The 72089-nt window shown below is 38.3% G+C and overlaps 2 protein-coding genes across 2 annotated transcripts; both read left to right on the top strand.

The window, feature by feature from the left end:
• The first annotated feature begins 23379 nt into the window (after positions 1-23379).
• LOC105437817 (golgin subfamily A member 6-like protein 7) lies at positions 23380-24156 on the top strand. Its single transcript, XM_030977006.1, has one exon. It carries the CDS (start codon positions 23380-23382, stop codon positions 24154-24156), a length of 777 nt encoding a protein of 258 aa, XP_030832866.1.
• A 7837-nt stretch (positions 24157-31993) lies between these two features.
• On the top strand, positions 31994-56674 carry LOC115920664. Its single transcript, XM_030977005.1, is given in 28 exon segments — positions 31994-32017; positions 32939-33063; positions 33492-33638; positions 34334-34483; positions 35216-35360; positions 35852-35947; positions 36809-36954; positions 37479-37542; positions 38326-38431; positions 39024-39151; positions 39644-39764; positions 40407-40648; positions 41150-41291; positions 43507-43630; positions 44051-44276; positions 44718-45293; positions 46143-46221; positions 46265-46506; positions 47008-47149; positions 49365-49488; positions 49909-50134; positions 50579-51154; positions 52005-52083; positions 52127-52368; positions 52870-53011; positions 55227-55350; positions 55771-55996; positions 56441-56674. Coding segments are annotated over 28 exon segments (4998 nt in total).
• The last annotated feature ends 15415 nt before the right edge of the window (positions 56675-72089 follow it).

Raw genomic sequence — 72089 nt, 5'->3', positions numbered from 1 at the left:
CCTTTATTCAGATCTTCATAATGATACAAAATGATAAATAGGAACACAATTGTTCTTATAGTATAAACATACATGTATATAGTACATTGTCTCATACATTATAAACACAGACATATTTAATAAAGTACACATTCAAGACAAGTGTACAGAATGTGCTCCAATTCCTTTAAAAAGGAAAAGGTGACGGTAATACTTGGATACAACATTATACAAAGGAACAATTCTTACAACGTAATAAGCAAATTGATTAGTCAATATAAATTAAGCAATCTGAACAAAGATTTTCTTATATAAACAAAAAGTATAAGGTGAAGGTGCTGCTTCATAATCTATGATAACAACATTTGTTATATTTACATATAATGATATGGTGCATTTTTCATTATAACTATATAAGGTTCTTGTATCAGTGGAGGTCTTTAAATATACCGTTATTTAAAAAAAATATATATATAAAATATAAAAAACAAGCAAACACGATAGCAGGTAAGTGTCCGGATCGATGAGAAAGTGAGGGAGTGAACAGGAAACAGGAATTACAATATATATACAATCAGTTCCCCTGCCTTAAGGGGTAAAATTTTTCCATTTTTGATAATGTATTGGCAGTTTGTCCTTTAATTTTGCTTTTTCATGTTCAACTTTTTTTGAGTTCTCTACAGCCTTACATATTTCTTTACTAGTTGGGAACTTTCCTTTTTTACGATTACTGTAAATCATATATTTGACCAAAATCAATACATGATTTAACAATATATTATCTTTCATATTTTTTTCTGAAACCAAGCAACACATCAATCCATTGCATATTAAGAAACTGAAACATCTTTAAACTGTTTCCCATATCATTCCATATTCTGGACCCTTCAGAACATTAAAAGAAGATATGACGATAGGTTTCTACTTCTTTTCTACAAAAGGAACATAAATTTGACTGTGTTAATCCAAAAAGATACAATTTATCATTACAAAAGATGATGTTATGTAAAAGGTTATACTGAAATTCCCTTAACTTCCCATCTAGAGTGGAAAATCTGGGGATTGAGAAACATGTTGTAGTTTCCGACTTATCTAGATTTAAAGCTATTACCTCTGGATGTTTAAAAGCAAATGCATCTTGCATTATAGCAATAAAAATGTTATAGAGCATTTTGGAAGAGACAGACTCAAAAGAATACACTGTTTTGTTAATGATAAAGTTAATGTTGGAAAGATCAACAGTGTCATTTAGAGTATCATCTCTCCCTCTGCAAATTCTCTTAATCTTCCAGGCAGCTGGCAATTTGGTGTATAGATCATTAAGAAAAAACAGATCGTCTACATTAAGACCTTTCCTTATGAAATAGTCCCCTGATCTCATATCACCTTCTGCGTCCGTCAAATGTTTAACTTGAAAAATGTTCACATTAAATAATTTTACATTAAAAGGAATTATCCTACCTTCAATAAATGTATTGTTAAAGATAATTTGATTTTCATTATGTGTTTCTTTTACAATATATTCCTTCTCTTTTAGATAATTCCAGATGTTCAAAAAATCCAAGTATATATTGGGTGCCTTAATATTGATTGTTTTGGGATTATAATTGCAAAGAAATATCACCTTTCCTCCTACCGTTCTGAATATATATTCGAAAAATTGTTTCATGTCATTATTGCCACCAAGCAGTTTCTTAATCCACACTACACGCTGTGCATAGATCATGTACTTAAAATTCAACATTTTCAAACCCCCTTTATCATAGTTCAAATATAAAATATTTCTTTTTATCTTATCCTGTCCATTCCATATAAAATTAAAACATATCTTTTCATCTTCCTTGAAAACACTTGGTGGTACCGAAATTATAGAAGACACATAAAGTAATTTAGAGATTGCAAAAACTTTAACTAATTGAATTTTCCCAAAAAGTGTTAAATCCCGTTGCTTCCACCACCCTAACAATCTTTTTATTTTGCTCAGTATTTCCTTATAATTCATTTCTTCTTTAACATTAATATCCAAAGAAAGGTATATTCCAAGAACTTTTACCAGAGAAACCATCTTACCTAATGTTATACCGGTCAAATTTTCATTACTGTGACCAGAAGAACCAAGCTTCATAATTTGTGTTTTGTCCCTATTCATTTTTAATCCAAGATTTTCATGTCTTCTGTGTCTTTCAAACAAATTGAACAGTCGTCCGCATACATTACTATCTTCGTCTGTATATTGCCTATCAAAATACCTTTTAATTTTTGTTCATTGCGAATAACCACTGCTAATGTTTCTATGATTAACAAGAACAAATCTGGACTTAAGGAATCTCCTTGTCTTACTCCCCTGCCTATTTCAAAATAGCCTGTGGAAAAGCCCCCATTCATGACACAGCTAACTACATTTTTGTACAATACATTCTATCCATCTACAAAAATATGGGCCGAAACCATATTTTTTCAGTAAGAAATTCATATATGAGTGTGAGACAGTGTCAAAAGCTTTCTCGAAATCAACTGTTACTAGAAAACCCTGTACCTTGTATACCTGTGTGTAAAATATGATGTCGTCAATAATTCTCACCGCTTCTCCTATATTCCTACCAGGCAAAAATCCAACTAGATCTGTGTGGTGCGCCTAGCAGGATGACCCCCACAGTAGCTCTGTTAATTACTTGTGTTTTACGAGCTAAAGTTACATCTTCACTAATCTTTGCTACAATAGATGATTAGTAGATGTTTGAGGAACACGCTGGACAGTTTTCTGGACATTTTAGTGCTTAAAGTGATATGTTTGAAGAAGTTTGATTTATATCACTATCCAAGCACTTTCCCACATGTGCAAATCTGTGTAGGGCTGCAACATTAGCTTCACAGCTAGGACAACATATTAATGATCGCTCAACTATGTCAACAATAGACTGTCATCATCTTAACAGTGTTTCTTTGGCATGGACCTAGGCCACAATGGAGGCAGCCCTATTCATCAGCATTCTTACCATTGTGTTTGGTTTGACCGTGTGGAATGGACTTAACCTAGCATTGAAAATGACAGTCACTGCTCAAAATGGGGGTAGAATAGCTTATTGCAGAGATGATCTACTGAATTCGAATCCCCATGGAAGAGAAGTTGGTTTACTGTTGCAAGAACCTATCAGTCTCCAATTGAGTCACTCGCACATTATTCGACAAAGAAGACAGAGAATTCATCGTGGGAAACGTGGAGGTGTTCGGAAGCAGCGAAAAATTGAAGTTTGCTCCTCAGGCTCTACTGCGTTAGAAGGGAGCAGATCTACGATCTCCGAGGCTTCAATTGGCAGATGCAGAAATTATTCTAACCTGGTGAATGTACCTCTTAAGAATAACGATAAACTGAATGTTCATTTATGGAACTGCAACTCTGTGAGGAATAAAACAATCCTCTTGTGTGAACATATGACTGATAATAACGTCGATGTTATGTTTCTCACTGAAACATGGTTGCGGAGTGATGATCCTGTTATCATCAAGGAGTGCACACCGGCTGGATATTCTTTCCTGAATGTCGCAAGAGGCAGGGACGATGCTCATGGTAGGATTGCAGTCATCTACAAAACTGTATTGAAATTATCAGCTTTCAAAATCCCATCACCCTATTCCACGTTTGAAATAGCTGCCGTCACTGATCCATCGAAGTCAGTGTGTTATGCTGTTATCTACAGGCCACCACCATCCGCTAAGAATGGCTTCAAGACACAGGATTTTCTTCTTGAGTTTGAAGAACTTGTAGGCGAGCTCACTACACACACATGGAAGCTTCTGCTCCTTGGGGATTTCAACGTTCATGTGGACAGACCAGATAAACCGGATGTTGCAGCTTTTCTGCAAATAATTGAGGCTGCAGGACTTCAACAGCATGTTTCCGCCCCGACTCATAAGTATGGTCACACGTTAGATTTAGTCATTACGAGGTCTGATGACTCACTTTTGATGGACTGTCAAGCACATGACAAACTGTACTCCGATCACTTCGTCGTCAGCTGCACTGTTGATATAGCAAAACCTCAACAGGTTACCTCAACATCTTTATGCCGCAACTTTCGTGATTTGGACAAGGCTTCGTTCATTACTCGTCTTAAAGAAGCCCTTTCGGACTTTCCGTTTGATGGTGATGTTGATGATCAAGTCGAGTTTTACAACAAAGCTACTTTGGAAACTCTTGATCAACTGTGTCCTCCAACTAAGCGTGTCCACCGTTTCCGTAGTCATCCACCATGGTACACGAGTGAGATTCACCTAGCAAGACGTACACGGCGAACGTGTGAAAGGCGCTGGAGAAAGTCACCGACTGATGATAATCGCCGACAATACCTGCTCAGATTTATGTCGTCTCTAACCTAATCCGCAAAGAAAAATCATCGTACTATTCAGAAGAACTATCAGGTGCAGATGTGAAGAAGGTGCTCCACGTTTTAAATTCACTTCTCAACCGGTCACCTACGGTCCTACCATCTAGCTCAGCATTACCTGAAAGATTTGCAAACTTCTTCGAGGAGAAGGTAATAAAGATCAGATCGAGTCTTTCATCTGGGAACTCAGCAACTACGAACGAGTCGACAGAAGGGACTGTGGATACTTTGATGTCTTCATCCAGCCTATCTGTATTTGACACTGTTGATACTGAAAGGGTCAACAAGATAATTCGCTCTTCGCCAAACAAGTCCTGCTTGTTAGACCCTATACCGACCTGGCTCTTGAAAGAGAGCATCAACACGCTTCTCCCATTTATCACTTCAATAGTGCAAACGTCTCTGAGCAGTGGCGTCTTCCCTGCAGCGCTGAAGGAAGCAATTGTTACACCACTGATCAAGAAGTTGAATCTTGATCGTGATAGTCTGAAAAACTATAGACCTGTCTCAAATGTACCTTTTCTGTCTAAAGTCATCGAGAAGGCTGCATTGTCCCAAATTTCAGACTACCTTGATGAAAGTGATCTGTATGTGGAGAACCAGTCAGCATACCGACGTGGGCACAGTACTGAGACTGCTCTTTTAAAGGTACAAGATGACATTTTGAGAGCGATGGACAGCAAACTGGCGACGTTCATTGTTTTCTTGGACCTGTCTGCTGCATTCGACTCAGTTGACCATGAGATTCTCCTCCGGCGTCTTACCAACAAATTTGGATTTACTGGAAGCGTAATTTCATGGCTTGACTCCTACCTGTCAGATCGAAGCGTCAGGATGAAGATTGCCAACGACTTCTCACAACCTAGAAAACTAAAGTTCGGAGTTCCCCAAGGTTCCGTTGTTGGACCGCAACTTTTCAGTTTGTACACAAATCCTATTGCAGATATCATCGAACGACGTCCACGGATTCAACACCACAGCTATGCTGATGATGTTCAACTCTACATATCTGCTGACCCAAAGGACAGTGATGCTGTTAGATCTGCCCTTGTCTCACTCTCTTTGTGTGTCAACGACCTTCAGCAATGGATGCAGCGCAATATGCTTAAGTTGAACTGCGAAAAGACTGAATTTCTTGTTGCTGTGAGTCCTCACTTCAGTCATCTGGTGTCTGACATTACCCTCGCAATTGGTGATGCAGACATCGAGCCCTCAACAACTGTCAGGAGCCTTGGTGTGGTGTTAGATTCTTCACTGAGAATGAATCACCATGTGTCATCACTTTCTAGTACGCTCCACTTCCATCTATCTAATATTGCTCGGATCAGACCCTACCTAGACAAGTCCGCGTGTGAGCATGCTGTACGTGCTCTCGTCACATCTAGGACTGATTATTCCAATTCTCTTCTATGTAATATTTCTATGTCAAATATCAATCGCCTGCAACGAGCTCAGAACCGAGCAACAAAGTTGGTGTTCCGCGCTAAAAAGCATGACCATGCCTCCCCCTTCCTTCGTCAGCTCCATTGGCTTCCAATAGAAAAGCGAATCACATACAAAATTCTCACAATGACCTACAAGTGCATCCATAAAATGGCTCCCTCCTATCTCCAAAACCTTCTCTCATTACATCAACCAGGAAGGCATGGTCTGAGATCTGGCAACGACCCAACCTTGCTCTCGGTTCCCAGGAGTCGTACACGCTTTGGGGATCGATCTTTTTCTGTTTCCGCACCACGTCTCTGGAACAATCTCCTTCAGGCTGTACGATCTTCTCCTTCTCTCGCTATCTTTCAACGTTCCTTGAAAACCTTTCTCTTTAATAGTTGAATTTATATATTTTTGTGTACGTAATTTTATTGTTTGCTATCAATGTCAATTAAGTAATGTAATGTTTTAAAGCGCTGTGATACATATGTATGTCTGTAAGAGCGCTATATAAATGCCAATATTATTATTATTACATATATCACCTCTTCCAATACATTCTTTATTTTTTCCGCCAACACTTTAGACAAAAGTTTATAATCCACATTAAGGAGGGTAATTGGTCTGTAATTGCGAATATATATAAAGGGTTTTTATCTTCTTTTTTTAATACCGTTATTACACCCTGTTTCTGTGTGGTGGACAATTCACCCTTGTCAAAGGAGGCATTGAAGGAGTCCAAAACAAGGTTCCCTATATCAGGCCAAAAAATGCGATAAAATTCCACTGACAAACCATGATGACCATGATTAAAAGTGGTATAGCGCCCCCTTCAGGTATTCGATTGAGGATTGTTATATATGATAACTCACATGTCACCTATGATAGAATTGACTATGATAACGTCATGATAATGTTATATAGTCTACATAAATCTTGTGGAAACTTTTCTCAGAAACAACATACTCAAAAATCAACAAATCCAAGCAGAAATAACGGCGATATCGCTCACAAAAGACAGGATTGTAGAATCCAGATTTGAGAAAAAGTCATCTCTCATAGGGAATACACGCAAAAAGTAATGGATTAAAGGTAAAGACCAGCTAAGGAAAGGCCCCCCCCCTCAAAAAACGAAATGGAAGTTCTTATTACCAATCATGTGAAACAATATGTGTTGACTAATACGTGATCATACAAATTTTGCCGAGAAAACGCCCACTAATTGATATTTTTGGAAAATTATTATATCTATTTGGACCTGATAGATATAACGCACGTGTCGCGCACGTGTTGCGTAGTCCCATATACATATTTCTGTGTACAGTGCTTGTAAATTTACCAAGACTGGGTCAAATTTCTTATCATCTTGATGATTCCAGAACCTTGCAGTACACACCAATACTTATATGCTAGATGATCAACCTTTTCTGATCGATTCCACAACGTTTCTTTCACAATGCAATCGCATGACCAGAACTGGTCTTTATCTTTAAGTGTAAATAGGGTAATAATAAAGTAAATATTGTTGTTTATTACATTATTTGCGATTCTACGTGTTTTAACCCATAGCCTGCCATGAGGCTGCACGCACGCTACCTATTGAGTGCCATGTGCGTGCAAGGGCGCATTCATAGTAGCAGTTATAGTTCATGCTCATTGGGCTGTGCTGTGTGTTTTGCACTCGCCATTCATAGAACCATCGCGTTAATCAGATTATCTCCAAAACAACCTGGCACAGTGGGGATTAGCCCTGTGGCGCAATAAGAGTTAATAATCAAAGGAGATGGTAAGTGAAAGGTCAAAAAGAAAAAAAAGTGAAGAAAAAAATTGTTGGAGACGCCCGGACTCGAACCAGGGATCTCAAGGTCGGAAGTCAAGTGCGTTACCGATATACCAAAACATTTCCCATAGCGATAAAACGTAAACGGAAAATGGAATTCTCAAATCCCATTTTGCAAGTGAAATATGAGTATGATCCCGGCATCTGATCGAAAAATAGTTCAGACAGCTTATTGTCTGAGCTTCAACATACTCGAAACTCAACATAAACAAAGCTGAAACAACTGAGATATTGCTCGCGAAAGACGGGGATGTAGAATTCAGTTTTGACAAAAAGTCATGTCCAATAGGGAATACACGCAAAATGTGAAAAATTGACATGCCTCCTTTAATCGCAAAAATACGCCATGATGCCATGAAAAATCATGAACACTGCATTCATAGAGAATTGTCTCAGCTAGGACATATCAAAATTTGGAAGAAAAATATCAATATTTACAGAGATACAATAAATTTTCCAAAAATATGCTAACGTCATAATATGCAAATCGAAATTTTGAGTTCGGAGGCCATTATGATGACGTCATAAGTTAATTAGATTTTTCTGATAAATATCATCTTGCAAATGTGAGTTATTCGGTTTCCAGATGCCTTTGCTTCTTTGTGGGGCCTTAAACTTGATTTTTTAAATACACCGCATTATGGTCTGACATAAAGCGACCTAAAATGACTATATCTTTAGAAAAATCATTCAACCATTCGGATAACAGGACGAAGTCAATTCGAGACTGTACAAAGCATGGATTAGATTGTTCACGTGTAAATTCCCTTGCTCTATGGTTTCTAAATCTCCATATATCAATTAAGATTTTTTAAAGAGATTTGGTTACGCAAAAAGATCACCATTACCAATTTTGACTATTCCTCAATTTTTGTCCCTTTTACAATTCAGGACCGTGTTAAAATCACCGGCTAAGACAACCCCTTCTTTTGGAAGTACATGAAATAAATGAAAACATTCTTGGAAAAAAGCCCTTCTGTGGCTTAATACATTTGGGGCATATAAATTGATAAACCAGATAGTTTAACCTGCACAAGATACTTTTATTCCATTCAACCTGCCATTCTCAAATGGAGCAATTTATCCTGAACATCAATAGCCTTGTTGCGGAGTAAAATACTTGTTCCACAACTTTGCGAAGTGCCTACTGAATGAAAGGCACGACGTGACCAATCGTATTTATCATGTTTCCTCATAATGTCATCTGTGAAGTAGGTCTCCTGAAGAAATATGATATGCGCATCAATATACTTTGTCCATCTATATACACTGTTGGTCATAATGGTGGAATAATTATTTTTTACCCCCAATTTATGGAATTATTTTGACAACGATTTATTCCTAATAGATCTAGATAATAGTATACATTCTCAGATTTTATTGAATAATAATTTGTGAGTGTTTGTTTTGCGTGACTGCTAAAGCATGTGTGTGCTACTTTGCTAATCAACTAGTCATAACTGACAGTAATGAGGATTGGTGCCTCACAAAAGGGCACTAATATAGCTGATCGACACGATTTTGATCCTGGGGGCTCACAGTAACGAGGCCATTGCTTATCCAATGAATCATGAATGTACGCAGCGAGAGCTAGGGTACGTCGCCGCCCCCACAAATACAAAAACAAAAACAAAGAAAATGCAATACATTATAAAGAATTCATTGCATTTTCCCCCGGTCCCAACAGAAAAAGTTCCTCTGTAGGGCCATGCATTAAGGTTCAAGGCATGCCCACATGATTTATACTATTATCTAGATCTATTAGGAATACATAATTGTCACAATCATTCCATAAATTGGGGTAAACAAAAATTATTCCACCATATTATGACAAACAGTGTATTTTCAATCGTTATTTTGTTCTGTTTCTCAGCCCTTGCCAGTTTAGCGAGAGTATGCTGAAGGGGCACTTCGTACAAAAGAAAAAGGGGCACTTGTCAAAGCAAAAGGGGCACCTCTTAAGCAGGGCTCCAACTTTAATAGCCGAGTTGTATTAGCAAGTTATGGCGAATCATGGCGAGTTGTGGTAAGTTGCCTCAAAGAGGCACTCGAAATAACTCGCGAAAAGCTCTTCTTGTAACTCGCGACCGTATCGTTATTGCTCGACGTAACTCTCTACAACATTCCTCGACTCTCCTCGAAGTCGCGAGCAGTTCAACATTTGTTAACATGTTCAAAATTTTTACTGACTCGTTGTTACTAGAGATGAAATCGCTTTCACTCGCAATATACTCGCATTGCTCGTAACAAGCTCGCACTTAAACTTTATAAAAAGAGCCCCTTTTTACATAGTAAAAGGGGCAAGTGCCCCTATTAATTTGTAAATGTGCCCCTTCCTCTGTTCACCTCTTATAATTTCATTTCGGTTCAATTCAATTCAAGGTCTATTAAAAACATGAGCCGCAGCCCCATTGCTGAAATGGTCATGTGTCCAATTAAAAGACTTATTACATATTTCAAACATAAAATACAGTTACAATTAATTTGTCAATATTGAAATATGTATAATTAATATGGTAAGATTGCGTGGGCAGCACAAATTGGAACACGGAGAGGAGAAACATGAAGAATAGAAGTAAGATAGAAAGATGTAAAAGTACATGAACATTAATAATACGAATTACATACATGTACTTTTAAAGAGTCATTAAGACAATATACGAATATAATTTTTTTTTGTCATCACATTGTTGACGTTTGATATTGCAATTATTTATCCTTTTTGCTTAGAAAAATGATATAAAAAAACTACAATTATGGCATTCCTTTGACAAGTGCCCCTTTTCATTCACATATCTCAAGTTAGACCATGTTCTCAAATCCAATATCCTTTGCATATTGCCCCCTCCTTGGCATGGTCACCCCTTTTATTTGACAAGTGCCCCTTTTCCTTCGACAAGTTCCTATTTTCCTTCGCAATAAATGTCCATTTTCAATTATCATAATTGCCCCTTTTACCTCTGATAATTTGCCCTAATTTAGATTTTAGAGGTGCCTATTTTACTTTGACAAGTGCCCCTCTTCCTAATGATAAGTACCCCTATTAAAATAAAGCCCTTTCTCCTTCTCATAAACGCCCCTTTTCATCTCTGGTAAATTGACCCTGTTCAGGTACGAGAAGATACTCCTTTTCCCTTCAGATAAGTTTTTTTTTTTTTTTTTTCCTAAAAATCATCATAAAAACAATAATACAATATAACACAATCAAAGAATTATGTAACTATAATAGAATGATAAAACGGTTAGATAGTCCATTGACCTAATGGCTCTGTTCTTCCATGGAGCACTGATAAGTACCCCCTTCACTTCCGATAAATGCCCCTATTAAAATCTGGTCGGTACCCCTTTTCTTTCAACTAATGCAAATTTTCTTGTATTGTAAGTGCCCCTTTCCATTTCCATAAGAGCCCCTTTTGATATCTGGTCATTGTCCTTTTTCAGGTGCGATACATGCCTTTTTTCACGTCTGATAATTTCCCTTTTAACAATGATACATGCCCCTTTTCCTTTCTGATAAAGGCCTTATCCCTTTTCCTCTCTTCTAAATGCCCCTTCTCAATCAGATCGGAGACCCTTTTCGGTCGACAAATGCACATTTCCTATTTTCATGAGTGCCTATTCTTCATCCCTGGTTAGTGCCTCTTTTTAAAGGTCTAAAACGTGCCCAATTTTCACCTCTGATAATTACTCTTTGTACTTTGACACGAGTTACTTTTCTTTTCTGACATATGTCCCCTTTTCCTCTCATCATTAAACGCGCCCCTAATTTCAAGCTACTAACAGCACCTCCTCCTAAAGTTTGCTCGCTCCGCTCGCTTGCATTTATAGATGATATACTTATGTTACTTATCAAAGGTCTTTTCAGTCTTCCGTTATGAGAATTTGCATATAATCCCATCAGGATTGGGTTTTTTGCTCTTTATAAGATGTAATTTTTTCGTACTGCGACCTCACAAATCTTTAAAAAATGCCCTCACTTCATTCGCTCGGTCGCAAATAAATTTGAGGACCATCACACTTAACTGCAAAGTATGATGCTTAAACAATATCTTGTATTATGTACAAAGTGAAACAAATATTGAAATCATCCCTGATAATGCAATCACTAAAGGGTATATACCAATGTCTAAAACATATTTTCACTTTGAGATTTCCCTTTGAAGGTGCCCTTTTTTCTTGGTGCCCCCATCCCCTCTAACTTTGGGAGTCGCTTGGCAGCCCCTGGTCAAAATGATGCATTTCCCGCCCCTTGATCGCATATGACTCATAGAAAACTCTTATCGCTCGTTAGTAGTATAGATCGGTACAAGTCGTACGCAAGACATCGCATCTCATACCGAGCTCGCGTGACTCGTAATGCGCTCGGTTCACTCGTACATTCGTCGTAGGAAACTCGATAATGCGTCGTATGATAATTCATGCAAATACCATACAAATGAGTAAATTTCAAGCGAGTTCACGCGACTTTACGCGAGTTCAAGCTCGCGCCAGCTCGCCACAACTCGAGGCTCCAACTCGGCTAATTACTATGAACATGACTGACAAAGAAAGCGGACAAAATATACAGTTCGTCAGGTAGACAAAAGGAACATCCCTTCCCTGCTATTATGTAAAAATGTGTAGAACAGGTGTCACATGCATATTCACTTTTTACATAATAGCAGTGAAGGGATGTTCCATTGTCTACCTGAGGAACTGTATATTTTGTCCGCTTTCTTTGTCAGTCATGTTCAAAGTGTTATAAGTGTGAGCCCTGCTTAGATTTGAATAGGGCAATTACCAGAGCATATGGAAACGTTTGCCTGGATTTGTCTCATAAAAGAAGTTTACAACAAACTGGCTCCATCGGGCAGGTAGTTCATTATGTGAATGTATAAATTAACTATGACACATTGAGGGGAGTGGCACTTTACATGTTGTGCGGAAATAGTATTTCTTTGATTTACTTATTGAATGAAAATCTAAAAACTAAATGAAATTTGCGTTCTAACAATTGAAATACAAAGACTAATAGCAGGTGAATGAAATGCTTCAACACCGCAAACACCTGGGACGGAAGCATTCATAAATTTGAATACATTTAGTTGATAAACGACTCCGCATAATTATGGACGTTTAGTGGATAAGAAAGCAGTGGATTCTGTGAACACATCAAGAACTCATTTAGCAGAATGTCGGTTTGTTTGTTTGTTTATTTACTTCCAGATTAGCATAGCTGTTTTACAGCATGTCCGTACATGGTACATTAAAAACGGTACGTAAATGAAATTTGGCGCGGTTGGAAAATGCATCTTTCTACCCTGCGAATTTAATGGTACAATCCAGTACATCAAAACAGTAAAATGGCTCTTATTTGAAAATTACTCATTCAATAAATCCCAAAACTTCAGTGATATCAGAAAGAAAAAAAAACGATACAAGACGCCTATTTAACGATGATGACGTCATGAGAACCTGTTTATTTGCGCGTGCATCCGGGACTTCAGACGCTGAAGTATATTTGTCAAGCTTTGATGTCTCCTTTATTCTGACAAAAATATATAATCAATTAAAACAAGTTTGATACCAGAAGTAAGCTAATGATTAGTTTATTTATTAGCCGCTCACCCCTAAACCGCCTGACCACAGTGGTACGAGTGAGAGCTTGCGAGAGCGGCCGAAGTTGATTGAAAGTAGCTAGTTTGCTCTTCTCCAAGGCAAAACGAGACGACATTGTGCTAGATTTGTATGTTTTTTCCGACAAAAGTACAGAAAAATTACTTTTTTGGGGGGAGGGGGGGGGGGGGGAGGGGGGAGGGGGGAGGGGGTACATTTTGAAAGGTTAGCCAATTGCCTTCCGGGCACCCCAATGCTTGAAAGAAACACATTTTTAAAGAAAATTTCACCTTTTCATGCAAAAATGCATTTTTGTTCTATGCACGTAGGTCAGATTGAGCGGATGAAACAACGTTTCCATATGTGAAGGGGGCGCTTATCAAAAGTGAAAAGGGGCACTTCTCGTACCTGAAAAGGGGCACTTACTTGAGATTAAAAAGGGCGGCACATATGAGAATGGAAAAAGGACACTTATTGCAAAGGAAAAAAGGAACTTGTCGAAGATAAGAGGGTACGTATCAAAATAAAAGGGGCACTTATCAGAGGTTGAAAGGGGAAGGGGCACTTTACAAAATTAATAAGGGCACTTCCCTTTGTGAAAAGGAGCATTTGGGGGGTACCTATAAAAGTGGGGGAGCACTGTGCCCCTCTGCCCACCGGGAGCGCCGCCTCTGATTGAAGGTATCAAACCGAGTCCGCATCGACTCCAAACAGACCAGCTCTTGACCATTCAGGGTTATTTCATTTATTTGTTTGTTCGGTCTGTGGGGGACAACTTCTTAAACCGATGCATTTCATTGATATCTTTATTTCATGTTCGTACATTCATGTGCATCAATCGAATCTTCCTAATTTTACTTTTCTAAGAGAATCACACGTTGTTGATGCGGGTGAATCAAAATGAAGGTGAATTATAATGAAGGGGCCGCCCCAATTTTGGTAACTTTTGATCATTGATTGCTTTCCCTAGCTTTCCCTCTACCCCCTCCCATCCCCTCCCCCTCACCTCCCCTCGTTTATGTGTGCATTTATTTGTGCTTCCACTACTCAGATGGAAAACGAGGATTCACTGATATTGTCGAGTGGCAGGGCGCTAGTGATGGGAATGATAGCAATGATCTAGAGGATGAAGACCTGGATCTTAGCAAACCTGATCTCAACAAGGGCTATCCAATTGGCTGTGCTGTCTTTGTTTTTAGGTGAGCAAATGGCGTGTTTCCATTTACTGTACCACTTTTCTGACCCATCTGAACCGCTATGATCTGACCCACATTTTCCCTATTCATTTTCTACACAGAGGCATTTTCATGAGACAGTTATTCTGACCGGCTTTTTTGGCTAGTGAATATTCATGACATCATGCAAATTATTGTTCATCAACTATTATGAAATAATTATGATATTTTGAAATCCTACCCAAACTCATTGTTTTTCTCATTATTTTATACAGCTTAAATGACTGGCGTGGCAGTCTAAGGGCAAGCATTCCTCGGCGATTAGTCATAGCCGAGTTGATCGTATTTTTCGCGCGACGAAAAGATGACGGCGCTCGTGAATATACCAGTTCGTAGTTACAATCTGAGCATGCGTGGATTGATCTGCGCATGCGCAGATAAAGGTCGCTTGAACAAAATTGTAAAACCCACTGAGACTAATACTGGATACTTGCTCACGAAAGTTATGTAATCATTTTTCATGCATGCACCTGTGATGCATTCTGTTTCATTGAAACAGCAGTTTCTTTAATCATTTTTCTTGATCTGTTTTTTAAATGTTGTTTGAAACTTGAAGACACCGTAATATGAGTTTTTTGCAGACACATTACGTTCCAGAGAAAGTGAGAGTACGAGTATTCCGGTGGGACGGAAAGTCCCCAAATTTGTCCTTTTACGTAGAGTTTACCGCCGCCCATAGAGTAAGTTTAAATCATGAAATACTCAATACTTGTTTAATGAAGGATAAATATGTGTAGATTAATTTAATGTTGAGAAATAAACTGTGCAAGATTTTGTGTCAACGTGTCAGATTAATTTGGTATGTGCGTACAGTTTCAAATAGGGCATTGTGCGCACTGTTAAGACTTTACGTCTATCGGTCAAGTGAAAGTTGTTGTTTATTTCGAAAAGCCGTAAATTCAGTGGAAATTGTAATTTAACGCAGAGACACAAAGTATTGCACAGATATAGTTAGAAGTGAGTGTAAATGGAGTGAGATATTTGATTATAGCTTATTTACATAAAAATGATGAAAACCAAGATTGGTTTTAAGAGTAAGAGTTAATTTCACCATGCATGAAATCTGGCTTGCAAAAAGTAGGTCACTGCTATTAGGGTCATTCACAAAGTGAAGTGTCTAGGACCTGATATTTAGTTTGTAAAAATACTGCATGCATATTGAACTTTGGTTGCTCATATGAACAAAGAACTTGGTTTATTTGGAGAAAGTAAACATGTACGTATAACAGGCAATTTATGCAAGTGTATGAATTAAAAGGTTTAGTCTTGGCAAATTAAAGAATGCCATGCTATTTGTATAAATTCATAAAAGAAAACACTTAATGAGTGCGCATAAATTGTATGCAAATTTCTAAAGAATAATTTGGTAATTTGGTTGTATCAAAAGGAAAGGAGGTTTACAAGTTTGATAAATTCTCATTTTGGCTGATTTTGAAAATCAGCAACAGTTATTTAGCAAGGTGGATTGAATGCAAAGGAAGTCATGTTTGCTTCTGCGCATAATTATTTAGGTCAGTTGTGAAAGCCACTTTGACAGGTGTATGTGACAAGCTATTGGATTAAGGCGTTGCATGTATATGCACATGCTTGTGCTCTGAACATCATGGAGTTAATTTTTGGTTGAGATTTTTGGCAAGACATACAGTGAACCATTCAATGAAATATCTTGTGTGTTACTCTATGACTGAATATCTGAATGCTAACACCGGATTTTCTATCTGTATCTTCTTTTTGATTACAGATTGAATAAAACAGTTATGCAATTTACAAGCGGCGTCCGGTCTCATTTATCGAATGATCCACATTCTATTGAACACAGGTGCAAGTAATCTTTTGAAGAGGGCAAACAAAGAATCACCTCCATGACTGTAGCTGTGATTATTCCAAAAGGCCAAGTTGGATTTATCTATGTTAAAAAGATATGTGGATATTTGGGGTCATATGACCCATGTGCTAGCTACGAACTGGTCAATTGTGCGATGTTAATAATTTGCATAATGTCATGAATATTCACTAGCAAAAAAGCGAATCACAGAAACTGTCCCATTAAATTGCCTCTGTGTAGAAAATGAATAGGAAAAGAGTGGGTCAGATCAAAGTTTGTCTGGTAGGTCAGAAAGAAGTGGTACAGTAAATGGAAACACCCAAGCAAACACGTGACAAAGGGGCTAAATCTTACGTCTGTTGCGCATGATGCGTCATATTTAGAGTCATTACCTGCCAATCCTCTGAAGGGAATTAGCCTATATGTTTGTCATTCCAAAGCAATGTTTGCACTATTCATCCTGCATACAGTAAATAGCCGCATTTACGCTGCAATAAAATAAAATAAAAATCGTCGATTTTTTTCTCACATTCCGGTGTTTCGACGATAGGGACAATGCAGCTACTTAAGCTGTTATCTATTCATCTTATTGTACTGGTATGTAGCCACTCTCTACCAAACTTTCAACTGTCATGTATTACACATACATACATGTACAAGGATCTCCAGACTTTTTCAAACTATCCCACTTTATTGACGAAGTTTTCTGGACTCCCAATCCCATACTACGCTAACGCATCATCATCTTTTCATCTCCAGCTTATGAAATGTGGGGATGTGTGTCCAAATCCTGGCCCAAATGAACATGATGGATCTGTGGATAAGAACATATCTACTAACACACCTACCCGTTCAAACGTTATTCATCACTATGGCCCTGGGTACATGAAGTCTATTAACCAGACATCATGGATCATGACACATGCCACGCTTCCTACAAATGTCAGAAGCCTCATACAAGAACTTGGAATTTCGCAACACGATGAGGGAAGGTCATTGAAACGGAAGAGAACTCGTCGTAAAATACGGGGACTCGGGTAAGCCTCATCAGAACTTGAACTCATCCTTGATCATGCCTCAATCTGCTCATGTAGCAAGGCCCCATGAAATTAACATTCCTGTGGTCATCACGTCCAGGGCACCACGTGCATCTGCCCCCCTGAGCAAACACCCATCACAGCACCTCAGGAAAATCCCAGCAGCCACTAGTCTCCAGGGGAACAAGATTTCTCTAACAAGAGTGGGACTTTGGAACGCTCGATCCCTGATGAATAAAGAAACTGAAGTTTGTGACTTTATCATCTCGGAATGTCTTGACGTCCTAGCTGTCACAGAGTCTTGGCTCAGAGGCGATGGCAGGGACGGTCCTACAATTGCAGACATACAGAATACACTTCGGGACTTCAAACTCCTAAAACTACCCCGAAAAGGAAAGAGAGGTGGTGGTCTCTGTGTAATTTTGCGAAATTCCTTCTCTCCAAAAATGAAGCCACATGTGTTTGACACATTTGAATGCCTTGAGGTAACTCTACGCTCTGGCCAGTCCAATGATCAAAGAAGCCTTTCACTCTTTGTAATCTATAGACCTCCATCATGGTCGCGGGGCCAGTCATTTGGACGTTTCCTGGTGGAGTTCTCAGAACTACTAGAATCGGTCAACTTGCTCATAAATCAGGTGGTTATTTTAGGGGATTTCAACATTCACGTTGACAATAAAACAAATGCAGATGCAAATAACTTTAAAGATCTACTGGAGTCGGCTGGTTTGAGTCAACTCATATCCCAGCCTACTCATATTAAAGGACACACTCTTGACCTGGTCATCATGAGAGAAACTGATCAGTCAATCAGGGACATTGTGGTAACTCAGACTTTGCCATCTGATCACTCGGCGATCATCTTTTCACTCCCCTTCATGAGACCACCAATAACGACTAAAATCGTTCATGCTCGTAAGTTACGTGAACTCGATATTGATCAATTCAAGTTAGATATCACCCAGTCCTTTGAAGCAGTTACTAACCTGGAAGAAATGGACATTGACCAGAAGGTAGATGTTTTCAATAACTCTCTTGCGTCAAATCTTGATCGTCACGCACCAGTCAAGCAAAGGAAAGTGAAACTGCGTCCCTATGCTCCTTGGTACAACCATGAAATCCGGAAGGCTAAACAAGCTCTTCGTGCAAGGGAAAGGCGGTGGAAAAAGACCAGGTGCTCATCTACAACAGTAGTATCTGACGACCTGAAGAAAGCAACGAGAGAATATAACCAGCTAGTCAATAGGTTCAGGAGTCAGCATCTCCACGAACTCATATCCACTAGCAACAGCAAACAACTGTTCAATGTGATTGACAGGATGACAGCTGAAAAGCCTTCTAAATCACTGCCCTCATATCAGTCCGATCACTCAGAAGTTCTCAAAGTTTTTTGACAATAAAATTCATCTATTGAGATCTTCATTTTCTTCGTCTTCCAACATCGCTGAAGTGGAAGTCAGTGACCATCATCTTGATAAGTTTGCGCCAGTTTCCCAAGCAGATGTACTGAAGATCATCAAGTCACATAAAATGAAATCATGTGACTTAGATCCCCTACCAGCACCCATTCTTAGCCAATGTATAGAGCTTCTGGTTCCGGCCATCACGGACATAACCAACGACTCGCTGGAATGTGGAGTTTTCCCTTCAGCACTCAAGTCTGCTTTGATTCATCCCACCCTCAAACGACCATCTTTGGATGCAGAAAATTTGAGAAACTTTAGACCAATCTCAAATTTGCCATTTTTGGGCAAGGTAGTAGAACGAGTAGTCTCAAATCAATTTACTGAATACCTTACTGCAAATTCCCTTCTCGCATCTCGACAGTCTGCCTATCGTAAAAATCACAGCGTGGAAACTGCGTTACTTCGAGTCCAAGACGATATACTTCGTGCTTTGGATACTGGAGATGATGCGATTCTCATACTGTTAGACTTAACATCAGCTTTCGACACTGTCGATCACCGTGTTCTTATATCCAGGTTGGAAACACGTTTTGGCGTCTCTGGAACTGCTGCCAAGTGGTTTAAATCTTACATCACTGGACGATACCAACAAGTGATCATCGATGGCTCACGATCCGATCCTACTCTGCTTAGGTGTGGGGTGCCACAAGGCTCCGTCGTCGGCCCTGTACTTTTTACATGTTATTCGACACCCTTAGAGGACATCATTCATTCCCACGGTTTCTCCTCGATGATATATGCCGACGACACCCAACTATATATTACTGTTAAGTCTGGACAAATTCTTCAAATGTTGCAGAAACTGGAAGATTGTCTACATGCCATTCGCTCCTGGTTGACTGAAAACTTTCTTCTCTTGAACGACAACAAGATGGAAGTGCTCCACCTGTTTTCTCACCGAAGAAGAAATACAATAGAACTCCCTCCGATTCAAATAACAAATGGTTCTGTAAATTCCTCCAAAACAGTTGTTAACTTAGGTGTCACGTTTGATCAAAACCTTTCAATGCGCCCCCATGTAAATAGTATCTGTCGTAAAGCATCCTTCGCCCTGAGAAAAATTGGTAAAATTCGTAAATTCCTTTCCAAGTCATCCACTGAAATCCTCGTCCACGCATTTATCAGTTTACTCCTTGACAGTTGTAATAGCTTGCTCCATGGAATTCCGGAAAAAGATATGGCCAAGCTGCAAAGAATCCAGAACTCTGCAGCACGTCTAGTGTCTCTCACCAAAAAACATGACCATATTACACCAACCCTTAAACAATTGCATTGGCTCCCCATTCAATTTCGCGTCCAGTTCAAAGTTCTTCTTTTAACCTTCAAGTCTCTTCATGGTCATGCCCCAAATTATCTTTCTGAACTGATTCAATTATACACACCCAATAGGCCCCTTCGTTCTGCAAATCAAACTCTCTTGACCGTTAAAAAAGCAAAAACAAAATATTTTGGTGATAGGTCCTTTTCATGCTCTGCTCCACGTCTGTGGAATTCTCTCCCAGCCTCCACTCGTTTCATTTCTGATATTACTTTGTTTAGATCAAAATTAAAAACCTACCTAATGGAAAATGCATATTCTACCTAGCTCTTAAATTGTTACCTAGTTCTTAAATTGTTACCTAGTTCTTATATTGTTACCTTACCTTGTTATCTTATGTTTCATAATTTCACTTTCATTCATTTGTTTTCTTGTCATTACTCTGTTAAGTTTTAATTGTATCAATATTGTAAAGCGCTTTGATATAAATGTTTTATGAAAAGCGCTATATAAGTAAAAGTTATTATTATTATTATTGTTACTATAGTGTATTATTAATTAATTAATGTAGTAACATTTGTACCCATGTTAATTATTTTTCACCAAATATAATTTAAATAATATAAATAATAATCTTCTCAGTTATGATTTGTTCTCATTAAAAAGTTAAGGTGTCGTTATTGATTCAATATTTTTCTTCCAATTAAAGCTTTGTGCATGAAACTTGTACAACTTCAACTGGTACGTCACATTTTTAAGAAAATGGCTGCGCCCATGTCATGCTGAAAGGCATCACATCATGCCAGGAATATCTTCATTTATATATCTCTTGTACATTTTCGTAAGGAATATTGTACATCAAAGGGCAGGAATAAATCTCATTTTTCAGAATACCTACACTTACTCCTTTGATATGCAGGACAGCGACATCGACATTTTTTTTTTACAAGTTGCGCATGCGCACTTTTCACCCAAAAAGCGGAATGAGCAAACCCCTTTTAATATCCCCCTTCTCAAAAATCAGACGTCGTAATCTTTCTTTCTTGATACCTTCCACAGCGCCCGGCATGACATAGACACTAATACTACTGGACTAGCTGAGGTCATTGATTTCCTACATAGCCATCAGGGTAAGATTTTATCCTCCATATTTGTACTTATTCTTCATTCCAATATCCACTCATTTGCCCAAGTTTTGTTCAAGGCCATGTCCAAACTGACATTATGTGTGTATGTGTGTGTGCGTATGCGTGTGTGTGTGTGTGTGTGCGTGTGTTACGAACAACTAATTTTGACTCGTTTGTAAAAACCCAACGTGTAATGTGGGTGAAAAGACTATTGTACGGAGAAAAATCAATGAGCTGGAAGCTATACTTTGATTTCTGCTTCAAGATGGTAAGAGGTAGATTTATTTTCGTGTGTAACTATGATTCCAAGTTATTAAGTTCTAAAGTATCTAAGTTCTTTTTAGGAATGATAAAAGCATGGGAAGAGTTAGAAGGTTGCAGGAATTCTGAAGACAAGAATAATCCAATTATTTTAACAATTAACAATAAAACATTCTTATTATAAAAAAGAAAATGATTTTTGATGAGGATTTGTTTAAATGCAATATAATTTCAGTTCAAGATATTTTTGCTGAAATTGGCATGCGGTCAATATCTCATTTTCAACATTTGGGAATACAAGGAAACAATGGAATACTTGGAAAGCTATTTTGAGACGCGGAACAAAAGGATAACTGGAGTTTAGTGGTTGTAAAAGAGCATAATATTTTAATGCAGTTTAAAGAGATAGTTGACTTCTGATGCAGAGTTTTTGTGAGATAATGAACAATTTAGTGTCAAATTTGAAAGAACATACAGTTTAAATGACAAAATCATCTTTGTTTGATCAAAATTGGTTCAGAGACGGCTGAAATATCCGAATATAACGAATTATAATACTTGTGTACCACTACAAATATTAGATAATTTGAAAAAGCCGTTGAAAAAACGAAATAGCGCCTTTACGTCGTATTTCAGCCAATGCCGATGTTGGCTTTTTTTTGTTGGCATTTTTTTGTTGGTTATATTACGCACCAGCCTGCCCATGTATTGTTATTTTTAAATTGAATAATTGATTAACGGTCACTGTATTTGTGGTGTGAGTGTGTCGTACGTCGCATGGTGTGGGGGGGGGGGGGGGGGGCTAGTAGTGTGTTTGGTTGGATGGGGTTATTTGTTTAATTTTACCACTGATTTCATTTTTTTGGTTCATCAATCGTACAAACTATTGGAGATGTATTGAATCATGTCATGATGAAAAATAACTGTAATTCTAAGAAAGATTTGTATTGTTTTGGAATCAATACAAAAAAATAAATATATATTGACAAAAAGTGTGTGCGCGTATGCGGTGTATGTGTGAATATTACGAACTTACGAAGACAAAAATAACTACGTTGCCTCTGGAGCAGATAGATTACGACCGAGACGTTCTTTTAAAAATCAATCTTTATGAGGCAATTTCAATAGTCTTCTGTGCTACCTTTAGAAATGTGCAAAAAATGTCATCATCATGACATAATCCTTCTATGATCCATGGCTGTGATGCTAAAGGTTATTGAAATCGCCCTTGATTTGATTTCTTGAAAATCGTTATGATTGTGTAGACCATTGAAGAGAAGAATTCATATTAATAATTGGGTTAACACCTTACAAGCGTATTTCGTGAAGGCGAAGTATCAATTACATGCCCATGAGAAAATTGATTCAGCTTGCTTGACATGCACCTCCCTCTGCGCTCTTGGAAGAATCTGATTACGCCACTGGTTCCCCCTCCATCATCACCCAAAAGATAAGATGAAAAAGCCTTTCCTTGCTAAGCATTTCATTAAAAAAGAGAATATTGACTGAATTCTTCTTTAGCATACCGATTAAGTTTCGTTTCGTTTATCTTATTTTAACACGGTGGCATACTAAAGCGAAATATAGGCAGGGGATAATCGGATAAAAAAAAACTAATTCCGGATCGAAGCATCATTTTTCATGAGACAATATTCATTGATTTTAATCAATTTTGTTAAGTATGTGATATTATCTATAATGCTAACATTTTAACATCTGTTCTCTGGTAAATTCACTCCTGTCTCTTGGGAAAACTAGGACGCTACCCGGTGGCTATCATAACTCATGTTGATGTCGCAGAAAAGAACCACGTGGAGGATCTCAAGATTGTCCTGCGGGTCTCTGGAGTAAGCGACATTTTCGAAGTGGCAAACCTGACCACCGAGAAGAAATTACTAGAGGAGCCCTACCAGCACAGTCTGCTCTCTCTCCTAGATCGATGCATGACGGATGGAGATGAGACTTTCATCTTCAAGCATCACCAGCGCCAGGAACAACAGCGCAAGAAGGGGAACGAGGGAAAGCGGGTGGAGAAGAAACGTGAGCAAGAGGAGGAGAGACGTAAGCAAGAGGACGAGATACGTATGCAAGAGGACGAGATACGTACGCAAGAGGAGGAGAGACGTAAGCAAGAGGAGGAGAGACGTAAGCAAGAGGAGGAGAGACGTAAGCAAGAGGACGAGATACGTACGCAAGAGGACGAGATACGTACGCAAGAGGAGGAGAGACGTAAGCAAGAGGAGGAGAGACGTAAGCAAGAGGACGAGATACGTATGCAAGAGGACGAGATACGTACGCAAGAGGACGAGATACGTATGCAAGAGGACGAGATACGTACGCAAGAGGAGGAGAGACGTAAGCAAGAGGAGGAGAGACGTAAGCAAGAGGAGGAGAGACGTAAGCAAGAGGAGGAGAGACGTAAGCAAGAGGAGAACAAACGTAAGCAAGATGAGTGGCGGATAGCAGCAGAATGTCGACAAATGCTTGAGAGAGGGAGCACTGAGAGAGAGAATCAGATAAGAAGGGAATTGGAGGAGCAAAAACGTATGGTTAAGCGGGGATATGAACGGGCTGAGCAGCTGGAGAGAGACAGGCGGGAGCGAGAGAGGGATCAGCGCTATGATGAAGCCATTAAAAGGGCTGAGGTGGAAAAGCATGCGGAGATCCGCCGAATCATGGAAGCTAATAAGAACAACGAAAGTGGTTGTGAAATAATGTAATAAAAGCATATGAAGGGGTGACCAAAGTTCGCGGAGATTTTGACAATATTATAAAATTTGATATTCGATCTATGATTTCTCATATTCTACACAAATTTATTTATTTAAATTATTACCAAATGGACGGCAAAGTTTTGTTCACTACAAATTGGTTCAACTAAAAAATTTATCTTCAAAGGATCCCGGAGATATCGGGATCTTAAAATTCGATTTCGGTTCGGCGTGCGCGCTGCATAAAAAGTCGTAAAAACAACGAGACCTTATTTCGCGCACGGGGGTTTACAGCTGATTTATCAAAAAAATGCGATCCATCAAAAATAAGGTAATATCATAAATTGTAAGGCAAGATATCATACAACCAGTTGTTACCACTTTTTACTTACGATTTTGAGGGTATCTGCTATCAAAATGAAGATATCGAGACCCTTATCGGCAATTTTATAATTTTTCGGAACGGACGCAAATAACTGCAAATTTGCCGATCTTTTGTCAATATTTTCACAATTTCGCACCCAATTTCAAAGACAATTTCTTTTCTGGGTAATTTTATGATCCTCTTTCCATTGGTGATATCAGATTTTCGAAATCCTACCAGTTTTTTTTGGGGAAAGCGAACTTTGGTCAAGCGCGAACTTTGGTCACACCACCATACATGGAATATAATGCCAGTTTTGAGAGAGACGTTAAGGGCTTTTCGTTTGTGTAGACGAGCAAGCGCGTAGCCGGGATTTCATTTTAGGGGGTAGGGCGGTGTAGTGAGCACGCGAAGCGTGCAAATCACTTAAAGAGCGCGCGTATCGCGCACCCTAGGGTGTGGGTGCAGGGAGGGGGAGTTTCCCCCCTCCCCCGCGAAGCGCGGAAGCTTTGAAAGAAGACGATTCGTTGTACCTTTCTCGACTCATAATCCTTGTCTGAATTCAGTCCGCCCCTCCTGGGCATAGCGCGGAAGCTTTGACGTATTATTAGACAAAGAAGACGATTCGTTGTACCTTTCTCGACCCTTAATCCTTATCTGTATTCAGTCCCCCTCACACGCGAAGCGCGGAAGTTTTGACGTTTAATTAATTTATTAGAGAAAGAAGACGATTCGATGTGACGTTCTCGACTCCTTTCCCTTTTTTTTTCTACGTCCTCTTACTTTTTTCTTCTCTTTCTCTCTGTTTTTTTTTTTTTGGGGGGGGGGGGGGGCGACCACCCCTACCGCCCCCTGGCTACGCGCCTATAGACGGGGACAGCGTTCCCGTCCTCTAACGATGCGAATTGGCGTCAGACACCCGTCCTGTTGACTAGTTATAACCCTTTTCGTTTTCAGTCGACGCCCGTTCTCTACGCGATGACGGAATGGCCCCCGCGCGCGTTTATTCAATTTCTCTTTCTGTCTTTCCTTATGTTATTCTTTGTTTCTTCCTTCTATCACCTTCTCTATATGTCTTTCCTAATGTTAATCTTAGTTTCTTCCTTCTATCACCTTCTCTTATGTTATTGTTTTTTTTTTATCATGCTATTACTTTCTCACCTGTCTTTCTTTATGTTATTCTTTGTTTTTTCCTTCTATCACCTCTTCTTATGTAATTCTTTGTTTTTATCGTTCTATCATTTTTCCTACCATTCCTTATGTTATTCTTTGTTTCTCCATCTCTATCTGTCCATTATCTATTATTTGTCATTTTTTTTCTGTCTTTCCTTATGTTATTCTTTGTTCCTTCCCTCTGTCACCTTCTTTTTCTGTCTTTCCTTATGTTGTTGTTTGTTTTTTCCTTCTATCACTTTCTCTTTATGTCTTTCTTTTTGTTATTCTTTGTTTCTTTATTCTATCACCTTCTCTTATGTTGTTCTATGTTTTAATCATTCCATCACCTTCTCTTTCTGTAATTCTATCTCTTCTATCTTTCCATTATCTATTATTTGTCATTTTTTCTTTCTGTCTTTCCCTATGTTATTCTTTGTTCCTTCCCTCTATCACCTTCTTTTTCTGTCTTTCCTTATGTTGTTCTTTGTTTCTTCCTTCTATCACTTTCTCTTTATGTCTTTCCTTTTGTTATTCTTTGTTTCTTTATTCTGTCACCTTCTCTTATGCTATTCTTTGTTTGTATCGTTCTATCATTTTCTTCCTACCATTCCTTATGTTATTCTTTGTTTCTTCCTTCTATCACCTTCTCTTTCTGTCTTTCCTTATGTTGTTCTTTGTTTCTCCCTTCTATTACTTTCTCTTTATGTCTTTCCTCGTGTTAATATTTGTTTCTTCCTTCTATCACCTTCTCTTTCTGTCTTTCCATATGTTATTCTTTGTTTCTTCCTTCTATCGCCTTCTCTTATGTTATTCTTTGTTTTTATCGTTCTATCATTTTCTTCCTACCATTCCTTATTTTATTTTTTAATTTTTTTTAATAAGAATATCACTTTCTCTTTCTGTCTTCTCTTTTTGATTTATGCGGCGATATAGCAAGATGACGTCATTTTGACGACGGGGTTCGAGTTTTCTGACGAAACTCAAATCGTGGATGAACGCGTTCTCAAATTTGGCCTGACGACGTTACACGACCCGACGCATGCGCAAACCGCCGAAATGACGTCACATCTTTTACGTCGTCTATATGGACATGACAAACGAAAACTTGTAAGAACTCCCTTTCCACTCTGTTATATTTCGATAGCTAATTATAAATCATGCCTGGACAAATTAAGCTGACTCACGTTAATTGTCCATGTTTATGTTGCCGGAAAGAAGTGAAAGATTATCACAATGCATTATTATGTGTACATTGTAACACCCGGGCTCATCTGAGATGTTAACGTGTATCTACTAATACGTTTAACTCTAATGCCAATTGGATGTGTAATTTTTGTATTCTTAAAGAACCTCCTCGATACGTCGATGAACCTGATATTTGTTCTCAAAATTCGGATGCGTGTAACTATGAAAGTTTCGATAAATGTTTTGAAAAGCTGAATTCACTCTCTGGTATTAATATTTGCCATTTAAATGTTAGCTCTCTGATGAAGAATTTTGAAGAGATTCGTAATATTTTAACCACATCTAACATGCATATTTTTTTCTTTATATGAAACGCGATTAGATGGTTTTATTTCTAACCCTGAAATATCCATATCAGGTTATAAAATTGTGAGATTAGATAGAAATAAAAATGGTGGTGGAATTATAACTTTTATTAAAGACACCGTACCATTTAGTATACAAAATGAATTCTTTGTTGATGGTTTGGAACTAATGTGCTTGGAGATCTGCTTACCAAAGCAAAAACACTTCTCAATAGTTTATTGGTACAGACCACCAAATTCCCTAAATGCACACTTTGAGAAATTTGAAACTTTGTTACAACTCTTAGAGTCATCCTCTAAAGAATTTATTATCTTTGGGGATCTCAATTGTGATTTATTAAAAAGGCCTATGTCAAGTCAAACGAAAACTCTGAAGCGTTTAAGTGAAGAATATATTGCATCATGTTTGAATGATCATTTTGTAGATTTACCATCTAAACGGAAGGGAACCAAAATATTTGGTGGTAATATGGATCAGTATATTATGACTCAAGTAAACTCAAAATTTAAGTTTAAAGAGATAACAGATAATGAGGTTTTGAAATGTATTCATGATATTGTAAGGAATAAGGCCACTGGCCTCGATCAAATACCAGCCAGTTTCGTAAAAGATTATATAGAATACATTGTTAAACCGCTAACTCATATCATCAGTGCCTCATTAAGAAAGGGGAAATTTCCTGGTGCCTGGAAAAGGGCCCGGGTGACGCCTATTCACAAAGGTGGTGATAGAACTAATCCCTGCAACTATAGGCCAATATCGGTCTAACCTGTGTTATCTAAAGTGCTGGAAAAAACTTGTGTTTAATCAAGTGTATGATTACCTTTCAAAGAATTAACTATTATGGCATAACCAACACGGCTTCCGCCGGAAACATTCGACTTTGACTGCACTCTTATCTCTCACAGAAGATGTTTGTAAAAAATTAGACAATGGGTATGTAGTAGGTATTGCAACGCTGGACTTGGAAAAGGCGTTTGATTTTGTTTCGTTTAAGATTTTGCTTGAAGAGCTAAGATATTATGGTTTTGATCAAAATTCAATATGTTGGTTTCAGGATTATTTCCAGGATAGGGAACAATGCACTTTGGTAGATGGTAACATGTCACAGAGCAGAAAAGTAACAAGCCGAGTGCCCCAAGGAAGTATCCTTGGGCCATTGATGTTTATTATCACTCTGAATGATTTATATAAAACGATCAACAAATGTTCCCTTTCTCTGTATGCTGATGACAATTGCATGTATTTTGCATCAAAAGATCCAAAGATATTAGAGACAGTAATCAATGGTGACTTGAAATCAGCTACGACATGGTTTTCAAATAATGAATTGTTGCTTGACGTTGACAAATGTCAGGTCATGTTAACTGGTTCAAAGTCAAATTTTAGTCGTTTCTGTTATGTTGATATTCGTCTGAATAACACAAAATTACTTAGAATAATGGAATGCAAATATCTTGGGATTTTGCTTGATTGCAATTTCACATGGAACCCACAAATAGACCATGTAAAGAAAAAGGTTTTAAAGACGTATTTGCTCTAAAGCGAATGAGACAATTCACAAATGAAAAGAGAGCATTAATACTGTACAAAACCTTAATTCAGCCTCATTTCTCTTATTGCAGCACGATTTGGATGAACGGTAGAGAACTCGGTTAAAACAACTTCAAACTCTACAAAATAGGTGTTTGAGATCTGTACTTGGAGTGAATAGTAGATATCACACTGAAATTCTTTATAAAACCCTTGAAATTGACATGCTAAAAGAATACTGGGTCAAACAGGCTTTAGTTACTATATTTGAGTTGTTACATAATGTTGGTCCACCTGTTTTATCGTCATTGATCCAATTTAATACTAATATAGGCTATATGTTCCGTTATGCAAATTCACGAATCCCCCTTCCAAGACCTCACACAAATTTTCTTCAACATAGTCCATTATACCACGAATCAAAAGTTGTTAATACCCTACCCAACAATATCAGAATTACAAATGTTTTTAAATCTTAGAACATTGAGATTAGTAAAATTCAAGATATTTGCTCACTTCTTTCATCTCGTAGATAATTTTTTCCTTCTCACTTTGTCACTATTATTCTATTTTGTACCTAAATTTCTGTAAATATGTTCACTTATTATAACTTGCATATTTGTTTGTAAATTGTATTTTCATTGTTTTATATTCATTCAGCTTTTGCTGAATGCGGGCACATTATTGTATTTTGTTTTTAACCGTGGATAAATAAAGTATGCCATACCATACCATACCAATAGCATCGCGATGCGAATCACGAAGATTAGTGAAATTATTATTTCCACACACGCAATTTTTTTTTTTGGATCGTGATGCAAAAATCTACTTTTTAAATCTTACTTTTTTTCCGTAGGTGTAAACGCCCCTTTAGTCTCTAGGCACACACACTAAGTTCACACTTTATCCAAAATCCTAAACCTTCGGGCAGAGCATAGCTCCGTTAGTTTCTGGCTTAAAGGTATTACAAAGTTTTGGTATGGGGACATGAATTTGGTTCAAATTAACATATTGGAAGTATATGGGTTCTTACAATATTCATTGATCGTTGTCGCGGTTGAAATCGAGTCTAAAGTTTTTAAATTATAAATAATAAACTCTTTATGTTGTATAGCTCCTATATAGCTCTATCTATGAAACAATGTTTCTTAATTAAAATCGACCGATTAGCTATTCCCGTTTGGAAATTATAATTCACAACTACATATTCTGAGATTCTCATGGTCGTAGCTAGCATTGTACGGCCATAGGCATTATTCGAAATTTATCAAAATTTACCGGGAGCACCGGTAAATTGTTATATTCAATTTTTCTCGAAAACAGAAGTGTTTTAGGGGCTAATTTTGTTAGTGCTTATAATACATCCACAGGGGCATCCAAATATATACAAATTGTAAGGATTCATTATCCATCCATTTTTCAAAATGTCTCAAAACTTTGTATTACCTTTAAAGACAGGGCATATTGTAGTCTCATAATGCAAACAATTTTATGCAAAACGACTGACAAGAGTTTGTGCCAGCAAACTAGTCTTTGCAGGGAGGGGAAGGTCATTCCAAGGTAAGACCAGGTTGTCCCCAATATTATTGCAAGTCAAAATAAGCTGCGGATAAACACATTGTTTATGAAAAGCTTGTATATAATCATATCGGGATTATACTTCTTACACATGTATTTGATATCAATATTTAACAGGAAGATTATTCTCAATGGATTTCTCTGTTTTCACTGTTTATTATTTTTGTTTGTTCATATGTTGATTGTCTATTTGACTCGTAACTCATATTATATCTTATAGTGAATGTATCCTTACGTGTTTTCAAATGTATTTTGTAAATTTTGGGCAATCCAGCCATTGGTTGCCATTCACAAATTATCACAATTAACAAATTATTAAATAAATAAATAATGGAATAAGTATTATATTATATGTATGTAATATCAAAGTAACATATCGAGCTTCCTGGCGACCTTTTTTGTAACTTTTTTTTGTATATGTATTTCACATTACTCATTTGCTGTGATGAGAGCCATCAATTTTTTTTTGTACGCATGCATACATATTATCATAATGAAAAATTGATAAAATGTTGTATAAATGATAAAAGTAGAAGTTCACTCAGATCTATCAAGAACACTATCTGTTGTTTGTGTAATCAGTTGTAATACCCTGTCTGCATTATTTGGAAAAAAGGAATGGACAGTGTTAAGAATTAGGTGCTCAGAAGTTTCCATAAGGACCAGGATGATAATGATGATGATATTTATAATGATGATAATAGTGATGATGATGATTAGGATGATGATAAAGATGATAATGATTATGATGATGATGATGATGATGATGATGATGATTATAATGATGATAATAGTGGTGATAATTAGGATGATGATAAAGACGATAATGATTATGATGATGATGATGATTATAATGATGATAATAGTGACGATGATTAGGATGATGATAATGATGATAATGATGATGATGGTGGTGATGATGATGATAGTGATGATGATGATGATGATAAACATGACAATGATAATGATTATAATGTTAATGATTATGATGATAATGATGACGATGATGATGATAATGATGGTGGTGGTGATGAATATGATGATGATAACAATAAAAATGATGATGATAATGATAATGATGACGATGGTAATGATAATGATGATGATGGTGATGATAATAAGGATGATCATATTCATGATAACAATAATAACAATAATAATAATAATAATAATAATAATAATAATTATGATGATGATAATGACCTGCGTGTCGCATGTGACCTTGTATGACCCCTTATACCTGCAAATTATGACATGCCGTCCTTGTCCTCCTAAAATCAAGAATATTTGTATGCACTAGTCTTGTATAGTTACAGACCCCGGGTAGAATACTTTTCGCACATGCATGTAAAATGCCACTCTTGAGACCAACAAAAAAGAATGGACCTGTGAATACACTGCTGCACTAGTTTAAAGGCCGGCTGGGGGTAAGAGTATTTTTTTTGGTCCCGAAAATTTGAAAATTTGGTAGACCGATATTTCGTTCAGTTGGGGGGGGGGGGGGTAAGGTCACCCTTCTTCCAAAACACACACATAAAAAAATTGAGGGGGGGTTCGACCCCCAAACGCCCCTCCCCTCCCCCCTGCGTACGCGCCTGGGCACATGGCACCAAAACGACCCCTCTTCGAGGATAGCTCGACGTCGGCTTTCGAAAGTCAGTTAGCATGGAGCAAACTGCGGAAAACTTAGTGAGATGAAGAGATATACACTGTTGGTCATAATGGTGGAATAATTATTTATTTATTAGGACCATGCATTATAGTTCAAGGCATGGCCACGCAGAGGATTTGGGGTAATCGGGGCGAAATGCTACGAATTATTGATAATTTATTGCATTATCTTATTTTTTCGGTATTTGTGGGGGAGGCCCGGTATCCTGGCCCTGCTGCGTACAGTCACGATTACTGTCAGTTATGACTTAAGGACCGTAGTCCCCTAGTTGATTAGCATAGTAGCACTCACATGCTTAAGCAGTAACGCAAAGCAAACACTCACACATTATCATTCAAGAAAATCTGAGAATGTATACTATTATCTAGATCTATTAGAAATAAATCATTCCATAAATTGGGGTAAATTTCAACAACTTTGTGGATTAAAAAAAAAAAAAAAAAAAAAAAATCGCTAAATGTTTTTGTTTTGTTTTGTTGCGTAAACGGGTGGCTAAGTTTTACCGTGATCCGAGCATAGGGAACTTGGTGAACATCGCCCTCGTGCGTCTGATCCTATTAGAAGATCAACAGGTGAATCATGGCTGGAATTCATTCTTTTTAAGAGAGAGAGAGAGAGGGAAAATTTATTCACACCCATCTTCGTAATCTGTATCCTTATTCTATTTTCTTCCTCTTTTTTTATTTTTTGACATATTGAAAAATATTTTAAAAAATAAATGACGATCTAGAATCCTATTGTCAGTCGGTTTGATGAATTAATGTGATTACCATGACCTTTGCAAACTTTCTATCGTTTGCTGTATTATGTTTCATTTGTTTGTATTGCATGCATTATGTTTATCTTGTTTTATTGTAAATGTCTATTTCAACTTCAACTCAGCAGTCAGTTCTCAGTTTAGACATTTAATATCATATACATTACTTATTTCATTATAGGACGACCTGGAGATCTCTAACAACGCAGACGACACATTGAATAGCTTCTGCGCATGGCAAGACACATTGAACCCGGAAGGGGATGAGCAACAAAATCACCATGACAACGCAATACTTCTTACCAGGTGAGCTCAATCCCATTCAGGCTAATAAGTATGGATAAATCAAAAGCAAAAATTAGTAAATTACACATCCGACTATTTCTCTCAATTTCCAATCCTCTCTTCTTTTTGTTCTCTCTCTTTCTCTCTCCCTATATAATATATACATTTAGTGATTCTCTTTTAGTGATTCTGTTTATGTTTCTTACATTTTACTGTTTCCTGTCTCATTCTTTTTCCTTTTGTCTATTTACCCTCTTCTGATCGTGAATGAAACATAACAAAATTCAATTATCATCCGAATAGTTTCAAGTAGGCCCAACTAGAGACTACACACAACTTCAAATTCATATTCATTTTCGAATAGTGATTTTATTCGGTTTTATATGTAATTTAGAAATAAGGTTAAATGGTTGAATGTTACATTAATAATTATTGGATTTTCTTTGAAGGAAGGACCTGTGCCGTGGTTCTGATATCTGCTTCACGTTAGGGTTGGCCCACGTGTCTGGAATGTGTAATAGGTAGCGAAGCTGTAGCATCAACGAAGACAACGGCCTTGCTGTTGGGATCACAGTGGCGCACGAGATGGGACACAAGTAAGAATAAGTGTCAGTGTCATATCTAGCCGAATGACTGCCGGGGCAAACAATACATTTGGACCCCCTGCTCAAATTTATCAATTCAAAATATGAAACAGTCGGGAAGCAAAGCAATGTCATTTATTTGTTTTGAAATTTGAACCCGTTAAAACCCCAATTTATGGAGTACCAAATAACAAGATCAAGAAGAAACCCATGCGAGAGAGTAACGTGACCAAACTTCAGAAATTGTTGGCATATGAGACTTTAACAAAGTATTATAACGCGTTTCGGCACTGACTGGGGGTGCATATATTCTTTAAAGACCCTACATTTTAATGGTTTTCTTTCCCTTTCTCTGTCTCTCTTTATCTATTTTATGCGCCTTTCAAGTACCACCCTGGGCACTTCCCCCGCCTCTGCACTCCCTAAATACACCTCGGGTTAAAACCATCTTACACTGTACGAAATCGCAATATCATCAAATATTAAAAACGTAGGCATGTTAACTATTCCTAATTTCAACTTGATATTTTGCATAATTTCAGTCTGCAGGTAATTAGTTTTTGAGGGAGATGCCTCAATGATTAAGATCACGGTTCTAACAAAAGTATATGCTATCGACTGTGATGATTATGTAATCAGTATTTTGTCGTTACGGTAAAATAAAATAAAAACTTCCCAACAACGTGTTATGGTTTGCCCTCATATAGCTTTGGCATGCAGCACGACGGAATTGATAACCCATGCTCATTTGACGATGACCCGAGTGGCCCATATGTGATGTCTTCACGGGTTCCTAGTGGTCTTACACCCACAGCATGGTCCTCCTGCAGCAGAGAATACATCACTCGTTTCCTAGAGTAAGTACAAATATGGCGGCAGCGGTTGGATCATGGGGGCCATTTTGGCTTCGATATTTTGAATCACATCAAATCAATTATGGACAGCGGTCCATTATTGTGACGTCTTCCCGGGTTCCAAGTGGTCTTACGCCAATTACATGGTTTACTGTACCAGTGAGTAAATTTCAGCAAGAATAAAATTATAATGGTGGCAGCAGTGGGATTTGAGGCCATTCGGGCTTAACATTGCTCATATGATATGATATGATATGATATAATCATTCTTAATGTATTGGAGGTAATCTTACACCCACTTCATGGTTTACCGATACCAGAGAGTACAGCAGAGTATAATTATGGTTGGAGCGATGGAAATGTAAGGCCTGTTCAAATATGATGTCCTCATGAATTTCTAGTGGTCTCACATTCACCACATGATCTACCAGCAGCATAGAGAAGATCATTGCTATTTAGAGTATATTGGCGACAGCGGTGTGATGGAAGGAAAGTCGGACTCTGAACGGCTTGACAGAAGTACCCTTTTTCTTTAAAAGTATGAATATACGATTTAGAGATTGCTTTACCTAAAAATTCCCAATATTTAAAACAAAGCTATGGCATTTAGAATACCAAATTACTCACATTTCTTACAAAAAGATGATTTTGTTAATAAGTAATTGGAATTTGTTCTGAATCATGTCGTGAAAATTCAATATTATTTGCACGTACAATTGATTATGATTTCTGCAGTAGTGGACGGGGTAGCTGCCTGGAGGATATGCCATCATCAACACCTTACAAATATCCGAAGGTTCTACCGGGTGTCATGTACTCGGCAGACCACCAATGTCGTCTACAGTACGGACCGAATGCAACTGCCAGTCCCATGTTTGAAGTAAGAATCTTTGCAATTATCTTTACTTTAATCACAAAGACGAGGAAAAATTTCAACTACCACTCTGTGATGGATAAATAAGAGGAGCTAGGCAGACAAATAATCAAGAAGTCGATCGGTTTTGGAATATTTGAAAAAATTGGGCAGGGATTATAAAAAATAAATCTTTAGCTTTTTGTCAAGTATTTTAGCGAGAAATTCCAATGTATTGGATAATGTTTAAAATTGAGTTCATGAGCATGACTACAGCATTTTCCATTGATTTAATACCCCAACAATCTTAAGCGTTTATTTCTACTTTAAATCATGTCTCTCCTTTTATTTGAAATCTTTCTTTTCCTTCTTCACTAATTCTCTCCTCACTTCATTCCTTTCTTTGTCTATCTGTATCTATCTTTTAACTTTCCCTCTTTATTTTCCAACTTTCATTTTCATCTCTTTCTATAAACTCTAATTGCTTATACTCCATCACTCCACTCCGCTGAGTCCAGTCTGATCTCTGTACTACCCTGTGGTGTAGCGTAGGAGTCATGAGGAGATCACGCATGACAGCAGCTGCACAGGGCTCTCGGTGTGGGAAAGACAAGGTTAGTACCGTTAAAAAAAAAAATAAAGGGTCACCTTCAAACATCTAGTGGTGTAATCTCACACAATAAGGCCCGAAGTCACAAAGGAAGGTTGTCGTAGGGGGTAGTTGTCGTAGGGGGAGTTGTCCAGAGGGTATTCATCCTAGAGGGTGGTTGTCCTAGGGGATAGTTGACTGGGGGTGGTTATCCGGGGGATTGATGTCCAGGGGTAGGTGCCCTAGAACCCCTAGCTAGACATTTAATAGGGGCCTCCAGAAATGTCTAAGCCATGGGGAGCTTAGAACAGTTTCTCCACGGGCTGTCAGATATTACGGCTTGAGGCCCCGTTGATAAGTGTTCTGAGGGCCGGTTATAGGTTGAGTTGGCCTGGTTACAACGGAATTCTCCAACCGAATTTCAGTTCCAGTCCGTCCCTGCATGAATGCTTCATTAATTGTAATATACTTTGGATCCATAATGCTATGCTAGATCTTGCAATAACTAATGCAAATTTATAAAACAAAGGTGAGGTCAGTAGATGTAGGGTCGTCCCCCAAAATTGATAAAGAGTGTAAGAACAATATGATTTTAAAAATTGAACACTCTAGTACATGTCACATTCACAAACAGTCTCGACCGATTTGATCCTGAAATCCCTACCTCGACCTGCCGTCATAGTTACAAATGCTTGGTTTGGCTTGTTTTGTTCACGGCCTAAAAACATTCCATTCACAAATATAGACATAAACGAATATTTATATAAAAAGAATATGACTGAATTGCTTTCTTCAAAGTCATTAATGCAATGGCCTAGATCCTGTCAGGGCCAATGACATTATGTATGATTGTTGTTAAAGATATCTCTTCTTTTATTGTGTTCAGTGGTGTATATCTGGAGAGTGTATCGACATCGATGAACATCCCGTGGTCATCGATGGCGGATGGGGTCCATGGAGCGAGTACTCTGAGTGTTCCCTGACGTGTGGACGGGCCGTCAAGTCTAAAGAGAGACACTGTAACAACCCAAGGTATTCTTTTCTGACTTTTCGGATTGCCATCTCCATTATCTTATAAGATTTTGAAGTACATGTATTACGGTTTATAGCTTCGAAAGAAATATCACGATGGAGAAGAGGTGGTCAAAATTCATGTGCTCTTGACAGAGCTCCAATGATTGATGTACAATCTTTCTATGTGCAACCTGCTGAAGATTATAATGCAGCTACACAATTTTAGATATCGCTGGGTTATGGTCGTAATCTGATCAGTGGTCGTAGCTTAGATCGTAACATGGGCTTACTATACTTCGTGCTGTAGAGAAACTGATCGGCATACTAAAATACAGCTCCAATGGGTGTTTTGAACGAAATCTTCGTCCAGGGCGCCTAGGGGATAATGACCATGTCATATTCCTGCGGATCGGTGTTCCTTCACTATTAAACACAACTGCGGCGACAGCCAGCGAGTCCCCAGACGAATCATTCCGGGTAAAGTTTTACGAATACCAACTCAGAGAAATTAATCTTTTTTTGTTTTACCATTGCTCCTGTAGTCCATCTCATGGAGGAAGATACTGTGTTGGTGAGAGAAAGAAGTATACCATGTGTAAGCTTCAGGTACGTATAGTATTAACTTAAATCGACTAATTTTGAAAAACAACTATAGATGGAAGCATGACAAAATATAGGGTTCAGAAACATCGATTTACGTACCTTGGTCCTAGATAAGACGTTCATTCATTCAGGCAGTAATGTAATCAATCGGTGCAGAGAAGGGCAAGTCTGAGGTTTTGGTCATTTGTTGCCCTGTACGTCACCAAGTGCTATAAAGTTCTGAACATAATTATACTGACTTCAAATGTATCTGGTCTGATTGAAGCTCTAGTATTGCTATTACGACAATGATCATATGTTCTAACATCTTATATCATCTGGTCTGTGACGTACGGGACACACTATAGCTTGGACTTACACTATTATGATACAGATGGAAAATATTTATGTTATAGTTGCAATGTTTAGATATGTATCAGTGGTAGAACCAATGGGATGGAGCACCTCTCAGATGTCTCATAGTTGTGACATGAACATTTCGTATAGGGGGATTAACAATTAATAGGACCCCTGGTTGCTAATGTTCGTTTTCTATTTCTTGTTGTAATTATACATATGTTTTGTGTATTCAATGTCACTTACAAATAAAAAACACTCTTCGAAATCATGGATTTGCCGGTACGGGTACAACGGTGCCTTCACCAGTTGTCGCTCGCCTCTTTATATAATTATTACAAATATAATACACACCAAATTGTTTCATCCTTATCTCGACTTTCAAAGTAAAACATGTATGTGGCTTTGATTCCGTGAAATATAAGTCATTGTTGCTTTTATTTTTTCTAGGATTGCGTTCATGAATCTGTGAGTGTTCGTGCCATGCAGTGTAGCACCTATGATACAATCCAATCGAATGGTACTCAACTCGCATGGATTCCAGTCGATGTCGAAGGTGCGTGGCGTAGTGGTTCATTCACTTCAAAGTTGATGGTTCGAATCCTACCCCCCAGGGATGGTTTGAGACTAAAATTCGGTTGGGAAATTTTGCTGCGACCAGCCCATTCACTTTTCCTTCAAAGAAGCTTGGGGCCTACTAACTGTGTCTAATACCACAAGTCAACTGGCTATAAAACTGAGTGGCTCATGGCAAAAATTTCACCTCAAATTCCTTTCACTCATAATGGCCCCTGAACATCAGCACAATGTCCCTTGGCCAGGGTTAATCTACATTTCCATTGTTAGACAAAGGTGTAATAACATGGGGACTTTTCTTGGGAATTATAGATATTGATTTTTTTAAGGGGGGGGGGGGGTGATGTGACCGAGTGGCTTGAATCATGAAAAAAGTGTGGAGAATTCCTCCTTAAAATGTAGTAGAAGTATCTTCTACACGGAATGTATGAAAATATGTAATTTTACTTTCGCCCTTTTCTTCCTATTCTGACAGTGTGTCTTTCTGTATATATCTTTGTCTTTTCACTCTTTTCTTATAGGCTAATATAAATGATAAACAATCAATTTCTCTTGTTCTATTTTTTTTGTAGATAAACCTTGTGAATTGTTTTGCAGACGTCGTGATCAAGCATTGATAAAGAAGAAGTCAGTTCACGTGACCAATGGAACTCCATGTACTCGCTTCTCACGTGATATCTGCATTGACGGTATATGTCAGGTATGGGTTCCTTTTTTCGAAGGTTCATAGTTCCGAAAGTTCATTAATTCGAAGGTTCATATCCCCCCAAAACACAAACAAACGAGATAGGGTTCATAATACCGAAACCCTGTATCGTTTTTCGGAAATACTTACCTTCGAAATTATGAACCAAATTTAATATTCGGAAGAATGAACCTTCGGAATAATGAACCCTTGTTTATTTTCGGAATCATGAATAATAAATGGAATACATCGAACAGAAGATATAGAAAGGGGGGGGGGGTGCATCAAAGGCACTTTTCCCCGTCCTAATACATGAAAACTACTTTTACAATAATTTCATTTTATGTTAATGGAGAATATATTTAAACTTGCAGTATCTCTGTATTTAAGTATTATATGAAGCTCATATTTTGAATATAGCATAGCCATATGGAACTCCAATCATACTGAAGAACAAATATATTTTTTAGTGATTGGTACCTTTTAAATATACGCTTTCCCCCCCAGATGGTTGGTTGTGATAATGTTGTCAGCTCAGGGGCGGTGGAGGACCGATGCGGTGTATGCCGCGGGGATGGGTCATCCTGCCTTACAATTCAGGATAGTTTCAACACGAAGTATGGACGAGGTTTGTACGATTGGAACGATTCATACATCTATGTCTCATTTTTGTTATATTGCATACAATGTATGATTACCTACATTTTATTTGAACAACGCGATGGCAATTTCTTATGAAAAATAAACCTTAGACAGTTTCACTGATCTTGTACGTCGACTACATTGCAAAGACGTAATATGTAATTTGAACATGATTTCTGTGAAATATACAATAGGGCATTGAATTTGCCCCTTGATTGAATTTTTTTCTCGAATTTAGTTGCCATCGGGTTTTGGTGAGTGGGACCTAATTGTACAAAAAAAAAATGCTTGATAATTGAGAACAGCCATTTTATTAGAAGAAGACCTTAATGTATTTTATCCAAGCAATAATTTCATCACCAAAAAAAAAATAAAATAAAAAAAATCACTAAAAAATTATATCAACCCTCAATGCAAGGGTTAAGGGTTGGAATCACATACCGGCACCAACGTAAATTGGCAAGACATTTATCCACTTTTGCCACTCTCCACCCAGGTGTAAACAGGTACCTGGCAATGCTGGGGTAATAGGAATTGCAGGGTCCCACATGAAGAGCAGTATTAATAATGATGTTGCTACCCTGGGTAAATAAGACCCCAATTATAATTGTAGTTTATATTATTGTAGGTTATGTGGAAATCACCGTCATCCCTGCCGGTGCTAGGAACATCGTGTTGGATGAATTGGTCTCTTCCCAAAACTACCTGGCCATCAGCAATGCTTCAGGACATGACCTGCTAAACATGGATTGGTATATTGATTGGAGCGGAGAGTATCAGGCAGCAGGGACCATTATCAGCTACGAGAGGATAGACAACAAAGAACGAGTGGAGATCCTTGGTCCCATCAGCGAACCACTGCACATCTATGTAAATAGAGCCTTCTCTGGAATATTATATATGGGATGGCGTTTCATGATAAACGGAAGAGGTTTTCTGATTATTTACAAGCACGGATAAAAGCAATACTAAACAAGACAAACAAACTCTCACTTTTTGAAATTTGTTAAGTAGTTTTGAAATGTGCATTAACAAGACAAAAAAGAAAAGGTTTCTAGAATCATTTTTAAATAGGATACCCCATAATTAATATATGTACCCACCTGACAGGTTGAAAAGAAATATCGCTGTCGGTAAAACTGATTTTGGAGTATCAACAAAAATATTTATAATTGTATGATTCATTGGGGTAGATGTGCTGATCAACTGTTTTATAGTTTGCTTTGTCATTGAGTTTTAAAGCAATAACATTTTTTTTTGTCAGGTATTGATTTCAATAATATATACCCATTGTCCCATTAAATTGTTGAACACATCACGTACGTCGTATCAGAAAATATGTGATAATATTTTCCCCTTACCCTTTTCCAGCTCATATTTCAACGAGCTCAGAACCCTGGCATAACATACAAGTATACCATGCCGAGAGAAGGGAACCAGACTGCTGTCATGCCGCAGTTCTTCTCCTGGGTCTTTACCGATTGGTCCCCGTGTTCTGCATCCTGTGGCATTGGTTAGTTATCCTTATCCCTTGTAGCTATGTTCTGTGAAAACTTTTTAAATCTTGTTTAATTTCTTATATGTTATGTGAAAGCTTTATAGTGCTACCAGAGAGTCATCTCCCTGGTGCTACCGAACAGACAGGTTAGACAGATTCATACACAACGAAGCGAGGAGAGCTTATCAAAATTCTCGCCAACCTTGTAGACGAAAAAATTAAAAGAATCTTGCCAATGCAGTTGATTAGTTTGTGGAAAAAGGACAGAGGACAGCCGAAAAGTTTTCATCAAGTCCTTGACTCGAGCTTCTTCATCGGGAAGAGAAGAGAACATGATCATCTTTTTTGTTCATCTCAAGTAACACCTGAGGGAGTCACGCATTTTAGTCCTTAGTCCTTGTTGATTTCACGACGTTCTGGCATTGCTATCTCATTTTCATTATCTTCATAATTTGATCTGGTGAGAAATTTATTTCGTGTTCTCGATGGCATTCTTCCATAGAGGGTTTTTAGCATATAATAATAATGTGGCTCGTACAGACTTGGACCCTGTTTCATAAAACTTCTTATATGTAACAAATGTTAAACCTCAATGACGAATTTGCTCTCAGCCAATCAAATACAATGATTTCAGTAACTTACAATGTTTATTGTTCTCGTTTCTAAGTTTCAAGAAAACAGGGCCCCGGTTATTCACATTTTGGACTGACCATTGATATCACTATTAAAGCAGTAGCGACTAAGGGTCGAAATCTGGTTATCTGGTTATTGTATAGGCAAACCAAAAACCCGATCAGTAGACTAACTTGGTTTTAAATACATTGATTCACGTCGTACGATGGTCCAAACCTAACTCTTTAATTTATTGAAAAACATTATCATGGACCATCTAGAAGAAAACGATGTGCTAGTGGATACACAACATGGATTTAGAACGAAGAGATCCACCGAAACTCAACTTATCTCAACGATCGATGATGTTGCTAGAATACTTGACCGGGGTAACTCGGTACACATAGCCATCTTGGACTTTGCTAAAGCGTTCGACAAGGTTCCACATGAACGACTACTGGAAAAGCTTCACTACTACGGGATTAGACACCATACACATCGGTGGCTTAGGAATTTCTTGACATTCCGAACCCAGAGAGTGACTTGTGAAGGTAGTCCGTCATCAACAAGCAAAGTTCTATCCGGGGTGCCCCAGGGGACAGTGCTCGGGCCGTTACTGTTCCTGATGTATATCAATGACCTTCCAGCCCTGCTGAAAAGCCAGACCAGACTATTCGCAGATGACTGTTTGGTATACAAGGAATTAGAGAACGAGAGGCACACAGACTCCTTACAGGCGGATCTTACATCTCTGGAGTCGTGGCAAGATAGGTGGAACATGAAGTTCAACGCGTCCAAGTGTTCAGTGATGATTATCTCGAATAAGAAAAAACCTCTGACAAGGGATTATATCTTCTGTGGACAATACTTACAACAGACAAGCTCTCATCCTTATCTGGGAGTGGAAATAGACAGTAAACTGACGTGGGCGAACCATGTTGACAACACAGCCATGAAAGCCAACCGCACGTTAGGATTCCTCAGGAGAAACCTATGGTTTTGCCCAGGGAATGTGAAAGCCATCGCATACACGACCCTAGTGAGACCAGTGTTAGAATACGCAAGCTGTGCCTGGGACCCATACAGGATAGGGCAGATTAATAAACTGGATGCAGTTCAAAGGAGGGCGGCACGCTTCGTAACAGGAAACTACCAAAGGGACAGCAGTGTCACACAAATGCAGACCTGCCTTGAATGGGAATCACTTGAACGCAGGAGGGAAAAGAGTCGTTTGGTTATGCTGTACAAAATCTACAAGGGAAAGGTGGGCCTAAAGCAAGAGGACTACATACAAGTATCAACAGGATCAAGGTTAAGAAGAAACCACCATCACTCAATAGAAATCCCCTTTGCCAGAAAGGACGTATACAAATACTCCTTTTTTCCAAGAACTGGACGAGCATGGAATACCCTCGACCAGCAGTCTGTAATAGCTACATCAGTTGATAATTTCAGAAACCCACTCTAGCATGCATCACCTGCTATACAAGTTAGCGACATGCGGAATACCGCCCTGCTGACTCCAATTTCAGAAGGTTCAGAAGGTTATGCATTATTGTTGTAAGTTTTTTTTTTTTAAATTTTGAATGAATTTTTGTGTTTTTTATTGCGATATCAGGTTATCAGCGTTCGAGTGTGATCTGCAAAGAGTTGATAGCCGGACTGGTTGATGACCGATACTGTGAAGGCATAAAACCAGACGACATGCAGCAGACTTGCAATGAACAACAGTGCCCTGCCACGTGAGTTTGTTTTTCACCCAGTAGGATCATTCAGCAAAATCTTTCATTTTCTCCAGCCATTGAATAAAATCTGCATTCCATTTAGCGTGAAGGCGAGGCTACGCCTATGTGAGGCCCATCGGCCTATATAATGTTGCAGTCAGTAACATTTCTTGTTCCCACCATATTTTATTTGCGGATTACATTTTTAATAATCTCCAAACACTATGGATGATAAAAATTGTATGCCTTGTCTTCCTGGACAAAGTCTTGTTTTGGAAGATCAAGTTTTGAAACGTATCACTTGATTCCTTCTGTTAGTACTCAACAGGCCTCTGAGGTTTTGTGTAACAAACATACATTTCAAAATTGTACTAAAGTTATCAAAAGACATGTCCAGGTTCCCACGTAATAGTTCTTGACCAATTCGTGTTGCTACAGATGGTGGGAAGGGCCTTGGCAACACTGCACAGGAAGCTGTGGAGAGGAGGGGCACAGACAGCGATGCGTCTTCTGCATACGTGGTTCCACCAACGGCGAACAGACTGTCCTCGATGACGTCGACTGCCTTAGTCAGGGCCAGGAGAAACCCGTCACTGAGACAACATGTGAGGTTGACCTTCACTGTGAATCCAATGACAACTGGCAAACAGGCGAATGGTCGCAGGTTAATGCGTGAAGATGATCGTGAAACAGAACTGCAAAATACGCTTCATACTTTGTTATGATATTGGACGAATAATAATGAACATTCAATTTGATCTAACGTGAATTTTCGGGTTGTAGAAAAGAAGTCCACCTGTCGACAGCTCTTGAATATTGCAAAAGCAGGGAGAACCAATTAACAAGGAAAAACATTTGAAAACGAAAGATTTGTTTTGTCTTCTGCAAATTGCTCGAATAATTTTGTTAGATAAGGTTATTTAGCAAATGCAAGTCTGAAAGGGTTTCAGAATGAATGAAAGACAACAAGATTAATTTTGATGGAGTAATATCGATATGTTTCTAAAACGATTTGTGATATCTACCACTACCCCTACTGAACGTTCATACTATACATACCATACCATATATATGAACTATGTATTCCTATATATTTTCCCAAAAGTGTTCCGTTTCGTGTGGCGGTGGGTGGCATACCAGGTCTGTAATCTGCACGAACGCCATCAAACCTTGCGATGTTGCAGGAAAGCCCAGCGACCGAAGACCGTGCTTCTTAGATCAATGCCCTAGGAGACAGGACTTATACAACGCTGTGCCTGAGGCTCCTGAAAGCCGCTCCTACGCAGACGAATCTTCACTAGAACACTCATCAGCGAGCGTGTCCGCTAGCAGTGACTATCCGGCGAATTTCGGCGAGTGGGAGAAGAAGATTGCCATCCAGAAACACGAATCGGCGGCTAATAGCACAAAGCTGCACCCGCCTTTGCCACCTGAAGAAGCGCCTCATAAACCTAACTACGAATTGAACATTACTACCCATGACATTGATGTCATAGAAAAAGAGCGCAAGGATTCTACAATAAACCAACTTCCTGTTGTGCCAGATTCTCCATATGTAAATTTTATCTTATTCCCATCTGCCCTGAACGACAAGCATCCATCGGCTTCAGATACTGCTACTCGTCTGCAACATCAGTCTCAAGAGCCTTCGTTTGGGTGGTCAAAACAACCGTGGCAGCCGGTAGGTCCTGACCTTAAAAGCTTTTTTATTTGTAATTCTAAGCATTTTGACAGGGGCTTTCATGAACACAGACAAGGTGTCAGAGACAAGTGATGGTTATGCCGCAGAGTATGAAACTTGTATTTAAAGCGAAGGTTGAGTTCTGGGAAGAGATGAAAATAATTTGTGAGCGTTATCATTGTATTATGCAAGTGTGGGAGAACATCAGATACAAGATGTTCTGTGACGGGACGGATTTTTATGCCATATGTTCGTGTGGTCCCATATACACCTGTCTGTGTCCAGTGCTTGTAACTTTACCAAGACTGGGCCAAATTTCTTATCATTTTAATGATTCCAGAACCTTGCAGCACACACCAATACTTACATGCTATAGATCAACCTTTTCTGATTGATTCCACAACGTTTCTTTCACAATGCAATCGAATGACCAGAATTCAACTTTATTTAAGCCTATTTTTCTGAGTAAAACGTGGATAATATTTGTTTAGGAAAGAGGAACTAATATGATATGAAATGATACCTTAAATGTCGCCAATATATGTCGATATATCTAACATTGAATAAAAGTCGTTATGTACTACATAAATTGTAAATCATATTTCGGAAGGGTGGAATGAGTGGCCTATTCTTGATAATTGAGAACAGCCATTTTATTAGAAGAAGACCTTAATGTATTTTATCCAAGCAATAATTTCATCACCAAAAAAAAAAAAAAATAAAAAAAATCACTAAAAAATTATATCAACCCTCAATGCAAGGGTTAAGGGTTGGAATCACATACCGGCACCAACGTAAATTGGCAAGACATTTATCCACTTTTGCCACTCTCCACCCAGGTGTAAACAGGTACCTGGCAATGCTGGGGTAATAGGAATTGCAGGGTCCCACATGAAGAGCAGTATTAATAATGATGTTGCTACCCTGGGTAAATAAGACCCCAATTATAATTGTAGTTTATATTATTGTAGGTTATGTGGAAATCACCGTCATCCCTGCCGGTGCTAGGAACATCGTGTTGGATGAATTGGTCTCTTCCCAAAACTACCTGGCCATCAGCAATGCTTCAGGACATGACCTGCTAAACATGGATTGGTATATTGATTGGAGCGGAGAGTATCAGGCAGCAGGGACCATTATCAGCTACGAGAGGATAGACAACAAAGAACGAGTGGAGATCCTTGGTCCCATCAGCGAACCACTGCACATCTATGTAAATAGAGCCTTCTCTGGAATATTATATATGGGATGGCGTTTCATGATAAACGGAAGAGGTTTTCTGATTATTTACAAGCACGGATAAAAGCAATACTAAACAAGACAAACAAACTCTCACTTTTTGAAATTTGTTAAGTAGTTTTGAAATGTGCATTAACAAGACAAAAAAGAAAAGGTTTCTAGAATCATTTTTAAATAGGATACCCCATAATTAATATATGTACCCACCTGACAGGTTGAAAAGAAATATCGCTGTCGGTAAAACTGATTTTGGAGTATCAACAAAAATATTTATAATTGTATGATTCATTGGGGTAGATGTGCTGATCAACTGTTTTATAGTTTGCTTTGTCATTGAGTTTTAAAGCAATAACATTTTTTTTTGTCAGGTATTGATTTCAATAATATATACCCATTGTCCCATTAAATTGTTGAACACATCACGTACGTCGTATCAGAAAATATGTGATAATATTTTCCCCTTACCCTTTTCCAGCTCATATTTCAACGAGCTCAGAACCCTGGCATAACATACAAGTATACCATGCCGAGAGAAGGGAACCAGACTGCTGTCATGCCGCAGTTCTTCTCCTGGGTCTTTACCGATTGGTCCCCGTGTTCTGCATCCTGTGGCATTGGTTAGTTATCCTTATCCCTTGTAGCTATGTTCTGTGAAAACTTTTTAAATCTTGTTTAATTTCTTATATGTTATGTGAAAGCTTTATAGTGCTACCAGAGAGTCATCTCCCTGGTGCTACCGAACAGACAGGTTAGACAGATTCATACACAACGAAGCGAGGAGAGCTTATCAAAATTCTCGCCAACCTTGTAGACGAAAAAATTAAAAGAATCTTGCCAATGCAGTTGATTAGTTTGTGGAAAAAGGACAGAGGACAGCCGAAAAGTTTTCATCAAGTCCTTGACTCGAGCTTCTTCATCGGGAAGAGAAGAGAACATGATCATCTTTTTTGTTCATCTCAAGTAACACCTGAGGGAGTCACGCATTTTAGTCCTTAGTCCTTGTTGATTTCACGACGTTCTGGCATTGCTATCTCATTTTCATTATCTTCATAATTTGATCTGGTGAGAAATTTATTTCGTGTTCTCGATGGCATTCTTCCATAGAGGGTTTTTAGCATATAATAATAATGTGGCTCGTACAGACTTGGACCCTGTTTCATAAAACTTCTTATATGTAACAAATGTTAAACCTCAATGACGAATTTGCTCTCAGCCAATCAAATACAATGATTTCAGTAACTTACAATGTTTATTGTTCTCGTTTCTAAGTTTCAAGAAAACAGGGCCCCGGTTATTCACATTTTGGACTGACCATTGATATCACTATTAAAGCAGTAGCGACTAAGGGTCGAAATCTGGTTATCTGGTTATTGTATAGGCAAACCAAAAACCCGATCAGTAGACTAACTTGGTTTTAAATACATTGATTCACGTCGTACGATGGTCCAAACCTAACTCTTTAATTTATTGAAAAACATTATCATGGACCATCTAGAAGAAAACGATGTGCTAGTGGATACACAACATGGATTTAGAACGAAGAGATCCACCGAAACTCAACTTATCTCAACGATCGATGATGTTGCTAGAATACTTGACCGGGGTAACTCGGTACACATAGCCATCTTGGACTTTGCTAAAGCGTTCGACAAGGTTCCACATGAACGACTACTGGAAAAGCTTCACTACTACGGGATTAGACACCATACACATCGGTGGCTTAGGAATTTCTTGACATTCCGAACCCAGAGAGTGACTTGTGAAGGTAGTCCGTCATCAACAAGCAAAGTTCTATCCGGGGTGCCCCAGGGGACAGTGCTCGGGCCGTTACTGTTCCTGATGTATATCAATGACCTTCCAGCCCTGCTGAAAAGCCAGACCAGACTATTCGCAGATGACTGTTTGGTATACAAGGAATTAGAGAACGAGAGGCACACAGACTCCTTACAGGCGGATCTTACATCTCTGGAGTCGTGGCAAGATAGGTGGAACATGAAGTTCAACGCGTCCAAGTGTTCAGTGATGATTATCTCGAATAAGAAAAAACCTCTGACAAGGGATTATATCTTCTGTGGACAATACTTACAACAGACAAGCTCTCATCCTTATCTGGGAGTGGAAATAGACAGTAAACTGACGTGGGCGAACCATGTTGACAACACAGCCATGAAAGCCAACCGCACGTTAGGATTCCTCAGGAGAAACCTATGGTTTTGCCCAGGGAATGTGAAAGCCATCGCATACACGACCCTAGTGAGACCAGTGTTAGAATACGCAAGCTGTGCCTGGGACCCATACAGGATAGGGCAGATTAATAAACTGGATGCAGTTCAAAGGAGGGCGGCACGCTTCGTAACAGGAAACTACCAAAGGGACAGCAGTGTCACACAAATGCAGACCTGCCTTGAATGGGAATCACTTGAACGCAGGAGGGAAAAGAGTCGTTTGGTTATGCTGTACAAAATCTACAAGGGAAAGGTGGGCCTAAAGCAAGAGGACTACATACAAGTATCAACAGGATCAAGGTTAAGAAGAAACCACCATCACTCAATAGAAATCCCCTTTGCCAGAAAGGACGTATACAAATACTCCTTTTTTCCAAGAACTGGACGAGCATGGAATACCCTCGACCAGCAGTCTGTAATAGCTACATCAGTTGATAATTTCAGAAACCCACTCTAGCATGCATCACCTGCTATACAAGTTAGCGACATGCGGAATACCGCCCTGCTGACTCCAATTTCAGAAGGTTCAGAAGGTTATGCATTATTGTTGTAAGTTTTTTTTTTTTAAATTTTGAATGAATTTTTGTGTTTTTTATTGCGATATCAGGTTATCAGCGTTCGAGTGTGATCTGCAAAGAGTTGATAGCCGGACTGGTTGATGACCGATACTGTGAAGGCATAAAACCAGACGACATGCAGCAGACTTGCAATGAACAACAGTGCCCTGCCACGTGAGTTTGTTTTTCACCCAGTAGGATCATTCAGCAAAATCTTTCATTTTCTCCAGCCATTGAATAAAATCTGCATTCCATTTAGCGTGAAGGCGAGGCTACGCCTATGTGAGGCCCATCGGCCTATATAATGTTGCAGTCAGTAACATTTCTTGTTCCCACCATATTTTATTTGCGGATTACATTTTTAATAATCTCCAAACACTATGGATGATAAAAATTGTATGCCTTGTCTTCCTGGACAAAGTCTTGTTTTGGAAGATCAAGTTTTGAAACGTATCACTTGATTCCTTCTGTTAGTACTCAACAGGCCTCTGAGGTTTTGTGTAACAAACATACATTTCAAAATTGTACTAAAGTTATCAAAAGACATGTCCAGGTTCCCACGTAATAGTTCTTGACCAATTCGTGTTGCTACAGATGGTGGGAAGGGCCTTGGCAACACTGCACAGGAAGCTGTGGAGAGGAGGGGCACAGACAGCGATGCGTCTTCTGCATACGTGGTTCCACCAACGGCGAACAGACTGTCCTCGATGACGTCGACTGCCTTAGTCAGGGCCAGGAGAAACCCGTCACTGAGACAACATGTGAGGTTGACCTTCACTGTGAATCCAATGACAACTGGCAAACAGGCGAATGGTCGCAGGTTAATGCGTGAAGATGATCGTGAAACAGAACTGCAAAATACGCTTCATAATATTTTGTTATGATATTGGACGAATAATAATGAACATTCAATTTGATCTAACGTGAATTTTCGGGTTGTAGAAAAGAAGTCCACCTGTCGACAGCTCTTGAATATTGCAAAAGCAGGGAGAACCAATTAACAAGGAAAAACATTTGAAAACGAAAGATTTGTTTTGTCTTCTGCAAATTGCTCGAATAATTTTGTTAGATAAGGTTATTTAGCAAATGCAAGTCTGAAAGGGTTTCAGAATGAATGAAAGACAACAAGATTAATTTTGATGGAGTAATATCGATATGTTTCTAAAACGATTTGTGATATCTACCACTACCCCTACTGAACGTTCATACTATACATACCATACCATATATATGAACTATGTATTCCTATATATTTTCCCAAAAGTGTTCCGTTTCGTGTGGCGGTGGGTGGCATACCAGGTCTGTAATCTGCACGAACGCCATCAAACCTTGCGATGTTGCAGGAAAGCCCAGCGACCGAAGACCGTGCTTCTTAGATCAATGCCCTAGGAGACAGGACTTATACAACGCTGTGCCTGAGGCTCCTGAAAGCCGCTCCTACGCAGACGAATCTTCACTAGAACACTCATCAGCGAGCGTGTCCGCTAGCAGTGACTATCCGGCGAATTTCGGCGAGTGGGAGAAGAAGATTGCCATCCAGAAACACGAATCGGCGGCTAATAGCACAAAGCTGCACCCGCCTTTGCCACCTGAAGAAGCGCCTCATAAACCTAACTACGAATTGAACATTACTACCCATGACATTGATGTCATAGAAAAAGAGCGCAAGGATTCTACAATAAACCAACTTCCTGTTGTGCCAGATTCTCCATATGTAAATTTTATCTTATTCCCATCTGCCCTGAACGACAAGCATCCATCGGCTTCAGATACTGCTACTCGTCTGCAACATCAGTCTCAAGAGCCTTCGTTTGGGTGGTCAAAACAACCGTGGCAGCCGGTAGGTCCTGACCTTAAAAGCTTTTTTATTTGTAATTCTAAGCATTTTGACAGGGGCTTTCATGAACACAGACAAGGTGTCAGAGACAAGTGATGGTTATGCCGCAGAGTATGAAACTTGTATTTAAAGCGAAGGTTGAGTTCTGGGAAGAGATGAAAATAATTTGTGAGCGTTATCATTGTATTATGCAAGTGTGGGAGAACATCAGATACAAGATGTTCTGTGACGGGACGGATTTTTATGCCATATGTTCGTGTGGTCCCATATACACCTGTCTGTGTCCAGTGCTTGTAACTTTACCAAGACTGGGCCAAATTTCTTATCATTTTAATGATTCCAGAACCTTGCAGCACACACCAATACTTACATGCTATAGATCAACCTTTTCTGATTGATTCCACAACGTTTCTTTCACAATGCAATCGAATGACCAGAATTCAACTTTATTTAAGCCTATTTTTCTGAGTAAAACGTGGATAATATTTGTTTAGGAAAGAGGAACTAATATGATATGAAATGATACCTTAAATGTCGCCAATATATGTCGATATATCTAACATTGAATAAAAGTCGTTATGTACTACATAAATTGTAAATCATATTTCGGAAGGGTGGAATGAGTGGCCTATTCTTGATAATTGAGAACAGCCATTTTATTAGAAGAAGACCTTAATGTATTTTATCCAAGCAATAATTTCATCACCAAAAAAAAAAAAAAAATAAAAAAAATCACTAAAAAATTATATCAACCCTCAATGCAAGGGTTAAGGGTTGGAATCACATACCGGCACCAACGTAAATTGGCAAGACATTTATCCACTTTTGCCACTCTCCACCCAGGTGTAAACAGGTACCTGGCAATGCTGGGGTAATAGGAATTGCAGGGTCCCACATGAAGAGCAGTATTAATAATGATGTTGCTACCCTGGGTAAATAAGACCCCAATTATAATTGTAGTTTATATTATTGTAGGTTATGTGGAAATCACCGTCATCCCTGCCGGTGCTAGGAACATCGTGTTGGATGAATTGGTCTCTTCCCAAAACTACCTGGCCATCAGCAATGCTTCAGGACATGACCTGCTAAACATGGATTGGTATATTGATTGGAGCGGAGAGTATCAGGCAGCAGGGACCATTATCAGCTACGAGAGGATAGACAACAAAGAACGAGTGGAGATCCTTGGTCCCATCAGCGAACCACTGCACATCTATGTAAATAGAGCCTTCTCTGGAATATTATATATGGGATGGCGTTTCATGATAAACGGAAGAGGTTTTCTGATTATTTACAAGCACGGATAAAAGCAATACTAAACAAGACAAACAAACTCTCACTTTTTGAAATTTGTTAAGTAGTTTTGAAATGTGCATTAACAAGACAAAAAAGAAAAGGTTTCTAGAATCATTTTTAAATAGGATACCCCATAATTAATATATGTACCCACCTGACAGGTTGAAAAGAAATATCGCTGTCGGTAAAACTGATTTTGGAGTATCAACAAAAATATTTATAATTGTATGATTCATTGGGGTAGATGTGCTGATCAACTGTTTTATAGTTTGCTTTGTCATTGAGTTTTAAAGCAATAACATTTTTTTTTGTCAGGTATTGATTTCAATAATATATACCCATTGTCCCATTAAATTGTTGAACACATCACGTACGTCGTATCAGAAAATATGTGATAATATTTTCCCCTTACCCTTTTCCAGCTCATATTTCAACGAGCTCAGAACCCTGGCATAACATACAAGTATACCATGCCGAGAGAAGGGAACCAGACTGCTGTCATGCCGCAGTTCTTCTCCTGGGTCTTTACCGATTGGTCCCCGTGTTCTGCATCCTGTGGCATTGGTTAGTTATCCTTATCCCTTGTAGCTATGTTCTGTGAAAACTTTTTAAATCTTGTTTAATTTCTTATATGTTATGTGAAAGCTTTATAGTGCTACCAGAGAGTCATCTCCCTGGTGCTACCGAACAGACAGGTTAGACAGATTCATACACAACGAAGCGAGGAGAGCTTATCAAAATTCTCGCCAACCTTGTAGACGAAAAAATTAAAAGAATCTTGCCAATGCAGTTGATTAGTTTGTGGAAAAAGGACAGAGGACAGCCGAAAAGTTTTCATCAAGTCCTTGACTCGAGCTTCTTCATCGGGAAGAGAAGAGAACATGATCATCTTTTTTGTTCATCTCAAGTAACACCTGAGGGAGTCACGCATTTTAGTCCTTAGTCCTTGTTGATTTCACGACGTTCTGGCATTGCTATCTCATTTTCATTATCTTCATAATTTGATCTGGTGAGAAATTTATTTCGTGTTCTCGATGGCATTCTTCCATAGAGGGTTTTTAGCATATAATAATAATGTGGCTCGTACAGACTTGGACCCTGTTTCATAAAACTTCTTATATGTAACAAATGTTAAACCTCAATGACGAATTTGCTCTCAGCCAATCAAATACAATGATTTCAGTAACTTACAATGTTTATTGTTCTCGTTTCTAAGTTTCAAGAAAACAGGGCCCCGGTTATTCACATTTTGGACTGACCATTGATATCACTATTAAAGCAGTAGCGACTAAGGGTCGAAATCTGGTTATCTGGTTATTGTATAGGCAAACCAAAAACCCGATCAGTAGACTAACTTGGTTTTAAATACATTGATTCACGTCGTACGATGGTCCAAACCTAACTCTTTAATTTATTGAAAAACATTATCATGGACCATCTAGAAGAAAACGATGTGCTAGTGGATACACAACATGGATTTAGAACGAAGAGATCCACCGAAACTCAACTTATCTCAACGATCGATGATGTTGCTAGAATACTTGACCGGGGTAACTCGGTACACATAGCCATCTTGGACTTTGCTAAAGCGTTCGACAAGGTTCCACATGAACGACTACTGGAAAAGCTTCACTACTACGGGATTAGACACCATACACATCGGTGGCTTAGGAATTTCTTGACATTCCGAACCCAGAGAGTGACTTGTGAAGGTAGTCCGTCATCAACAAGCAAAGTTCTATCCGGGGTGCCCCAGGGGACAGTGCTCGGGCCGTTACTGTTCCTGATGTATATCAATGACCTTCCAGCCCTGCTGAAAAGCCAGACCAGACTATTCGCAGATGACTGTTTGGTATACAAGGAATTAGAGAACGAGAGGCACACAGACTCCTTACAGGCGGATCTTACATCTCTGGAGTCGTGGCAAGATAGGTGGAACATGAAGTTCAACGCGTCCAAGTGTTCAGTGATGATTATCTCGAATAAGAAAAAACCTCTGACAAGGGATTATATCTTCTGTGGACAATACTTACAACAGACAAGCTCTCATCCTTATCTGGGAGTGGAAATAGACAGTAAACTGACGTGGGCGAACCATGTTGACAACACAGCCATGAAAGCCAACCGCACGTTAGGATTCCTCAGGAGAAACCTATGGTTTTGCCCAGGGAATGTGAAAGCCATCGCATACACGACCCTAGTGAGACCAGTGTTAGAATACGCAAGCTGTGCCTGGGACCCATACAGGATAGGGCAGATTAATAAACTGGATGCAGTTCAAAGGAGGGCGGCACGCTTCGTAACAGGAAACTACCAAAGGGACAGCAGTGTCACACAAATGCAGACCTGCCTTGAATGGGAATCACTTGAACGCAGGAGGGAAAAGAGTCGTTTGGTTATGCTGTACAAAATCTACAAGGGAAAGGTGGGCCTAAAGCAAGAGGACTACATACAAGTATCAACAGGATCAAGGTTAAGAAGAAACCACCATCACTCAATAGAAATCCCCTTTGCCAGAAAGGACGTATACAAATACTCCTTTTTTCCAAGAACTGGACGAGCATGGAATACCCTCGACCAGCAGTCTGTAATAGCTACATCAGTTGATAATTTCAGAAACCCACTCTAGCATGCATCACCTGCTATACAAGTTAGCGACATGCGGAATACCGCCCTGCTGACTCCAATTTCAGAAGGTTCAGAAGGTTATGCATTATTGTTGTAAGTTTTTTTTTTTTAAATTTTGAATGAATTTTTGTGTTTTTTATTGCGATATCAGGTTATCAGCGTTCGAGTGTGATCTGCAAAGAGTTGATAGCCGGACTGGTTGATGACCGATACTGTGAAGGCATAAAACCAGACGACATGCAGCAGACTTGCAATGAACAACAGTGCCCTGCCACGTGAGTTTGTTTTTCACCCAGTAGGATCATTCAGCAAAATCTTTCATTTTCTCCAGCCATTGAATAAAATCTGCATTCCATTTAGCGTGAAGGCGAGGCTACGCCTATGTGAGGCCCATCGGCCTATATAATGTTGCAGTCAGTAACATTTCTTGTTCCCACCATATTTTATTTGCGGATTACATTTTTAATAATCTCCAAACACTATGGATGATAAAAATTGTATGCCTTGTCTTCCTGGACAAAGTCTTGTTTTGGAAGATCAAGTTTTGAAACGTATCACTTGATTCCTTCTGTTAGTACTCAACAGGCCTCTGAGGTTTTGTGTAACAAACATACATTTCAAAATTGTACTAAAGTTATCAAAAGACATGTCCAGGTTCCCACGTAATAGTTCTTGACCAATTCGTGTTGCTACAGATGGTGGGAAGGGCCTTGGCAACACTGCACAGGAAGCTGTGGAGAGGAGGGGCACAGACAGCGATGCGTCTTCTGCATACGTGGTTCCACCAACGGCGAACAGACTGTCCTCGATGACGTCGACTGCCTTAGTCAGGGCCAGGAGAAACCCGTCACTGAGACAACATGTGAGGTTGACCTTCACTGTGAATCCAATGACAACTGGCAAACAGGCGAATGGTCGCAGGTTAATGCGTGAAGATGATCGTGAAACAGAACTGCAAAATACGCTTCATAATATTTTGTTATGATATTGGACGAATAATAATGAACATTCAATTTGATCTAACGTGAATTTTCGGGTTGTAGAAAAGAAGTCCACCTGTCGACAGCTCTTGAATATTGCAAAAGCAGGGAGAACCAATTAACAAGGAAAAACATTTGAAAACGAAAGATTTGTTTTGTCTTCTGCAAATTGCTCGAATAATTTTGTTAGATAAGGTTATTTAGCAAATGCAAGTCTGAAAGGGTTTCAGAATGAATGAAAGACAACAAGATTAATTTTGATGGAGTAATATCGATATGTTTCTAAAACGATTTGTGATATCTACCACTACCCCTACTGAACGTTCATACTATACATACCATACCATATATATGAACTATGTATTCCTATATATTTTCCCAAAAGTGTTCCGTTTCGTGTGGCGGTGGGTGGCATACCAGGTCTGTAATCTGCACGAACGCCATCAAACCTTGCGATGTTGCAGGAAAGCCCAGCGACCGAAGACCGTGCTTCTTAGATCAATGCCCTAGGAGACAGGACTTATACAACGCTGTGCCTGAGGCTCCTGAAAGCCGCTCCTACGCAGACGAATCTTCACTAGAACACATCAGCATCAGCATCAGCGAGCGTGTCCGCTAGCAGTGACTATCCGGCGAATTTCGGCGAGTGGGAGAAGAAGATTGCCATCCAGAAACACGAATCGGCGGCTAATAGCACAAAGCTGCACCCGCCTTTGCCACCTGAAGAAGCGCCTCATAAACCTAACTACGAATTGAACATTACTACCCATGACATTGATGTCATAGAAAAAGAGCGCAAGGATTCTACAATAAACCAACTTCCTGTTGTGCCAGATTCTCCATATGTAAATTTTATCTTATTCCCATCTGCCCTGAACGACAAGCATCCATCGGCTTCAGATACTGCTACTCGTCTGCAACATCAGTCTCAAGAGCCTTCGTTTGGGTGGTCAAAACAACCGTGGCAGCCGGTAGGTCCTGACCTTAAAAGCTTTTTTATTTGTAATTCTAAGCATTTTGACAGGGGCTTTCATGAACACAGACAAGGTGTCAGAGACAAGTGATGGTTATGCCGCAGAGTATGAAACTTGTATTTAAAGCGAAGGTTGAGTTCTGGGAAGAGATGAAAATAATTTGTGAGCGTTATCATTGTATTATGCAAGTGTGGGAGAACATCAGATACAAGATGTTCTGTGACGGGACGGATTTTTATGCCATATGTTCGTGTGGTCCCATATACACCTGTCTGTGTCCAGTGCTTGTAACTTTACCAAGACTGGGCCAAATTTCTTATCATTTTAATGATTCCAGAACCTTGCAGCACACACCAATACTTACATGCTATAGATCAACCTTTTCTGATTGATTCCACAACGTTTCTTTCACAATGCAATCGAATGACCAGAATTCAACTTTATTTAAGCCTATTTTTCTGAGTAAAACGTGGATAATATTTGTTTAGGAAAGAGGAACTAATATGATATGAAATGATACCTTAAATGTCGCCAATATATGTCGATATATCTAACATTGAATAAAAGTCGTTATGTACTACATAAATTGTAAATCATATTTCGGAAGGGTGGAATGAGTGGCCTATTCTTCACCTTTTCACAACTTTGTTGGTCCTATGTCAAGCGTTTCACCAAGCTGTAGGTTAACAAACAATGTGATAGCTAAATGGGGGGGGGGGGGGTATGTTTCCCACTTCTACATTCCTCTGATGCACACCCATTATGTAATTATCATCTCAATTTCTTCCACAGTGCTCTGTAACTTGTGGTGATGGTATCCAACAACGAATAGTGGAGTGTGTTGATAGAATCACGGGCCAGAGGACACCAGGATGCTCCCAAGAAAATCAACCCGTTTCATTGCAGTCTTGTAACTTGGGCATTTGTCCTCGAGGTATTATTAACAATGCATATGACTGTTATAATCATATATTAATTGCTCTAGTTGCTTACTAACAAGCATTTATGCTTTCTTAGCAGTCAGGTAAAATAACCTCCACTGCCACTACAACTACCCTAATCATTGATAACTAAATTGTAAGCAAAATAAGAGAAGACGGAGAAACGCCGTTCTCTTTGACGGCGCACTCGTCAACCATCGTCAGTGACCTGCATTCAACCATTCACCAACAAACTAGCTGACGTTGCAGCTTTCTCCTCTACTGCTCCCAAACTCTGGAAAACGCTCCCACCTAACTTAAAGATGAAGTTGAGTTCTGGTCATGCGATTGCATTGCGAAAGAAATGGTGTGGAATCGATCAGAAGAGGTTGATCATCTAGCATATAAAAATTTGTGTGTATTGCAAGGTCTGGAATCATCAAAATGATAAGAAATTTGGCCAAGTCTTGGTAAAGTTACAAACACTGTACACAGAAAGATGTATATGGGACTGCACGAACACGTGGCGTAAAAAGCCGGCCCCCGATTTTTACAATGTTACATGCATATTTAGAATATGAAGGCATTTGAAGAGCCATGCTTTTCAGGGAACATGTCTCATCTGATGTTCTTCCACACTTGCATAATAAGAAAGAGTAACGCTCACAAATTATTTTTCACCTCTTCCCAGAACTCAACCTTCTCTTCAAATAATCACCAACTTTAGACGCCTTGACGCCTTGTTTCCAGTGATAAAAAAGCGAAATAATAAATCCCATCTATTACTCTTGCTATTAATTAAATGTTTTGTGCATAAGGGTTTGTGGATAGTACAATTTTAATATAAATATTTTTATTTTCTGTTAACAGTTTGCAGGAATACTCTCAGCACCACCATGTGTTTGATGATCGTCCAATCAGGAAGCTGCTTTCAAACACACTTTCGTGAAAGATGCTGCAGAACCTGCGCCGAAGTCAGATAGCGTTTCCATTTGCGCATGTAATCTGTTGAACTTTGGACAGTACTGAATGCTATATGTCTCCTACCGCTTAACCTAGTTAGATAAAAGCGCCAATATGAAAATGGCGGCTGAGAAATTTGACTCAACAGATCCAAGACCTTTTGCAAAACATTATTTTCAGTTGTAAATTATTTTTATGTTTAATCCTTACCCGTTCAAACCTTTGATTTGTTTATATATACTGTTTTTGAGAATTGTTTTTTTAAATATATTATACTGTTGTTGAGAATTGCGTATTTAATTTGAACTACAATGCCGCTGTACTGATTTCTTGTGTCAAGTGACAGAGTTTTCCGCGAGATAATGATATACCCCCACCCTCAAACCCCACACAAATCACATGCACATACACAAGCACATATATACTTTTTTTCAATAGTTTTTTTGTATTGATTCCAAACAATACAAATTAATTTTAAAAAATAAAGTACAGTTGTTTTTCCTTGACATGAATTCAAAACATTTACATTACATAAATTGTACAATTGATGAAAACAAAAATGAAATCAGTTGTAACATAAAACATATAACCCCATCCGACCAAACACAATACTACCCCCCTCCCCATCATGCGACACACATATCACCCGACCACACTTCCACCACACACTGTTCCTAGCCCCCTCAGAATTCCCAAATTGGAGCGACAGACAAACAGAAACAATCTATTTAAAACATTTAAAACAAAATCATTTAAACGAGGCTACAATAGCCATAATAGTCCAGAGTAAAAAGTTCATGAAAAGTTTACTTGTTCCCACTTCTGTAAATGTAAGGCCAATTTACCTGCCCTCCCTGCGATATTTTTTCTTCTTCCCTAAATTCTAACAGTTGTTTTTTAAACTCCCCCAAAGACAATATTACGGACTTTCCCCTGCATCTACATATCCAATATTTCAATGCAAAAATAATTGTATTAAACATTTTTAATCGTGGGGAGATACCGGCAACCCTAAATGAATATCTATCCAGTCGATAGACCTTAATCCCCTAAGCTCAAAATTAGCTATTACATTTTGCCATAATATTTGAACATGTACACACTCCCAAAACAAGTGTAAATATGTTTCTATCTTTTGCTTACAAAATGAGCACAAGTTATCTACAACAAAGCCGAATCTGAATAAATGTTGTCTAGTATATATTGCTCCATTAAGCAGTTTATACTGAATTTCTCTTAGTCTGTTAACAAGAGTAACTTTCCTAGGCCTACTAAATATCTCCCTACATACCTTATTTGAAAAATCTGAAAATTCCCGTCCATCATGAATCTTCAAGACAAATAAATTTTGTAACTTCTCTATAAAATATTCATAAACCTTCCTCGATAATACATCTCTGAGGAGCTTCACAGTACTGTTAAACTGCATTAAAATATCATACTCTTTTACATCCACTAAACTCCAGTTATCCTTTTTTCCGCTTCTCAAAATAGCTTCCCCAATATTCCATACATTAACAATTTTGTTTCCTTTTTTGAAAATGAGATATTGCCCGCATGCCATTTTCAGCAAAAATATCTTGAATTAAAATGATATTGTGTGTAAACAACTCCTCATCAAAAATCATTTTCTTATCAATAAGAAATCTTTATTGTTAAAAATAATTGGATTATTCTTTTCTTCAAAATTCCTACAACCTTCTAACTCTTCCCATGCTTTGATCATTTCTAAATAGAACTTAGGTACTTTGAAACTGAATAACTTGGAATCATAGTTACACAAAAAAATAAATCTACCCCCTACCATCTTAAAGCAGAAATCAAGGTATAGCTTCCATCTCATAGATTTTTCTCCGTACAATAGTCTTTTCACCCACATACACGTACGCCGCAGCCTCCCACACGCTCCCTCACACACAGACATATGTGTTTGGATGATAGAAAATCCATACTAATGTACTGTATATGATATTGTATGGTCGCATGTTGTTTGTATTGTTTCAGGAGGCAATTGATTGGAATTTATGGACATTTGCTTCTTTAGATTTTGCCTCCTCACTGATTCTTGAGTATAATGTACACGTGAAGATAAGTTATATATGATTGAATTTAAAAATATCTACGGTTTCAAAAACCTTAAACTTTGTGTTTGTTATTTTGTGTAAATTAAGTGGATTAACATGTTAACCGAACCATTAGGAACGTCATGGTCATACTCATTTTGACACCCACACTCTGACGCACATCCACACTCTTACATGTACATAAGTACATGTATATAAACATTTATTAAATGTAATGATCTTGCATAAGTTCATTCTTTAGCCTTTCCAACTTTTTAACCGCAGGTTTAAATAACGCATGTTTAGAATACACCATTTTAGACTTAAAGGGCAACCCAATCTTTGTAATAGGTTCATTTGTATGAAATCAGAAAAATGGGAGAAACAAAAGAGCGAAAGTTTGAAGTAAATCGGACGAATAATAAGAAAGTTATTAATGTTTTAAAGAAATTGCAGTTTAGTCATTTTGTGTATTGAAACAAATGAGGAAGTTGCCCGGCACTGCGTCACAGTGACATTTCTGATTCAGTCGATTCGAAGTACCCATACGTATAATGATTACAACTTGTTAAAAATCCATTATTGTCTTACTATTCGTCCGATTTCATTCAATATTTTACCAGTCTACCTCTCTGATTTTTGAATTTCTTTGAGTGTAGTGGTCTATTGTTTGGATTATCTTTTAACAATGGAAGGTTATTTGGACTTGAAACAGTCCACCACCGGGATGACAGGTGGATGTAACATCCCGCTCTGTACCGACATCTGAAATATCAAACATGAGCACTTTCATTCTCTTTCGTTGTTCTCACGAGACTTCAGCAGACGTCTCGATTACATGTCCCTTAGAAACAAAATATTAACATGATTAATCTCAGGTCTGTGTCAACTTGACGAAATCGACCAATATCTTTAAAATGATGCAGGTTTGTAGAATAAATCAAAGTCCACAACGAGAGCATAAACCATTGAAGTGTATTTATTGATACGAAGAGCACATAACGATGATGAAAATACAACTATAATGGGCAGGGCGTTCGTGACCTGCCTGTAACTTCACAATGTTAACGGCGCCGAACGTAACAAAAGACACCGCACCCATTATTATGTTATACATCCACCCTGTTGGATATTGCTAACTGCAAATATTACAGAAGACCATTAATCTAGCCACACTAAAAGAAAAAAGAAAAAAAAACCAAACAAACAGAGGAGATAAAGAAATTAATACTAAAGAAGTCATGAAAGTAATTGATACATTAAAGTTTTCGCAGAAGTTATGAATATTACAATTTGAAAGTGTTGCCTATATACAAATCGAACCAACCAACAAACAAAAAGTAAGTTGATTTATTGAATGAAAAATTACATAAGGTCTGTAAAATATCCTGTATAGAATATGTACAAAATTATCGTTTACCATATTTTCTACTGTACTATACATTCAAAAATCGCATTTGTGATTTTCGAGTAAAGTCTATACCAATTCAACGATTTTTAGTGGAGTTGCATGTTCATTCTCATGCATACTGGAGTAACGACATTTGGATAAGAGCAAAACCTGGATAGATGAAAGAAGAGTCAGAGTAATTGATTAAGATGTTAGGCCATTCAACTCTTTTGACAACGGCTCTTGTATAAACAACATAATCGACTGAATAGATTATTAAAATGTGGATGGCTTAGCCGTAAGGCAAGACTTTCCGCAGTTTCATGACTCGTAAATAAATTCACAGTATACAAGAAATTTGTCTACCATAGCCATCTATATACATATTTTTAGCGACGCAGTTCTGGTAGGACATGATAAGAAGGATGTTGCTTTGTTGGGCAAATACAAATCTGTTGGTCAAACTCTGTATATAGGCCTGACTGTGGTTCTGAATTCTATATTGATATTGCGCCCTCTCTTGTTGACTACTGTGGTTGGAAAGCTAGATGTTGTAAGTTTAGAGTTTATACAAAGTTCAGGGACGGTACTGAGTGTTTTTGAGTAATTGTTGGGGGAAAATGAGTATGACACTAGGGGCATTTACACTGTCTTCCAAACACGCCAAAAAATGCCAAACCGGAACTGGCCGCGATGTTACCAAGGGCAACTACGCTTTACCGGCAGAAACACCAAGCCCCAAACATTCCAAAACGAAGTGTGATCTTTTGGCGTGTTTTGGCGTGTTTTGGCGTGTTTTGGCGTGTTTGGCAAGTATAAACGCTCGCAGTTGTAACATCGCGATGTTAGGTAAAGTGACTTGAGGAGCGGGGCTAGATGTCGTCCTTTTGAAGTCAATGACAACGATTAATACAAAGAATAACATAAGAGAAGGTGACAGAAGGAAGAAACTAAGAATAACATAAGGATAGACAGAAAGAGAAAGTGATAGAAGGAAGAAACAAAGAATAACATAAGGATAGACAGAAAGAGAAAGTAATAGAAGGAAGAAACAAAGAATAACATAAGGAAAGACAGGAAGAGAAAGTGATAGAAGGAAGAAATAAAGAATAACATAAGGAAAGACAGAAAGAGAAAGTGATAGAAGGAAGAAATAAAGAATAACATAAGGAAAGACAGAAAGAGAAAGTGATAGAAGGAAGAAACAAAGAATAACATAAGGAAAGACAGAAAGAGAAAGTGATAGAAGGACGAAATAAAGAATAACATAAGGAAAGACAGAAAGAGAAAGTGATAGAAGGACGAAATAAAGAATAACATAAGGAAAGACAGAAAGAGAAAGTGATAGAAGGAAGAAATAAAGAATAACATAAGGGAAGACAGAAAGAGAAAGTGATATCAGGAAGAAACAAAGAATAACATAAGGAAAGACAGAAAGAGAAAGTGGTAGAAGGAAGAAATAAAGAATAACATAAGGAAAGTGATAAAAGGAAGAAATAAAGAATAACATAAGGAAAGACAGAAAGAGAAAGTGATATAAGGAAGAAACAAAGAATAACATAAGACAAGGTGATAGAAGGAAGAAACGAAGAATAACATAAGGAAGGACAGAAAGCGAAGGTGATAGAAGGAAGAAACAAAGAATAACATAAGGAAAGACAGAAAGAGAAGGTGATAGAAGGAAGAAACAAAGAATAACATAAGGAAACACAGAAAGAGGGATTGATATAATGATAAAAAACAAAGAATAACATAAGAGAAGGTGATAGAAGGAAGAAACAAAGAATAACATAAGGAAACACAGAAAGAGGGAGTTATAGAATGATAAAAAACAAAGAATAACATAAGAGAAGGTGATAGAAGGAAGAAACAAACAATAACATAAGGAAACACAGAAAGAGGGAGTGATAGAATGATAAAAAAAACAAAGAATAACATAAGAGAAGGTGATAGAAGGAAGAAACAAAGAATAACATAAGGAAAGACAGAAAGAGAAAGTGATAGAAGGACGAAATAAAGAATAACATAAGGAAAGACAGAAAGAGAAAGTGATAGAAGGAAGAAATAAAGAATAACATAAGGAAAGTGATAAAAGGAAGAAATAAAGAATAACATAAGGGAAGACAGAAAGAGAAAGTGATATAAGAAAGAAACAAAGAATAACATAAGGAAAGACAGAAAGAAAAAGTGATAGAAGGAAGAAACAAAGAATAACATAAGGAAAGACAGAAAGAGAAAGTGATAGAAGGACGAAATAAAGAATAACATAAGGAAAGACAGAAAGAGAAAGTGGTAGAAGGAAGAAATAAAGAATAACATAAGGAAAGTGATAAAAGGAAGACATAAAGAATAACATAAGGAAAGACAGAAAGAGAAAGTGATATAAGGAAGAAACAAAGAATAACATAAGACAAGGTGATAGAAGGAAGAAACGAAGAATAACATAATGAAGGACAGAAAGCGAAGGTGATAGAAGGCAGAAACAAAGAATAACATAAGGAAAGACAGAAAGAGAAGGTGATAGAAGGAAGAAACAAAGAATAACATAACGAAACACAGAAAGAGGGATTGATAGAATGATAAAAAAACAAAGAATAACATAAGAGAAGGTGATAGAAGGAAGAAACAAAGAATAACATAAGGAAACACAGAAAGAGGGAGTGATAGAATGATAAAAAACAAAGAATAACATAAGAGAAGGTGATAGAAGGAAGAAACAAAGAATAACATAAGGAAACACAGAAAGAGGGAGTGATAGAATGATAAAAAACAAAGAATAACATAAGAGAAGGTGATAGAAGGAAGAAACAAAGAATAACATAAGGAAAGACAGAAAGAGAAAGTGATAGAATGATTAAAAAACAAAGAATAACATAAGAGAAGGTGATAAAAGGAAGAAATAAAGTATAACATAAGGAAACACAGAAAGAGAAAGTGATAGAAGGAAGTGATAAAGAATAACATAAGAGAAGGTGATAGAAGGAAAAACAAAGAATAACAAGGAAAGATAGAAAGAGGAAAGTGTTTGAATCGGAGTGCCGCGCATGCGCATTACCAACTGAAACACGCCAAACATCACTCAGCTTTTCAGTCGGTGATGTTTCGGCACAAGTGTAAACGGCTGCGCGAAACATCGCGACTTTTCAAAATGAGGTATTTGACAGTATGAATGCGCCTACTTACACTATCTTCCAAACACGCCAAAAAATGCCAAACCGGAGCCTGACCGCGATGTTACCGAGGGCAACTACGCTTTACCGGCAGAAATTCCAAGCCCGAAACATTCCAAAACGAAGTGTGATCTTTTGGCGTGTTTTGGCGTGTTTGGCAAGTATAAACGCTCGCAGTTGTAACATCGCGATGTTAGGCCACGTGACTTGAGGAGCGGGGCTAGATGTCGTCCTTGAAGAAAATGATAGAACGATAAATGCAAATAATAACATAAGAGAAGGTGATAGAAGGAAGAAACAAAGAATAACATAAGGAAAGACAGAAAGAGAAAGTGATAGAAGGAAGAAACAAAGAATAACATAAGGAAAGACAGAAAGAGAAGGTGATAGAAGGACGAAATAAAGAATAACATAAGGAAAGACAGAAAGAGAAAGTGATAGAAGGAAGAAATAAAGAATAACATAAGGAAAGACAGAAAGAGAAAGTGATAGAATGAAGAAATAAAGAATAACATAAGGAAAGACAGAAAGAGAAAGTGATAGAAGGAAGAACAAAGAATAACATAAGGAAAGACAGAAAGAGAAAGTGATAGAAGGAAGAAATAAAGAATAACATAAGGAAAGACAGAAAGAGAAAGTGATAGAAGGAAGAACAAAGAATAACATAAGGAAAGACAGAAAGAGAAGGTGATAGAAGGAAGAAACAAAAAATAACATAAGAGAAGGTGATAGAAAGTAAAAACAAAGAATAACATAAAACAAAGTAGTAATAATAGTTTTTGCATCGGATCCGAGTGCCGCGCATGCGCATTACCAACTGAAACACGCCAAAACATCACTGAGCTTTTCAGTCGGTGATGTTTCAGCACAAGTGTAAACGGGTGCGCGACAGGCGCGGATCCAGGATTTCTTAGGGGGGGGGGGGGGGGGCCCACGTTTTTTTTTTGGTCCGAAAAAAAATCGTAACGACTCAGCCAGCCGCTAAATAATAAATAAGCGGGGGGGGGGGGGGGGGGGGGGGGGGGGGAAAGAGGACCCCTTTTTTTTTTGGTCTCGAAATTTGAAAATTTGACATTTTGTTCCGTTGGGGAGGGGGGTGAGGTCCCCTTTTTTAGGTCAGCCATTGGCATATTTTTTTATTTATTTTTTTAATTAAAAAAAAAAAAAAAAAAAAAAAATCACAGAAAAGGGGGGGGGGGGGTTGCTCAAAAATACGCACTTAAAAAACCGAAGGGGGTAGGGTCAACCCCCTAACCCCCTCCCCCCCTCTTCCGTACGTGCCTACTCGTCTGAAAATAGTTTTTCCCCCCCGCGCGAAGCGCGGAAGCTTTTACGTTTCATTAAATCATTAGAACAAGAAGACGATTTGTTGTACAGTTTTTTACTCTTAATCCTCGTCTTAATTCATCCCCCTCTCCAGCGCAAAGCTCGGAAGCTTTTACGTTTCATTTAATCATTAGAGAAAGAAAACGATTTGTTGTACCGTTCTCGACTCTTAATCCTCATATAAATTCAGCTTTCCCCTCCTCCCTCCCGCGCGAAGCGCGGAAGCTTGTACGTTTAATTAAATCATTAGCGAAATAAGACGATTCGTTGTACCGTTATGACTTTTAATCCTTGTCTAAATTCAGTTTCCCCCCTCCCACGCGAAGCGCGGAAGCTTTTACGTTTCATTAAATCATTAAAGAAAGAAGACGATTCGTTGTACCGTTCTCGACTCTTAATCCTTGTCTAAATTCAGTTTCCCCCCCGCTTCGACGTTTCATTAAATTTTTAGAGAATGAAGACGATTCGTTGTTCCGCTCTCGAAAATAATTTAGTTTCCCCCACCCGCGCGAAGCGCGGAAGCTTTTACTTTTCATTAAATCATTAGAGAAAGAGAAAGAGTAGTCGGACCGTTCTCGACTCTTAATCCTTGTCTAAATAAATTCCCCCCCCTCCCGCGCGAAGCGCGGAAGCTTCGACGTTTCATTAAATTATTATAGAAAGAAGACGATTCGTTGTACCGTTCCCGAAAATTATCCTCGTCTGAATTAAATTCCCCCTGCCCTCCCCCGCGCGCGCGTAGCGCGGAAGCTTTGTCGTTTCATTAATTCATTAGAGAAAAAAGACGATTCGTTGTACCGTTCTCGACTCTTAATCCTTGTCTGAATTTCAAATATGTTCTTTGTCTATTCCCTTTTCTTCCTACGTTCTCTTCCTTTACACTCCTCTCTTTTTTGGCCGGCGTTTATTGGGGGACCACCCCACCGCCCCCTGGCTACGCGCCTGCTGTCAGATGTTGATACCTTGTCCGCCCCGGAAGCTCAGGGGTTTTAGGCGTTTAATTACGGTCAGATGAGCATTTTTGATACCTAATTGTTACAATGGCAGGTCACTAATTGGCTTGGGGTTCAGGGGGCGGAGCCCCGGAATCTCAAGGGTTTTAGGCACTCAATTACGGTCAGATGAGTATCGAGGGGCCCGCCTAAGGGCTCTTGTTTGGGTCCAGGGGGCAGATCCCCCAGAAGCTCACGGGTTTTAGGCGTTTAATTACGGTCAGATGAGCATTTTTGATACCTTATTATTTGTGACACTAGCAGGACACTATTTGGCGTGGGGTCCAGGGGGCAGAGCCCCCAGAAATCAGGGGTTTTAGGCATTAAATGACCGTCATATGAGCATCTAAGGGCCCGCCTTAGGGCCCTAGGTGGAATCCAGGGGGCAGAGCCCTTAGGATTTTAGGCATTAATTTTAATCATGGTCAGATGAGCATATTTTGATACCCCATTATAATGTGACACTGGCAGTTAACTATTTTTTCTTTCTCGCTCTCTTTCTTTCTATTTCTCTTTAATATACTTTTTCAAAGAAAGTGTGGGGGGAGGGGCTCGAGGATCCCGATCCCCGCCGTTCCGCGCGCCCTGATATGTAGGCATCTCAAGAAGCATTTTCTTGCCTGGCTGTAAATTTAGGAATTTGTCATTTTCCAACAAACGCATGAAGTGAGGAAAATTATCTCATTTCAGCATTATCTGTTAACCACCGTTATGGAATTATAAATAAACCACGTTTAAATTCTATTTCTCCAACCCCCCTCCCCTATCAGTATGCCAGTGCCCCCCCCCCCTCCGATCTACACCTTGTTGGCGGGAAAATTGCAACTGATATCCCTTACCTTTCTTCATTCTCTTTTTTTCCCTTTCCCTTTCTCTCCTCTTTCACTTTCCCTTCCCTTCCTTATCTCTCTTTTAGGTTTGCTGGGGGGAGGGGCACGGTCATTTTGGTCCCCAACCCGCTCCACACATTGTTGGCGGGATTAACCGCAACTGATCTCCGCTTCTTTTCTCCCTTTTCTTTTTTTCTTCCTCTTTTTGTTCCCTTTTAGCTCTCCTCTTTTCCTTTTCCTTCCTTCTCTCTTTTTTAGCGGGGACGGGAGGGGGGGGGGGAGGCTACGGTCTTTTGCCCCTCCCCCCCTCGATCAACAACTTGTTGGCGGGAAAATTGCAACTGATATCCCCCTTCTTTTCTTTTCTTCTTCCTATTTTGTCCTTCCCTTTATCTCCTCCTCTTTATCTTTTTTCTTTCCCTTTCCTTCCTTCTCTTTTATTTTTTTATTGGGGGGGGGGGGGGGGAAGGGGGAGGCAAGTCCCCCCCCCCGATCTCCTACTTCCCTCTTTTCTTTTCTTCTTCCTCTTCTTTTTTCCCTTTCTCTCCTCTTTCCCTTCTTTTCCTTCTCTCTCTCTCCTTTTTTTTTTTTGCGGGGGGGGGGGGGGGCCAAGGCACGCTCGAGCCCCCCCCCTGGATCCGCGCCTGGTGCGCGAAACATCGCGAATTTGGAAATGCGGTATTTGACAGTATAAATGCGCCTACTCATATATTATAAAAAATGAACAAAACCTAACAAATCTTAATTGGAAACCCAAAATATCAAAGATTGAAAATATAGTACGTCTATGGAAAGCGAGGTGCTTAACCTTTTCTGGTAAAATAACTATAATCAAATCATTTCTTGTTTCTCAAATTATATACAATGCTCAAATGATTTCCATGCCGGAAAATGTAACGAAACTCATTGATTCTTTACTGTATACATTTTTGTGGAATGGAAAAAAGCACAAAATAAAAAGAAAAGTGTTTTGTATGAGTTATGAGTATGGAGGATTAAAAATTGTTGATTTGAATGCTCTGTTACAAAGTTTTATATTAAAGTGGATATTGCACTACTTCTCCCATGAAAATTCAAAGTGGAAAAAGGTAATTGATGGTTTCTTTAAAAAAATGGGCAATTTACAATATGTGTTAAATAGTAAATGTACAAAAGATGATATGAAGTTTTGTTTAAAAAATATAGAAATGCCCCAATATTACAAGAATATGGTATATACTTGGTTTGACTTTAAGGAGATAGTAGAATGTAAGACGCCAATTGATTTACAATCTACTAATGTTAGAAGTGAAAACATATGGTTTAACTCCAATATAAGAGATCATAACAAAAATGTATTATTTATGAAAAAATGGTTCGATGATGTAGGCCTTTTAGAATTAATGATGTCGTAAAAAACTCTAGATTTATGTCTTTGAGAGAAATTGAAGAAAGATTTGAGAAAAAACATGCTTCTTTGTTTCAACAATATTATATCATAGTAAATGCAATTCCCAAAGTTTGGAAACAGAATATGTTAAGACAGGTACATGTATATGATGCGACACGAGAAGAAAATGAAGGTGTCATGAAAAATGTTTTAATGAATGTTAACACTAAACGAAAGTCGAAGTTTTTTTTACTTTACGTTTTCTATTCATTCAATTGTTAGACCTCGAATCGATGAGAAATGGGAAGAATTGTTAAATAGTACAGAACAAATCGACTGGAAAGTCATATGGTCATTTAATTTACAAGCTATGAAAGAAAACAAAATATCAGAATTCAATTTTAAGTTATTACACAACTTATTACCTAATAGGTATAATTTATTCAAATGGAAATTGTGTAACAATCCCTTATGTTTATATGATGATCAGTTACATGACAATCTCCATTTATTTGTAAAATGCAAGCACACAAGATTGTTTTGGTTAAAACTTGGAGACATAATTCGAAAACTTTACAATGTTAATTTTTTTTTTGATAAGTTCGTTTTAATTGAAGGTTATAACTTGAAAAACAAAATTTTTAAAATTTAAAATTTTCTTATCATATATGCAAAATACGTAGTTTATTTAACATTTATGCAAGCAGAAAATCGCAAACTCATGTTTCATGAAGTCTCTATTCTTTGTATTTTCAAAAGACTAATCCACAACCGATTAAAGATCGAAAGGAACTGTAAAACAAGAAAGCTATGCATTTTTGAAAACAGTGTTATTCAAGAAAACGAAACATGTTTTATTTTGAACTATGTTAAGATGCTACGATGTTTTTTCAATTGATTGTGTATGATTGTTTGATTTTTTTCAAAAGCATATATTTATCAATAAATTTATTTTACAAAAAAAAATAAAAAAAATCGTATATTATAATACACAAAGAATATCTCTCTTATATTTTGATTCTGTTATTATTAAATCTTGATAAAATTCGTCTGATTTTTTTTTTTTTTACCTTAAAGGGACTTTATTACATTGTTCAGATGGGAGAAAGTGGTGCTAATGTGTTGAATTCAATGCTAGATGTACAATTAAAGATAATCAGAAAGTTTGAGTGAAAACGGACCATTATTAATGATATAAATTGATAAAAAACTGATCTGATCTATTCTTTAATTCTCCCAACTATATTATTAGGTGGTAAATCAATCAATTTATTAGAGCTCATGTACACACAAAAACCAGGCCCGTCAACCCAGTGGGTTAGGCGGCAGGTTATAATGAACAATATATACAATAGCAAAGTACATTAACAATAACAATACAAGTTACAGTGTAATAATATATGTGATAACAAGGAGCACCGGGATAGAGGGAAAGGGAAAAGGAAGATGTGAAAAGGAGAAAAGGAGAAAAGGAGAGGAAAACAGAAGTAGCATAGTACAGGACAGGGTAAAAGAAGAAGATTGTAACATTATGATGAGGAAGGAAAGATCCCCATACATTATACATAAATGAATAGTGTATAATTGATTCGAGATAAATTGCGTATTACGGTAAATATTGTCATTTTGGTACAGAATGGTTACAACTTCATTGATAAACAGGAAATGATGAAAAGTCAATGTACACTGTTGGTCATAATGGTGGAATATTTATTTTTACCCCAGTTTAGGGAAGGATTTTTAAAAATTATTTATTTCTAATAGATCTAAATAATGGCATACATTCTCAGATTTTATTGAATATTAATTTGCGAGTGTTTGTTTTGCGTGACTGCTTAATCATATGTGTGCTACTATGCTAATCAGCTAAGGGACCTACGTCCTTAAGTCATAATTGACAGTAATGAGGATTAATGCCTCACAAAAGGGCACTAATATATAGCTGATCGATACGATTTTTATCCTGGGGCCTCACAGTAACGGGGCCACTGCTTAGCCCCTGAATCATGACTGTACGCAGTGTTTGCTAGGGTACGC

The sequence above is a fragment of the Strongylocentrotus purpuratus genome, unplaced genomic scaffold (assembly GCF_000002235.5).
Source record: "Strongylocentrotus purpuratus isolate Spur 01 unplaced genomic scaffold, Spur_5.0 spur5_scaffold_9, whole genome shotgun sequence".
NCBI lineage: Eukaryota > Metazoa > Echinodermata > Echinoidea > Camarodonta > Strongylocentrotidae > Strongylocentrotus > Strongylocentrotus purpuratus.
Note: the sequence above shows the minus strand (reverse complement) of the source record. Positions and strands in the feature narration are given on the sequence as shown.

Excerpts from the sequence above, each read along its gene's own strand:
- LOC105437817 (XM_030977006.1), top strand. The coding sequence starts at position 23,380 with ATGACGGATGGAGATGAGACTTTCATCTTCAAGCATCACCAGCGCCAG.